General features: G+C 42.2%; 3 protein-coding genes across 3 annotated transcripts; 1 reads left to right on the plus strand and 2 right to left on the minus strand.

Moving 5' to 3' along the window:
- The first annotated feature begins 8,021 nt into the window (after positions 1–8,021).
- rxfp3.3b (relaxin family peptide receptor 3.3b) lies at positions 8,022–11,400 on the plus strand. The gene has a single exon (XM_064928983.1). The coding sequence runs from the start codon at positions 8,154–8,156 to the stop codon at positions 9,318–9,320; it is 1,167 nt and encodes a 388-aa protein (XP_064785055.1). The 5' UTR covers positions 8,022–8,153; the 3' UTR covers positions 9,321–11,400.
- A 13,679-nt stretch (positions 11,401–25,079) lies between these two features.
- Positions 25,080–39,281, minus strand: calml4b (calmodulin-like 4b). Its single transcript, XM_064930492.1, has 5 exons — positions 39,023–39,281; positions 38,869–38,899; positions 28,004–28,144; positions 27,647–27,835; positions 25,080–25,581 (listed from the first exon to the last, which is right to left on the minus strand). The coding sequence occupies exons 1-5, from the start codon at positions 39,023–39,025 to the stop codon at positions 25,484–25,486; spliced, it is 462 nt and encodes a 153-aa protein (XP_064786564.1). The 5' UTR covers positions 39,026–39,281; the 3' UTR covers positions 25,080–25,483.
- A 7,454-nt stretch (positions 39,282–46,735) lies between these two features.
- On the minus strand, positions 46,736–60,466 carry cln6b (CLN6 transmembrane ER protein b). The gene is made up of 8 exons (XM_064929063.1): positions 60,405–60,466; positions 53,445–53,559; positions 52,939–53,037; positions 50,477–50,665; positions 49,899–49,954; positions 48,189–48,311; positions 47,098–47,226; positions 46,736–46,886 (listed from the first exon to the last, which is right to left on the minus strand). Exons 1-8 carry the CDS (start codon positions 60,464–60,466, stop codon positions 46,736–46,738), a joined length of 924 nt encoding a protein of 307 aa, XP_064785135.1.
- Positions 60,467–63,548: the final 3,082 nt, after the last annotated feature.

A 63,548-nucleotide genomic window follows, 5' to 3' on the forward strand; every position in this document is an offset into this window, starting at 1 on the left:
AAAGGTAAGTGAATATTTATAATGTTATTTCTAACTTCTGTTGACTCCAACATGGCGGATATTTCTTTGGCTGGTGTAAGGGATTTCTTCCATTGACGGAGAGGCGGACCAAAGCGCAGCGTGGTTATTCTGATTCATGTTTAATTCAAAGATAAACACGAACACAACAAAACAAGAAATGTGAAAACCCAAAACAGCCCCATCTGGTGCAAACACAGAGACAGGAACAATCACCCACAAACACACAGTGAAACCCAGGCTACCTAAGTATGATTCTCAATCAGAGACAACTAATGACACCTGCCTCTGATTGAGAACCATACTAGGCCGAAACATAGAAATACCCAAATCATAGAAAAACAAACATAGACTGCCCACCCCAACTCACGCCCTGACCATACTAAATAATGACAAAACAAAGGAAATAAAGGTCAGAACGTGACAGCTGGATTGGGCTCTGAGCGCCATACTCAGATTATGCTTTTTCCGTAAAGTTTTTTTGAAATCTGACACAGCGGTTGCATTAAGTAGAATCTATCTTTAATTTTGTGAATAACACTTGTATCGTTTATCAATGTTAATTATGAGTATTTCTGGAATTTGATGGCTATCTGCAAAATCACTGGATGTTTTGGAATCAAAACATTACTGCACGTAACACGCCAATGTTAACTGAGATTTTGGGATATAAATATGCACATGTATTGTGTGTATTGTGTAACATGATGTCCTACGAGTGTCATCTGATGAAGATCATCAAAGGTTAGTGATTCATTTGATCTATATTTCTGCTTTTTGTAACTCCTATCTTTTGCTGGAAAAATGGCTATGTGTTTTTACAAGTTGGCTCCGACCTAACATAATCATATGTTGTGCTTTCGCTGTGAAGCCTTTTTGAAATCGGACACGGTGGGTAGATTAACAAGAAGTTTATCTTTCATTTGCTGTACTGGACTTAATTAATGTGTGAAAGTTACATATTTCAAAACAATATTTTTGAATTTCGCACCCTGCCTTTTCAGTGGAATGTTGTCGAGGGGTTCCGCTAGCGCTAGAAAGGATGACCTAGTAAAACTGACTATCCTACCGATCCTCGACTTTGGCGATGTCATTTGCAAAATAGCCTCCAAAACTTTACTCAGCAAACTGGATGCAGTCTATCACAGTGCCATCCGTTTTGTCACCAAAGCCCCATATACCACCCACCACTGCGACCTCTATGCTCTAATCGCTTGGCCCTCGCTACATATTTGTTGCTAGACTGGCTTCGGGGCATCTACAGTGGGGAGAACAAGTATTTGATACACTGCCGATTTTGCAGGTTTTCCTACTTACAAAGCATGTAGAGGTCTGTAATTTTTATCATAGGTACACTTCAACTGTGAGAGACGGAATCTAAAACAAAAATCCAGAAAATCATATTTTATTAATTAATTTGCATTTTATTGCATGCCATAAGTATTTGTTACATCAGAAAAGCAGAACTTAATACTTGGTACAGAAACCTTTGTTTGCAATTACAGAGATCATACGTTTCCTGTAGTTCTTGACCAGGTTTGCACACACTGCAGCAGGGATTTTGGCCCACTCCTCCATACAGACCTTCTCCAGATCCTTCAGGTTTCAGGGCTGTCGCTGGGCAATACGGACTTTCAGCTCCCTCCAAAGATTTTCTATTGGGTTCAGGTCTGGAGACTGGATAGGCCACTCCAAGACCTTGAGATCCTTCTTACGGAGCCACTCGTTAGTTGCCTTGGCTGTGTTTTTCGGGTCATTGTCATGCAGGAAGACCCAGCCACGAACCATGTTCAATGCTCTTACTGAGGGAAGGAGGTTGTTGGCAAAGATCTCAAGATACATGGCCCCATCCATCCTACCCTCAATACGGTGCAGTCGTCCTTTCCCCTTTTTAGAAAAACATCCCCAAAGAATGATGTTTCCACCTCCATGCTTCATGGTTGGGATGGTGTTCTTGGGGTTGTACTCATCCTTCTTCTTCCTCCAAACACGGCGAGTGGAGTTTAGACCAAAAAGCTCTATTTTCATCAGACTACATGACCTTCTCCCATTCTTCCTCTGGATCATCCAGATGGTCATTGGCATACGTCAGACGGGCCTGGACATGCGCTGACTTGAGCAGGGGTACCTTGCGTGCGCTGCAGGATTTTAATCCATGACGGCGTAGTGTGTTACTAATGATTTTCTTTGAGACTGTGGTCCCAGTTCTCTTCAGGTCATTGACCAGGTACTGCCGTGTAGTTCTGGGCTGATCCCTCACCTTCCTCATGATAATTGATGCCCCACGAGGTGAAATCTTGCATGGAGCCCCAGACTGAGGGTAAATGACCGTCATCTTGAACTTCTTCAATTTCTAATAATTGCGCCAAGAGTTGTTGTTTATACAGGTAACGAGTTCAAACAGGTGCAGTTAATACAGGTAATGAGTGGAGAACAAATCAAATCAAATCAAATCCAATTTTATTTGTCACATACACATGGCTAGCAGATGTTAATGCGAGTGTAGCGAAATGCTTGTGCTTCCAGTTCCGACAATGCAGTAATAACCAACAAGTAATCTAACTAACAATTCCAAAACTAATATCTTATACACAGTGTAAGGGGATAAAGAATATGTACATAAAGATATGAATGAGTGATGGTGCAGAGCAGCATAGGCAAGATACAGTAGATGGTATCGAGTACATTATATACATATGAGATGAGTATGTAAACAAAGTGGCATAGTTAAAGTGGCTAGTGATACATGTATTACATAAGGATGCAGTAGATGATAGGGTACAGTATATACGTATACATATGAGATGAATAATGTAGGGTATGTAAACATTATATTAGGTAGCATTGTTTAAAGTGGCTAGTGATATATTTTACATCCTTTCCCATCAATTCCCATTATTGAAGTGGCTGGAGTTGAGTCAGTGTGTTGGCAGCAGCCACTCAATGTTAGTGGTTGCTGTTTAACAGTCTGATGGCCTTGAGATAGAAGCTGTTTTTCAGTCTCTCGGTCCCAGCTTTGATGCACCTGTACTGACCTCGCCTTCTGGATGATAGCGGGGTGAACAGGCAGTGGCTCGGGTGGGTGTTGTCCTTGATGATCTTTATGGCCTTCCTGTAACATCGGGTGGAGTAGGTGTCCTAGTTTGCCCCCTGTGATACGTTGTGCAGACCTCACTACCCACTGGAGAGCCTTACGGTTGTGGGCAGAGCAGTTGCCGTACCAGGCGGTGATACAGCCCGCCAGGATGCTCTCGATTGTGCATCTGTAGAAGTTTGTGAGTGTTTTTGGTGACAAGCCGAATTTCTTCAGCCTCCTGAGGTTGAAGAGGTGCTGCTGTGCCTTCTTCACGATGCTGTCTGTGTGGGTGGACCAATTTAGTTTGTCTGTGATGTGTATGCCGAGGAACTTAAAACTTACTACCCTCTCCACTACTGTTCCATCGATGTGGATAGGGGGGTGTTCCCTCTGCTGTTTCCTGAAGTCCACAATCATCTCCTTAGTTTTGTTGACGTTGAGTGTGAGGTTATTGTCCTGACACCACACTCCTTATTCACCTCACCTCCTCCCTGTAGGCCGTCTCGTCGTTGTTGGTAATCAAGCCTACCACTGTTGTGTCGTCGGCAAACTTGATGATTGAGTTGGAGGCGTGCGTTGCCGCGCAGTCGTGGGTGAACAGGGAGTACAGGAGAGGGCTCAGAACGCACCCTTGTGGGGCCCCAGTGTTGAGGATCAGCGGGGTGGAGATGTTGTTGCCTACCCTCACCACCTGGGGGCGGCCCGTCAGGAAGTCCAGTACCCAGTTGCACAGGGCGGGGTCGAGACCCAGGGTCTCGAGCTTGATGACGAGCTTGGGGGTGTACTATGGTGTTAAATGCCGAGCTGTAGTCGATGAACAGCATTCTCACATAGGTATTCCTCTTGTCCAGATGGGTTCGGGCAGTGTGCAGTGTGGTTGAGATTGCGTCGTCTGTGGACCTATTTGGGCGGTAAGCAAATTGGAGTGGGTCTAGGGTGTCGGGTAGGGTGGAGGTGATATGGTCCTTGACTAGTCTCTCAAAGCACTTCATGATGACGGAAGTGAGTGCTACTGGGCGGTAGTCGTTTAGCTCAGTTACCTTAGCTTTCTTGTGAACAGGAACAATGGTGGCCCTCTTGAAGCATGTGGGAATAGCAGACTGGTATAGGGATTGATTGAATATGTCCGTAAACACACCAGCCAGCTGGTCTGCGCATGCTCTGAGGGCGTGGCTGGGGATGCCGTCTGGGCCTGCAGCCTTGCGAGGGTTAACACGTTTAAATGTTTTACTCACCTCGGCTGCAGTGAAGGAAAGACCGCATGTTTCCGTTGCAGGCCGTGTCAGTGGCACTGTATTGTCCTCAAAGCGGGCAAAAAAGTTATTTAGTCTGCCTGGGAGCAAGACATCCTGGTCCGTGACTGAGCTGGATTTCATCTTGTAATCCGTGATTGACTGTAGACCCTGCCACATACCTCTTGTGTCTGAGCCGTTGAATTGAGATTCTACTTTGTCTCTATACTGACGCTTAGCTTGTTTGATAGCCTTATGGAGGGAATAGCTGCACTGTTTGTATTCGGTCATGTTACCAGTCACCTTGCTCTGATTAAATGCAGTGGTTCGCGCTTTCAGTTTCACGCGAATGCTGCCATCAATCCACGGTTTCTGGTTAGGGAATGTTTTAATCGTTGCTATGGGAACGACATCTTCAACGCACGTTCTAATGAACTCGCACACCGAATCAGCGTATTCGTCAATGTTGTTGCCTGACGCAATACGAAACATGTCCCAGTCCACGTGATGGAGGCAGTCTTGGAGTGTGGAATCAGCTTGGTCGGACCAGCGTTGGACAGACCTCAGCGTGGGAGCTTCTTGTTTTAGTTTCTGTCTGTAGGCAGGGATCAGCAAAATGGAGTCGTGGTCAGCTTTTCCGAAAGGGGGGCGGGGCAGGGCCTTATATGCGTCGCGGAAGTTAGAATAACAGTGATCCAAGGTTTTGCCAGCCCTGGTGGCGCAATCGATATGCTGATACATTTTAGGGAGTCTTGTTTTCAGATTAGCCTTGTTAAAATCCCCAGCAACAATGAATGCCGCCTCAGGATGTATCGATTCCAGTTTGCAAAGAGTCAAACAAAGTTCGTTCAGAGCCATCGATGTGTCTGCTTGGGGGGGAATATATAAGGCTGTGATTATAGTCGAAGAGAATTCTCTTGGTAGATAATGCGGTCTACATTTGATTGTGAGGAATTCTAAATCAGGTGAACAGAAGGATTTGAGTTCCTGTATGTTTCTGTGATCACACCACGTCTCGTTAGCCATAAGGCATACGCCCCCACCACTCTTCTTACCAGAAAGGTGTTTGTTTCTGTCGGCGCGATGTGTGGGCTTCTTAAAGAAAAACTAACAGGTCTGTGAGAGCCGGAATTCTTACTGGTTTGTAGGTGATCAAATACTTATGTCATGCAATAAAATTCAAATGAATTACTTAAAAATCATACAATGTGATTTTCTGGATTTTTGTTTTAGATTCCGTCTATCACAGTTGAAGTGTACCTATGATAAAAATTACAGACCTCTACATGCTTTGTAAGTAGGAAAACCTGAAAAATTGGCAGTGTATCAAATACTTGTTCTCCCCACTGTATAAGTCTTTTCTAGGTAAAGCTTTGCCTTATCTCTGCTCACTGGTCAACGATAACAACACACACACGTAGCAAGTGCTCCAGCAGGTATATCTCACTGGTCATTCCCAAAGCCACTATTTTTTATATCAATATATTGGGGAGTTGCATTTTGAGCATATTTGATGGTGATGTCCCCCCCTAATATATATTATAATTACTGTCCTGCTTGAGACAAAAATAAAAAGATGGAAGGAAGTTGGAAAATAACCTCACACTCAACGTCAACAAAACTAAGGAGATGATTGTGGACTTCAGGAAACAGCATTGGGAACACCCCCCTATCCACATCGATGGAACAGTAGTGGAGAGGGTAGTAAGTTTTAAGTTCCTCGGCATACACATCACAGACAAACTGAATTGGTCCACCCACACAGACAGCATCGTGAAGAAGGCGCAGCAGCGCCTCTTCAACCTCAGGAGGCTGAAGAAATTCGGCTTGTCTCCAAAAGCACACACAAACTTCTACAGATGCACAATCGAGAGCATCCTGGCGGGCTGTATCACCGCCTGGTACGGCAACTGCTCCCCCCACAACCGTAAGGCTCTCCAGAGGGTAGTGAGGTCTGCACAACGCATCACCGGGGGCAAACTACCTGCCCTCCAGGACACCTACACCACCCGATGTTACAGGAAGGCCATAAAGATCATCAAGGACACCAACCACCCGAGCCACTGCCTGTTCACCCCGCTATCATCCAGAAGGCAAGGTCAGTACAGGTGCATCAAAGCTGGGACCGAGAGACTGAAAAACAGCTTCTATCTCAAGGCCATCAGACTGTTAAACAGCCACCACTAACATTGAGTGGCTGCTGCCAACACACTGACTCAACTCCAGCCACATTAATAATGGAAAATTATGTAAAATATATCACTAGCCACTTTAAACAATGCTACTTAATATAATGTTTACATACCCTACATTATTCATCTCATATGTATACGTATATACTGTACTCTATATCATCTACCGCATCTTTATGTAATACATGTATCACTAGCCACTTTAACTATGCCACTCTGTTTACATACTCATCTCATATGTATATACTGTACTCGAGACCATCTACTGTATCTTGCCTATGCTGCTCTGTACCATCACTCATTCATATATCCTTATGTACATATTCTTTATCCCCTTACACTTGTGTGTATAAGACAGTAGTTTTGGAATTGTTAGTTAGATTACTTGTTGGTTATTACTGCATTCTCGGAACTAGAAGCACAAGCATTTCGCTACACTCGCATTAACATCTGCTAACCATGTGTATGTGACAAATAAAATTTGATTTGATTTGAAGTTGTGTTGGGGAGAGAGTTTAGTTATAGACTAGACTGTTACGGGTCGGGCATGCAGGTTGGCTCGGATTTGCTGAAATTTGATATAGAGGATGTCTTAAAGACAATCAAAAGTTGTCTTTGTACTTTGTTCAAAGTTGTAGAGTTGTGTAGAGTTGTTCATTTGTTAGGCTATTGGTTATAGGTGTATAGTCAATTGATCGATAATATAATAACACTCTTAACTAAAAAGTTTATTTTTAAATTTACACTATGTAAAATCTATGAGAATAGAAAGGTTCAGAACTTTTGTGAAACTTAACAGCACAGTTGAGAAATATATGGCAAATCGAAATCGAAACTGGATGGTGTTCAGAGATAGATGGGAGGGGTTGAAGGAGCTGAAGGATGGGACTTAAAAAAAAAAGATAACAATTGTAAAATATACTGCGTCCCCCCACTTCTAAAACAAGACTGGGGGCTTTCCCAGCCATTTTACCCACGGACCGGGGTTTACATTTGAGTAAGGTGGGGGTTAAGTGCCTTGCTCAAAGGCACATTGACATATTTTTCACAAAGTAATCTCGGGGGGCTCGAACAAACGACCTTCCGGTTACTTCCGGTTCGCTCTAAATAGAGTTTCAATCGGTGACGTCACTTGCTCTGAGACCTTGAAGTCATAGTTCTCCTTGCTCTGCAGGGGTTAGGCTTTTGTGGAGCGATGGGTAACGTTAACGATGCTTCGTGGGTGACTGTTGTTGATGTGTGCAGAGGGTCCCTGGTTCGCGCCCGGGTATGGGCGAGGGGACGGTCTAAAGTTGTACTCTTATACTAAGCTACCTGGTTGAATTTCCCCCAGTCCCTTGTGATACGTTGTGTTCCTTGCTGTTCCTTTTACCTTAGCAGGCTTGAAACACCCATGTCAATCAGCAATCAGAGGAACGTTAACCAATTGTTGCCTATGGGGTGACGCTTCCACTGGCACAGTAGGCTATTTAAAAGCCAGTTTGCGGTCAGAGCGCACGGACCATCATTACATGAGAAGATGGAGAGTTTCAGGTATCTGTTTTGAACGTATGAAAAGTTTACCATACCATGTTTGCAACTATGTATCTTTAATTTTTTTGGAACATATTTTACGTCTGGAACGAAATAGTGGATATGCAAACGGCACTGGGGGACACTTGGAACCATAACATCAGCACTTATAACCGGTCCTCTACGGACCCAGACCGCTTCAGCAGCCTGGAGGACATAGATATGACCGCGGACGGCAGTCCAGCGCTTCGAATCATGATATCAATCGTGTATTCTGTGGTTTGCGCAGCGGGTTTGGTGGGGAATTTGTTAGTCGTTTTCTTAATGAAAGTGAGACAAGGAAGAAAAAGGTCCACCATACACTTTTTTGTTCTTAATCTGGCCATGACGGACTTCCAGTTTGTCCTGACCCTGCCTTTCTGGGCTGTGGACACTGCTCTGGACTTCAGCTGGCCGTTTGGGAACGCGATGTGCAAGATCATTCTCTCCGTTACTGTTATGAACATGTACGCTAGTGTGTTCTTCCTCACTGCTATGAGTGTTACGCGCTACTGGTCCGTTGCCTCGGCTCTTAAGGACCGCACTAGACACAGATATTGTTCGGTGAGATGGGTAAGCGCAGTGCTATGGGTCTTTGCCACTGTGGCCACCGCTCCAACGGCTATTTTCTCCAATATGACAAACATCGCTGGGGAGAAGCTCTGCCTTTTGCGGTTCCCGGAGGGCCAGCACTGGCTGGCATTATATCACTTACAAAAAATCATAATTGCCTTTGTTTTCCCCATGCTCATAGTAACAATTTGCTATTTGATGCTCCTACGATTCGTTCGCCTGAGGAGTATGAACAACAACCATCCTAAACGGAGTAACAGAGTCACTAAATCAGTTACCATTGTGGTTCTTTCATTCTTTTTGTGTTGGATGCCAAATCACGCCATCACTTTCTGGGGCGTCCTGGTCAAATTTAATGTGGTGAACTGGGACAAGTCTTATTATATGGTTCACACCTATGTTTTCCCTGTGACCGTGTGCCTGGCACATGCCAATAGTTGCTTGAACCCAGTTTTATATTGTCTCATGCGAAGAGAGTTCAGGAAAATGCTGAAGGATTTATTCTGGCGGGTTTCCTCACCTGCGAACAGCTGCCAAATACGTCCCTTTTCCGCAACTCGAAAAGCCTCTGTCCACGGTGACACACAAATACCTTTGAATGTCATAGACACCGACCTCTGTCAACTATCCATTGTAAATGGGCAATGTGACGCATTAGCGGAGGACAGCCAACCATAAAGGTAACTTAATGCGTAAAACCAGAGCTCTAAACCGCTTCGTAAAATAATTAGTTTTTTTACTGTCAAAAGAGTCAAATATTACGAAATGTATTATCATCGTCTCAATGCATAGGACTAAGATGAGAACATTAACTTTTCTAAATTAACACTATTTAAGTTTATAAATGATGATATTCTATCGTGTAGCCTACCAAATTGCGCATAAGATGCCAGCTGCGCCAAGCAAATATTTGTCTCGGTGACTGGCCTCAGCCCCTATGTGACTTCAAAATGATTTCTACCTATGTACATAATTTAAGTTGAGGCCTACTTGGGGATCTATTGAATCTGTATCGCGGAAGTTCAGCGTAACAGCTTGATTGAAATGTATTAAGGCAATATTCCCGCATTGGCAGACTGCATTCATAGTAAACGCAGTATATGTCGGCTCAATCGGGAATTACCTTTACATTTCTGTCGCAGAATGTGTAAAGCTTCAACAATACAGATGATTGAAAAGCCCTTGACCTTGCTAAATCAATGGTATATTGTCGTTACATTGCGCTTTTGGGCTGTTTCTAAATCGAACAAAAACGTTGGCTACTGCCTGAACGCCTGGTGTGATTTCCATGGCTATTGGTTGTCGTAAGTGTGTAAGTGTGGTATAGTAAGTGTGGTATAGGCCTAGGTGTATTTTGAGAAAAATATTGTTATTTCCATTTTGCAAAGTAAAATGCAAGTGTCAGTCATTTTCAGTAATTCACAGTATTTCATTAACAGATACTTTGCAACTTTGTGACTAGGGATTCAAATTTTCCCGGAAACTTTCCAACTTTCAGTACCGGGGTTACTTCATATGTATCCCTTGAGTCTCGGAAAGTACGGCGAAAATCCGAAGTGCCCAATTCAAAGCGTTTAAAACCAAAATATTGCCACTATGCCAGGGTTCTGCCCAAATAATAAGGGCGCTGTGCCACCTTGTCGACTGGGCTGCACCACTGTGTAAAGATTTCAGAGCAAATTAAACGGATATTTAGTAATGAACTATCTTTGATCGCCAATGACACTGTTGTGAATTAAATTCCATAAATGTCGAGCATTATCATGTTCCTCAATTAATGTAGTGCATATCTCGATACAGAGCGCGCTCAGGACGCACAGAGCGCACCCCGAGTATAGCGTTGTCTGATCATGCAAACTTGCTAAGCTTGCTAGATAACCTCCTTCAACTAATGACATAATATATTCTATATTTGGCAAAATCGAGTTGATGATTATACAGATAGTATATCAGGAAATTAGCAACAGAGAGATTTAAGAGTATAAATTGTTAAAAATGTCAAGGTATCTTAACAGGAACCAACTCTAAAAATATCCATATCTTCTTTCATACGGTCTGTTGATCACGCATACCGAAGCTCTCATCTGGGCAGCAACTATACAGTAAATTGTTAACAGACTGTGACAGAGATGCTTATATAGGGAATTGTGCACAGGCCTATCAAATGTGTGACTGTCTGTAGAGCCACAATGACAGCTCAAATAGGCACACGTTATTTTACAGGCTCTATTGTAGGGGTTTCCTGTCGGGCAGAGCTCTCCTTCCTGGAGAGCCACCATCCTGTATGTTTTCACTTCTAGCGCACCTGATTCTAATAATTATCTAGTTGATAAGAATCAGATTAGTTACAACTGGAGTTGGAGTGAAAACCTAAAGGAGGGTAGCGGTGTCAATTCTGTGTGTGCTTTGAATTTATGGCAACTTTGTATGAAGTAAATACCTAGGCTAATGGCTTCCATGTGATAACCTGTTTGGATAATGTGTTTTTATTTTTTTCGCTAATCTGCATGTTGTGTATTTTGTGGAATTTCATTAGTGCAACATTGGCTATTTTCCCGGGTCTTGGCATTTATTTTTTCTGGGAATATAAAGAGGGTACCTGGGACAGTTTAAACATGTTACTTCTTAGTTGTGACTGTAGCCTATGCCCATTCCAATAATTGATATAGTCTATACACTAGAATACTTATTTGGTGGCACTGTGTTGATGCCACTGTGCCTCATTCTTGAAAGTCCCCCACCGTTGTAATAAAAAATATTTCAGAAGCTATAGCAATGCATTTATTAATGTCTACATTTGTTTTTTCCACATTTATTCTATTACAGACAACTTGATGCATACAAAATGAAAAAATATTTACTTTTCCCCCTTAAAGTATAAATTTTTTGAGATTCCTAATGTTGCTGTCCCCACTACAACAGCAAAAAAATACGATCCGAAGACACCGATCTTTGAGCTAACGTAGGCTAATGCAATTAGCATGAGGTTGTAAGTAACAAGAACATTTCCCAGGACATAGACATATCTGATATTGGCAGAAAGCTTAAATTCATGTTAATCTAACTGCACTGTCCAATTTACAGTAATTATTACAGTGAAATAATACCATGCTATTGTTTGAGAAGAGGGCACCATTTTGAACATGAAAAGTTATTAATAAACAAATTAGGCACATTTGGGCAGTCTTAATAACGTTTTTGAACAGAAATACAATGGTTCATTGGATCAGTCTAAAGCGTTGCACATACACTGCTCCATCTAGTGGCCAAAATCTAAATTGCACCTGGGCTGGAATAATACATTATGGCCATTCTCTTGCATTTCAAAGATAATGGTACAAACATTTTTTTCAAAATAATGTTTTTTTCCTTCTTTATATTATCTTTTATCAGATCTATTGTGATATATTCTCTTACATTCCTTTCACATTTCCACAAACTTAAAAGTGTTTCCTATCAAATGGTACCAAGACTATGCAAATCCTTGCTTCAGGGCCTGTAATTGTGTCCTGGAAACATTTAATTGAAATACTGTATACAGTGCCTTGCGAAAGTATTCGGCCCCCTTGAACTTTGCGACCTTTTGACACATTTCAGGCTTCAAACATAAAGATATAAAACTGTATTTTTTGTGAAGAATCAACAACAAGTGGAACACAATCATGAAGTGGAACGACATTTATTTGATATTTCAAACTTTTTTAACAAATCAAAAACTGAAAAATTGGGCGTGCAAAATTATTCAGCCCCCTTAAGTTAATACTTTGTAGCGCCACCTTTTGCTGCGATTACAGCTGTAAGTCGCTTGGGGTATGTCTCTATCAGTTTTGCACATCGAGAGACTGAATTTTTTTCCCATTCCTCCTTGCAAAACAGCTCAAGCTCAGTGAGGCTGGATGGAGAGCATTTATGAACAGCAGTTTTCAGTTCTTTCCACAGATTCTCGATTGGATTCAGGTCTGGACTTTGACTTGGCCATTCTAACACCTGGATATGTTTATTTTTTAACCATTCCATTGTAGATTTTGCTTTATGTTTTGGATCATTGTCTTGTTGGAAGACAAATCTCCGTCCCAGTCTCAGGTCTTTTGCAGACATTCTTCCAGAATGGTCCTGTATTTGGCTCCATCCATCTTCCCATCAATTTTAACCATCTTCCCTGTCCCTGCTGAAGAAAAGCATGATGCTGCCACCACCATGTTTGACAGCGGGTATGGTGTGTTCAGGGTGATGAGGGTGATGAGCTGTGTTGCTTTTACACCAAACATAACGTTTTGCATTGTTGCCAAAAAGTTCAATTTTGGTTTCATCTGACCAGAGCACCTTCTTCCACATGTTTGGTGTGTCTCCCAGGTGGCTTGTGGCAAACTTTAAACAACACTTTTTATGGATATCTTTAAGAAATGGCTTTCTTCTCACCACTCTTCCATAAAGGCCAGATTTGTGCAATATACGACTGATTGTTGTCCTATGGACAGAGTCTCCCACCTCAGCTGTAGATCTCTGCAGTTCATCCAGAGTGATCATGGGCCTCTTGGCTGGATCTCTGATCAGTCTTCTCCTTGTATGAGCTGAAAGTTTAGAGGGACGGCCAGGTCTTGGTAGATTTGCAGTGTTCTGATACTCCTTCCATTTCAATATTATCGTTTGCACTGTGCTCCTTGGGATGTTTAAAGCTTGGGAAATCTTTTTGTATCCAAATCCGGCTTTAAACTTCTTCACAACAGTATCTTGGACCTGCCTGGTGTATTCCTTGTTCTTCATGATGCTCTCTGCACTTTTAACGGACCTCTGAGACTATCACAGTGCAGGTGCATTTATACGGAGACTTGATTACACACAGGTGGATTGTATTTATCATCATTAGTCATTTAGGTCAACATTGGATCATTCAGAGATCCTCACTGAACTTCTGGAGAGAGTTTGCTGCACTGAAAGTAAAGGGGCTGAATAATTTTGCACGGCCAATTTTTGATTTGTTAAAAAAGTTTGAAATATCCAATAAATGTCGTTCCACTTCATGATTGTGTCCCACTTGTTGTTGATTCTTCACAAAAAAAATACAGTTTTATATCTTTATGTGTGAAGCTTGAAATGTGGCAAAAGGTCGCAAAGTTCAAGGGGGCCGAATACTTTCGCAAGGCACTGTAATTCCATTAATTCCTGTGAAGGACTGCTCCTACTAGGGAGTGCCAATATGGCCAATCGGTGGCTTCAAAGCCTCCCAATGGCCAGGGTTTATTTACATCATTGACTTGTTTTATTATGAACTACAAGTAGAGCTTTGGAAACGAGTGCTGTAAATATTATAACATTTTCTGTGACTGATGCCTGTGAAATACATGTACTCTTCGCTAAACAAATGTAATGACTGATATGTCAACCAATACATTTGCATAATACAATTATTTCTCATGGCCATTTTTTGTCTTATTTAGCAGTGATGTTAACAAGTTTGGCTCAAATAAGTGGAAAATCATCAACACAATAAAAACTACACATTTTGGAAAACCGTCAGTGCCAAGGGTAAGACAGAACTGTCAGGAGCTAATATACGATAAGTGAATTTGTCCAAATACTTATGACTTCTTCAAAAGGAGGGACTAGATACACAAGGTGCTTTCATTTCTGAATGGTAAAAGCAGTGGTGTAAAGTACTTAAGTAAAAAATACTTTAAAGTACTACTTAAGTCGTTTTTATCTGGATATGTACTTTACTATTTATATTTTTGACAACTTTTACTTTTACTTCACTACATGGTTCAATTCGCACACTAATGAAAAAAACTTCCCTGGTCATCCCTACTGCCTCTGATCTGGCGGACTCCCTTTACACAAATGCTTTGTTTTTAAATGATGATGCACACTTATTTCCAGTTTCAACCCACGTGGGTGTTGTTTTCCAAGTTAAGGTTATCCTGATCTCTAACAAATGACTTCACATTTTATAACCCTTTTATAACCTGCCAATCTCTACAAAGTCAAACGCCATAACCTTAATAATCTAGCACACACCAGTTGACCTGCCTCTATCGATTCACTTTAGACATAATCACTGAAAGGGTCTACATGGCTGAGGGGCTATAATGTATATGCTATAGAAATCCCCATGGTATTTGTGAAATGGAGTAATGGGGGGATCATGAAACTATTGACAACCTTTTGTGCGATTATTAAGGGCTATAGAGATCCTCAAGGCTACGCATACACACTATTGTACTGCTCAAGGCACATTACTGTAACAGTCAGTGTACCAAGTCCGCTGAAATGTCTCTATAGGTTTCAATTTCATAGCTCATTTACTGCCATCTCCAAGTCTGAATATGCTAGTTTGCATTGCCTAGGAGTAAACAATACTCAGTGGAAAGGCAAATGCAAGATGGTAGCCAATCAGTCTGTCCGTTTGTATGTGTGATCCTTGAGATCAGAGTTTAAGAGTTTTTATGTTTTAATGACCCTGATCCTGTTTACAGAAGCAAATACTTTTTTATGTGAAGGTGGATGCTGTATATAACAACTATTATTTTTAGATCTCAGTCTCTATTTTACATTTCGGATTGAGAAGGCATTTATTTTTTTATACACCCTTCTGGAGTTGGTTGCTCACGGAGTCAGGAGCGTCTGTCTGCGCGCAAGGCCTGCTACTCGAAGCCAGGTGCGCACTGAAGGCTAGGAGCGGAGAAGCGCCTAATTAGATTGGAAAACCTGATGCACCGTGGGCGGTGGGAAAATATAGGTTGTTCTACACAACGTCTACTGATCGTTGGACACCTGTGCTGAAATACCTATAAAACCGGCATTATGTATCTGTCACTGTGCCTGCTCTTTACTCAATGCCGTCCTGGATTAAATAGGCTGAATGATCAAATGGTTGAGTGAGTTACCTTCGCTTTCTGCCCTACAATTTGCAAACACTCCGACGAGACCATCATGTCAATACCACCAGGAACTTGGTCTCTCTGCAATTACATTTCTACTATTCTCAAACGCAACTGGACCCACACTTGATGGCATACTTCCAAAATCTCAAACTATTGAATTACTTTTTTTTCTGTGTCGAAAGACCTCACGCATTTGGCAACAGATATATTGTTGTGCTTTTATTGTTGGTCTCTGGTAAAGTGCAACCAAACCTTGGTCCGGTAGATACTATCCAATCTCCACCGAATCCCTATGATTTTAAAAACAGAGCAGGTTTTGGCCTCTTGTATGTTAATGTCAGGAGACTATTTCCAAAAAATAGACATGATTAGAATATGGGCCAAAACGACAAATGCAGACATAATGGTTTTATCAGAAACTTGGCTGAATAAATCTATGTCAAATAACTCGATTTCTATTGATGGGTACACGGTTTTTTAGAACGGGTTGGATGAGTAAAGGAGGAGGGGTTGCAATTTATGTGAAATCCGAGTTTAACACCTCTGAAATTCTCTCGATTACCAAAGCCAAACATTTTGAATTGCTTGCGGTTAAAGTGAACATATATAAGGACTCCCACATCACTGTAGTCGACTGCTACAGACCGCCCTTGGTTTCGGGAGACGCACATCTTTCTGATGTCTTGCACAAGTTAAATGACTCTGAATTCATTATTTTAGAAGATTTGAACTGGGACATGCTTACATCTGTATCGGATTCTTTTGAAGAACTGTGTGACTCTCTGAATCTCGCTCAATTAATTCATGCGCATACAAGACCGAATCCCCGACCACCTAACAAATCAGCGCTATTGGACATTATTTTAACGAATACCCCTTACAAATACACATCGACTGGGATATTCTGTAATGATGTCAGTGATCACTGTGCAATTTATTGTGTTAGACATTTTAAAAAGACCAAATCCAAACCCCGTTATATTTTTAAGAGACATTTTAGACAGTTTGACGAGCAAGCGTTCTTACATGATCTGTACCATACTATTGATAGAGTAAGTCTGATTATTGATGTTGACACTGCCTGGGGCTATTATTATATGAAATTTGTGTCGATTTGTGATAAGCGTGCCTCTGTGAAGAAATGTAGAATCAGTGGAAGGGACAATCCCTGTTTTCTTTTTTGGAAGGTAATCAAATCGGTGTCAGGTTCTAATGTATCCTCTGACCTTCCTGACCATTTAATGATGGATTCTAATGAAGTGGAGGATAGCGCCAATATTGTAGGGTTTTTTAACAAGCACTTCATATCTGCTTGTTCAGTTTTTGATAATGGTGGGGCCCAGGCCTCTAATGTAAGCTCGGTTATACTCAACTATGATATAGGCCGTCGTGTGAACCATTCTAACCTTGAGCCTGTTTCTTATACTGAGGTCTATAAAGCACTAACCACTATAGACACTAAACAATCTGCAGATTGAAAGATAGCAGATGATATTAGTACTGAACCTGTGACTCACATTTTCAACTTGAGTTTCTTGACCAATTCCATACCCAGCATTTGGAAATCAGCTTATGTCCTCCCACTGCTAAAGGGTGGTGATCCCTCAGATGCTATTAACTATTGTCCTATCTCTAAACCCCATATCCTGGCCAAAGTCTATGAATCCCTAGTGAACTCACAGTTAAAACACTTCTTAATTGAAAAGAACATACTGAGCGAGGTTCAGTCTGGCTTTAGATCAGGGCACAGCACCATAACTGCAGCTATGGCAGTGGCAAAAGACATCATTAATGCACTAGATAAAAAGCAATGTTGTGCTGCTCTGTTTGTGGAAGTTGACCATGAATTGTTGCTAGCTAGACTCAGAAACATTGGTCTCAGTGAAGGGGAAGTAAATTGGTTTAGGAACTATCTTTCTGACAGAACAAAATGTGTATATACTGACAATCACAAGTCTAGCTTTTTTAAGATTAATAAAGGTGTGCCTCGGGTTCCATTTTAGCTCCTGTGTTCTCAATTTTTATGAATGATTTGGGAAATGGGATGCAACCGGCAAAATTACATCTATATGCAGATGATACAGGTATATATACATGTGCTCCTTCTCTGGTTCAGGCTGTTGAAGAGCTCCAGATTGCTCTTCAGTCACTGCAGGCCTCCCTTTATGGTCTCAAACTGGTCTTGAATGTACAAAAAACTAAATTCATGACCTTTACCAGAGCTAGAACTTTTAGCATCGTCACATCTGGTGGCTTATCCCTTGAAAAAAGTGTCATCCTACAAATACCTAGGTATTTGGTTGGATGACAAGTTGTCCTTTACTGTTCATGTGGATAATCTTGTGACAAAGCTTAAATTGAAATTGGGTTTTTATTTTCGTAATAAGACTTGCTTCCCGCTTATGGCTAGAAAGAAACTTGTTCAGGCCACTTTTCTCTCTGTAATTGATTATGATGACTTGTTATATATGCATGCTACCTCCTCCGTCTTACAAAGACTGGACTCTGTTTATCATGCAACCTTGCGCATTATTACAAATGCCAAATCACTCAACCACCATTGCACATTGTACCAAACGATAGGTTGGACCTCACTTTATATGAGCAGAAAGATACATTTGTATGCGTTCATCTACAAAGCCATTTTGGGTAAACTCCCTCTTTACCTCTGTAGTCTGGTCTCCTTCACCACCTGCAGTTACCATACTCAGTCTGCTAGGTGGTTGCTACTTAAAGTCCCCAGGACATTCACAGTATTAGGCAACACTGCCTTCTCTTCTTGTGCACCAGATGCATGGAATAGTCTAGAATCCCTGCTTCATCTAGATATGTTAGTGCCTCTGAATGAATTTAAAATATTGATGGGAGACTCTGTTACAGAGAAGTGTAAATGCTTTTTTTAGGCTGGATCATGTTGCTGTATTGTTGTGTCACACCCTGATCTGTTTCACCTGTCCTCCTTATTGTCTCCACCCCCTCCAGGTGTCGCTTGTCTTCCCCAGTGTATTAATCCCTGTGTTTCCTGTCTCTCTGTGCCAGTTTGTCTTGTATGTTCCAAGTCAACCAGCGGTTTTCCTGTACTCCTGACCCTTGCCTGTTCTGGACTCTGTACCCGTCTGCCTGCCTTGACCACGAGAATTTCTGCTACTCTGTACCTCCTGAACTCTGATCTGGTCTTGACCTTTTTCCTGTTCACAACAATTCTCTTGCCTACATTGTAAGACTCCAACCACCTGCTTCCTGTGTCTGGATCTCGCCTTGTGTCATGATAGTATGTTTTAATTATGTAATGTATTGATTGTTGCTGCCTTCTTGGCCAGGTCTCCCTTGAAAAATAGATTCTGGGTCTCAATGGGCTTTTCCTGGTTAAATAAAGGTGAAATAAAAAATATATATGTTGTAAGGCAAATAAATTATATTGGCAATAAAAAATGTTTACCATTTACTCAGCTGTATTCACAATTGCAAAAGGAAGATCTAAGTAAGGAATGGCTGTAGTTGTACAATAATAGTAACTGAAGCCATTTCTTATCTGCCTTTATTTTCATCAATTTGTGAAAGTTAACTTAACAGACATAATAAGATTAGGTAAACAGTTGCACTACTGACCTCTATTTGCCTCAAGTTAATGTATCTGTTTGGGTGGTTATGAAATCCAAATACACCGAAATTCAGCAAAACAAACGCCCCTTTTTCAGGACCCGACCTTTCAAAGATGATTTGTAAAAATCCAAATAACTTCACAGATCTTCATTGTAAAGGATTTAAACACTGTTTCCCATGCTTGTTCAATGAACCATAAACAATTCATGAACATGCACCTGTGGAACGGTCGTGAAGACACGGTAGGCAATTAAGGTCACAGTTATGAAAACTTAGGACACTAAAGAAGCCTTTCTACTGACTCTGAAAAACACCAAAAGAAAGTTGCCCAGGGTCCCTGCTCATCTGCGTGAACGTACCTTAGGCATGCTGCAAGGAGGCATGAGGACTGCAGATGTGGCTAGGGCAATAAATTACAATGTCCGTACTGTCAGACGCCTAAGACAGTGCTACAAGGTGACAGGGTGGACAGCTGATCGTCCTCGCAGTGGCAGACCACGTGTAACAACACCTGCACAGGATCGGTATATTCGAACATCACACCTGCGGGACAGGTACAGGATGGCAACAAATACTGCCAGTTACACCAGGATGCACAATCCCTCAATCAGTGCTAAGACTCTCCGCAATAGGCTGAGAGAAGCTGGACAAAGGGCTTGTAGACCTGTTGTAAGGCAGGTCCTCACCAGACATAACCGGCAACAATATCGCCTACGGGCACAAACCCCCCATCGCTGGACCAGACATGACTGGCAAAAAGTGCTCTTCTCTGACAAGTCACGGTTTTGTCTCACCAGGGGTGGTGGTCGGAGTCGCGTTTATCGTCAAAGGAATGAGCGTTACACCGAGGCCTGTAATCTGGAGCGGGATCGATTTGGAGGTGGAGGGTCCATCATGGTCTGGGGCAGTGTGTCACAGCATCATCGAACTGAGCTTGTTGTCATTGCAGGCAATCTCAACGCTGTGTGTTACAGGGAAGACATTCCTCCTCCCTCATGTGGTACCCTTCCTGCAGGCTCATCCTGACATGACTCTCCAGCATGACAATACCACCAGCCGTACCGCTCATTCTGTGCATGATTTCCTGCAAGACAGGAATGTCAGTGTTCTGTCAAGCGAAGAGCCCGGATCGCAATCCCATTGAGCACGTCTGTGACCTGTGGGATCGGAGGGTGAGGGCTAGGGCCATTCCCCACAGAATTGTCTGGGAACTTGCAGGTGCCTTGGTGGAAGAGTGGGGTAACATCTCACAGCAAGAACTGTCACATCTGGTGCAGTCAATGAGGAGATGCACTGCAGTACTTAATGCAGATGGTGGCCACACCAGATACTGACTGCTACTTTTGATTTTGATCCCCCCCCTCTGTTCAGTGACACATTATTCAATTTCTGTTAGTCACATGTCTGTGGAACTGGAACTTATGTCTCAGTTGTTGAATATTATGTTCATAGAAATATTTACACAGTGAGAGGACATTTCTGTTGTGCTGAGTTTAAAATATAGTTACCCACAAGATTTCGTCACAATACAAATCTATGTTTTCTTAATCACGGTTAACCCAGAAATAAAGTATTTTTGATTTGTCCAAAGCACTTGAACTAATGCTGCTCGTAATCTCACACATCACGTTGTGTCAAATGAAATCTATGATACCATTTATTTTTACGTCAGAGCCGCCGGAAAACGTGTGGCGAAACAACATTTTGCCTGAGTACTTTTCAAAGTCTGGTAAAAGCATTTTCCAGAAATATTCTTAGTTCAAGTCATAGAAATCATAGAAAACTTCCCCAATTTCAGCCTATTTGTTTTATATAGTGAATACAACCGTGGCCACAGGATTTCACACATTAATCCCCATGCTCGATGTGACAGGTGGATTCACTTGTCAGTCACAGGGGTCTCTTAGCTACAGCGCCTTATCAACCACAGCTGTCAACAAACAACTACATTTGCACCAGCTCCTCTCCTGCCTGCCTGGTTGCCTGCCTCATGATAGAGCGAAAACAAATTTTCATGGAAAACAAGGTATGTGTTGAATGTATACTTTGGGGTTTTGGCAAGGAGGCCCTTTATCTACTTCCCCAGAGTCAGATGAACTCGTGGATACCATTTTTATGTTTCTTCGTCCAGTATGAAGAAAGTTAGAGGTACTTTCACAAGCCAATGCTAACTGGCGTTGACGCAGTGCCTGGAAGTCTATGGGTATCTGCTAGCATAAAATGGTATCCACAAGTTCACCTGACTCTGGGGAAGTCGATAAAAGGCCACATTGCAAAATCCTGAAGTATCCCTTTATTAAAGCAGTTTAGTCGTCCTCTAAAATTAGCTAGAATGATCCAATCTGTAGCTAGCTAACAAAACTACACATGTAATTTAAGTAGCTTAGCTAGATAGCTAAGGTTGATGCAATCATGCCACCAGGAGTTTATGTTTATAATTTAGACTCTCTAACCAGGTATACATCCAACCTTTTTATGTGGGTAAAGTACATGTCGGTTTAAAAAATGCTATGAAAGGCCTTATGGAAACATCATTTTTCAGTAAACTTGACATTTCTCGAGAAAACAAAATACTTTAAACAAGGTCTGATCTTTTTGTGTTGCTAAAATTAATAATGTGAGAAATGTCGATGGAAGCGCTTTTATGAGGAAATATTGATTTAATAACCATCATATCGAAGTAAATTTGGAGTCACGCGATTACATGTTGTGTGGTCCCCCCACTACGATGCTCCAGGAAAGCATGCAGTTTATTAGGCTACAGATTAAATAAATTATGATCAACTTCACAGGGTGGTGAAAGTGCAAGGTGATGAGCTTAATGATCGTTCCAATAATTATCAAGGGTTTTATTCGAGTGACATGACCGTCGATGCTTGGTGGCCGTTTGACAAATAAAAATGATCTTGCTCTTTAGTCCATAATAATCTCATCATGTATCTGCCGCTGCTGGCTCGAGCGCGAGTGCCAATACCAGAGTGAGCACACTCACTACATGTATATAACACATTTGTTTTGAGAAAACCATCAGCAGAGTTGAAAATGCAATGGAAACCCATTCTACTCTTATTTGTTATTTGGGAATTTATCTGTAAAAGGTTTTTTATGTGCACTATGTCATCACACAGTCTTTTATCTGCAACAAGTCAATTTGACGGAAACATCTCTGGTGGGAAAAATATGCATATTGTTTTTAATATGCACATGTCGCCAATTGGATGGAAATCTAGATTCTTAATAAATGTTTTTGGCACAGGATAAAGAAGATGAAACAATCTGTTGCTGCTACCAAAGGACAAGGGATTCTGAAGTTATTGAAAATGTTATTCAGCCAGTTTGTTGATCCAGTAATTTTGGCATATTTTTTTCCCACTGCTGGTGATTATTCACAAATGTTTGTGGTGAAAATGTCACTGTCTTAAAAGTAAAACATCTACAAATTCCACCACAGAGCATTCTAAACAGACAATATGAACACGTTTCTCCAACCATAATAGATAAATGGCTAATGCAGAAAGAAAACATTTATGGATTCTCGCACTACCATCTTTTACAAATACATAGACAGGCAGCCATCATGGCATCAGTCTTTTTCAACTAGCTAGTGCATAGTGACACCTACTGATATGAAGTGGTAATGCGGGTTTGGTTAGAATATAGTACAACAGAAAAAGTGGCATTCAATAAAATCTACTTCATAAAAAGGGGATATTATTTTCAATTAAAATGTTGAAAGTAGTTTATTTAATGATTGAATATATGGATTTGACATGCAATCAGTTCCTACAGTGAGTGCCAGAGAACCAACCATCTGGTGGGCCAGATGGAGGCCAGGACATCAACACAAGGTTAATGGTTTTATGATTTACACATTTTAAAAAATTGTTGCAAAGTCACTCGGGCTCCCGAGTGGAGCAGCGGTCTAAGCCACTGTGAAGAGGTGTCACTACAGTCCCTGGTTCAAATACAGGCTGTATCACATCTGGCTGTGATTGGGAGTCCCATAGGGAGGTGCACAATAGGCCAGGGTAAGCCGTCATTGTAAATAAGAATTTGTTTTTAACTGACTTGCCTAATTAAATAAAAGGTTAAATAAAAAAAGTGTAACAAAGTCTACTGTGTAAAGCAGGGTTCCCTAATTGGTGGCACTCTAACACATTTTATTTTGACACCCAAGTTTTCTGAGCATTTTTTGTTGTTGTTATTTGCTGGACATAATAGACTAAAAACCAGAAAATCAGCTCCAAGTGGTTTTAATATAAGAAATGTATTCCCAAATATTCCTACGCATAATAAAGAGAAAAATGTGATCGTATACAAATGTAAGTAGTTTGAAATTATTCACATTATATTGATTTCGGCTTCTTGAGGTCAATTTGCTGTCTATAAATGATTTGTAATTATGTTCCGGACCCCCGATCATCTGCTTAAGAAACAATCATCCCGCAGCTGAATCTAGTTCATGAAATCTGGTGTATAGTGTTAAATGAACCCTTGCAATGAACAACCATATTTGCGTGAGAAAAATTCTGATATTGTCAAATATTTATATTTTTTATCTGACATCAAAAGTGTAATTATTGAAAGATAATTTCATCACGCTTCTCTCTTTCAATTATAGTTGCTAGTTTTTGATTTAATACTTACAGCATTTTCCATACTTTTTATGATTCGTAATAATAATAACTTTTTAAATGGTCTGTAGGATTCAAATGTAACATAAAGCTCACAGAATTAATTTCAGAAGAGCACTGCAGTCAGACGAACAAATAATAGGTTGTGACAAAATTAAAATAGTTTTCTACAATGAAACCTGTCTTTTAAATTTTTTTTAAAGTCCACTGCTTAAAACTTGATCGGTGTACCGTCCACAGGACAGTTGAACTAACGCAGGCTAATGTGATTAGCATGAGGCTGTAAGTAACAAGAAAATGTTAGGACATAGACATGTTAATCTAACTGCACTGTCCAATTTACAGTAACTATTACAGTGAAAGAATACCATGCTATTGTTTGAGGAGAGTGCACAATTTTTAACATAAAGTTATTAATAAACAAATTAGGCATATTTGGGGAGTCATGATACAAAATTTTGAACAGAGATGCAATGGTTTATTGGATCAGTCTAAACGTTGCACATATACTGCTGCCATCTAGTGGCCAAAATCTTAATTGCAGCTGGGCTGGAAAAATGCATTATGGCCTTTCTCTTGCATTTCAAAGATGATGGTACAAAAAATGTAAAAATAACGTTTTTTTCTTTCTTTGTATTATCTTTTACCAGATCTTTTGTGTTATATTCTCCTACATTCTTTTCACATTTACACAAACTTCAAAGTGTGTCCTTTCAAATGGTACCAAGAATATGCATATCCTTGCTTCAGGCCCTGAGCTATAGGCAGTTAGATTTGGGTGTAATTTCAGGCAAAAAAGAAATAAAAAGGGAACGGGCATTTATTAAGAGTTAACATTGTGTGTGTATAGATATTATGATATTTAAAGACATTGTAAGCATAATGCTCAGCCCTGCTATAATAGTTCACTAAACTACAGGGTATGTTGTCCATTGAAGTTGTTGTCTCTGGCTCTTTAAATATCAGATTCGGAATGAATGTGGTAGTTTGAAAGGTCCACCTTAGGTCAGCAGTGTTTCCAATTCACATGACCTGACAGGAAAAAACCCAGCCCTATAGTCATAGCACAGACGGAAAAGGGAAGCTATTTATAATAATAATATTTTGTCATAGCCTACGAATAGGACCCAGAGTTTTACCTGACCAGGACATGAGATAAGGAAAAACTCCAGGCCCCAGAAAAGACATTCATTTTGCCACAACACTTTTGAACCACACCACGTAAACTACCTCTGGTTTACAAATTTTCTCCATGAGAGATTGTTTGATCCAAACCTACAAAGCTTATTCACATTTACATAAAACAATTTTACAGCAAGTTTGGACCCAAAATGATTTGTCCATTTATTATCAAGAAATCAAGTTGCTCTTATATCAATAAGAACAATGTCATTACTTTGTGAAAATGTCAGTAGGCTTTTTAGTGATTACTTGGTAATAGTGATAAGCTATAACAATGCCAGTTAGTATTAGCTATATATTTAAAGTGCAGACATTTCAACCAGGCACACCATTGCTTCATTCAACATACAAATCTATATAAGGGTTACATAATAGAAATATAGGGAAAACGTAATAACTATAGAAACACATACCTCAGAAAGCTAATAAAGAAAAAAAAACTTCTCATCTCAACATGTTGTTAGTGGGCAGCCAGCATGCAGATGCTTTGAATCAGTGCACTTTTGTGGTACAGTATGATCGTATGCGGCCGGATGGCTGCTCAGCAGTTTGTAGAAGGAAGGGTCATTGTTTTGGCAAACTCCTCGTAGTGGACACATCCGTCTGGTCCCACGCCAGTCTCTTTCAGCAGCTCGTCAACTGCAGGGAAGAGAGAAGATGACGCCCACACAACTTAATTTTAACTCATCAAATCTAGTAATTTCATCACTGGTCTTTGAATGTTTTAAGACGTTTTATGACTACTGGTCATAAAATCATACAATCATCGGTCATACAATCTCTGCCACACATAAAGTACCAGTCACAAGTTTGGACACACCAACTCATTCAAGGGTTTTTCTTCATTTTTACTATTTTCTACAATGCAAAATAATAGTAAAGACATCAAAACTATGAAATAACACATAAGGAATCATGTAGTAATCAAAAAAGTGTTAAACAAATCTAAATATATTTCAGATTTTAGATTCTTCAAAGTAGCCACCCTTTGCCTTGATGACAGGTTTGCACACTCTGGGCATTCACTCAACCAGCTTCACCTGGAATGCTTTTCAAGCAGTCTTATGTTAAGCACTTGTTGGCTGCTTTTCCTTCACTCTGCAGTCCAACTCATCCCAAACCATCTCAATTGGGTTGAAGTTGGGTGATTGTGGAGGCGAGGTCATCGAATGCATCACTCCATCACTCTCCTTCTTGGTTAAATAGTCCTTACCCAGCCTGGAGGTGTGTTGGGTCATTGTCCTGTTGAAAAACAAATGATAGTCCCACTAAGAGCAAACCAGATGGGATGGCGTATCTCAGCAGAATGCTGTGGTAGTCATGCTGGTTAAGTGTGCCTTGAATTCTAAATAAATCACAGACAGTGTAACCAGAAAAGCACCCTCACACCATCACACCTCCTCCTCCATGTTTTACGGTGGGAACCACACATGCAGCGAGCCTCCGTTCACATACTCTGCGGTTGGAACCAAAAATCTCAAATTTGGACTCATCAGACCAAAGGACAGATTTCCACCGGTCTAATGTCATTGCTTGTGTTTCTTGTCCCAAGCAAGTCTCTTCTTCTTATTAGAGTCATATAGTAGTGGTTTCTTTGCAGCAATTCGACCATGAAGGCCTGAGAGGTGTCTGTTACTTGAACAACGTGAAGCATTTATTTGGGCTGCAATTTCTGAGGCTGGTAAGTCTAATGAACTTATCCGCTGCCGCAGAGGTAACTCTGGGTCTTCCTTTCCTGTGGTGGTCCTCATGAGAACCAGTTTCATCATAGTGCTTGATGGTTTTTGCGACTGCACTTGAAGAAAGTTTAAAAGCTCTTAATTTTCCGGGTCGACTGACCTTCATGTCTTAAAGTAGTGATTGACTGTCGTTTCTCTTTGAGCTGTTCTTGCCATAATATGGACTTGGTCTTTTACCAAATAGGGCTATCTTCTGTATATCACCCCTTCCTCGTCACAAGACAACTGATTGGCTCAAATGCATTAAGAAGGAAATATATTCCACAAATTAACTTTTAAACAAGGCACACTGTCACAAATATCACCGGAGGCTCCCCTTCCCGTTCAGGTGGAGCTCGGCGGTCGTCGTCGCCAGTATACTAGCTGCCACGATCCCTTTTTTTCCCCTTTTCGTTTGGTTTTGGCTAATTGGTTTCACCTGTTCCTTGTTGGGGTATTGGGTTGGGGTTATTTAAGTTTGGTTAGCCCGCTTGTGTTTGTGCGGGCTTGTTGCTGTGATGTCAAGAGGTGTTCATTATTATTGTTGGGTTTTTTCGCTGTCCGGTGAGGTACCAGTTTGTACTTGGGTAGAGTGTATTACGCCTGTGTTCGGCGTCACCCGTTGTACGCTATTCTGTTGGACATTAAAGCGTTTTTCCCTAATCCTCTGCTCTCTGCGCCTGACTCCACTCCCATCACTCTTCGAGCGTTACACACACCTGTTAATTGAAATGCATTCCAGGTGACTACCTGGTACAGTATGTCAAGTGTTTTTTAAGTGTTCAAACAGAATATACAGTATTGGTGTAATAAAGTAACAAAGTCATTCAATTACATTTACTACCATAGAAATGTTGTTAAGTTGGTACAATAATGCACACCCATGATTCTGGATGTGCGTGGTTTGAACAAACAAACACAATACACATACATACACTCTACAACTCTCTCGTATACATGTGGCATGTGTGTTTTATGACCCTTACCTTCTTTATCAGTGAGCTTCTCTCCCAGCCCGGTGAGCTTGGCCCGGAGCTCCGAGGACAGGATGTAGCCCTTCTTCTGCTTGTCCGTCATCCTCATGGCCTCCAGAATCTCTGCTCTGGGGTCCTCCTGCTGGATCTGCTGGTGCATCATAGTCAGGAAGGTGGAGAAGTCCAGCTCTCCACACTTATCTAGTTTTATGGAGGGAGAGTGATTGACTGAATGATCGATCAAATTATTGGTTGATTAGAAAATTGATTTATTGAAAGGGATAGTTTAACATTGAAAGACATACACGCAGGCGGGCAGACAAAGGTGGGAGGATGGGCAGGGGGACACACAGACAGACAGATGCGTACCAATCTTGGAGATTTGCAGGTGTCTGTCCACCTCAATGAAAGTGGGGCTGACCCCCAGGCAGCGCATGACTAGAATCAGGTCCTTGGCCTCAATTTTACCCTTGTGCTTCTTGTCATAGAGTGAAAAGCATTCCTTGAATTCTGTGAGAAAGAAGAGGTTGTCACATTTTCTCAGCTCTTCTAGGTATGTCTATGTATGCTTCTAATGGCTATTCCCCTAAGGTCAAACCATAGAAATAGAATGAATAGAACAGACATCCCCATACAGGTCAATTATGAAATAATAGATGGACTGTCAGACATGTTTTGTGTACCCATGAGTTTACCTGTCAAATTTCCATGGTCAGAGGTTTCAAGAGCATTCTAATCCCTATAATTCAATAGGTTTTGTTTAGTTTATTAAGATCACGATTAGCTACTGCTCATTGCTGACGACAACAGTGGTAGGCCTGATCACCAATAACGATGAGACAGCCTATACAGTGGGGTGCCAGGACAACAACCTCTCTCTCAATGTGAGCAAGACAAAGGAGCTGATCATGGACTATAGGAAAAGCAAGGCCGAACACGCCCCCATTAACATCAACGGGACTGAAGTGGAGCAGTTTGAGAGTTTCAATTTCCTTAGTGTCCACATCACCAACAAACTATCATGGTCCAAACACACCAAGACAGTTGTGAAGAGGGCAAGACAACACATTTTCCACCTCAGGAGTCCCTAGATCCTCAAAAAGTTCTACAGCTGCACAATCGAGAGCATCCTGACCGGTTGCATCACTGCCTGGTATGGCAATTGCTCTGCAACTGACCGCAAGGCGCTACAGAGGGTTGTGCGTACGGCCCAGTACATCACTGGGGCCACGCTTCCTGACATCCAGGACCTATATACTAGGCGTGTCAGAAGAAGGCCCAAATAAATTGTCAAAGACTCCATTCACCCAAGTCATAGACTGTTCTGTTACCACACGGCAAGCGGTACCGGAGTGCCAGGTCTAAGACCAAAATGCTTCTTCTCTACCCCCAAGCCATAAGACTGCTGAACAACTAACCAAATGGCCACCCAGACTATTTACATTGATCCCCCCCCTTGGTTTTACACTGCTGCTACACGCGGTTTATTATCTATGCATAGTGACTTTACAAATTACCTTGACTAACCTGTACCCCCGCACATTGACGCGGTACCGGTACCCCTTGTATATAGCCTCGTTATTGTTATGTACATTTCTTGTGTAACTTTTTGATTAATTCAATTTTTTTTCATTTTAGTTTATTTAGTAAATATTTTATTTACTCTATTTCTTGAACTGTTGGTTTAGGGCTTGTAAGTAAGCATTTCACAGTAAGGTCTACACCTGTTTTATTCTGCATATGTGACAAATACATTTTTATTCGATTTTAATATTCCTTCTCATGGTCTGAGAGTCATTTAGCTGCCTTTTAGCAAACTCCAAGTGGGCTGCAATGTGCCCTTTACTGAGGAGTGGCTTCCGTCTGGCCACTCTACCATAAAGGCCTGATTTGTGGAGGGCTGCAGAGATAGGAGAACCTTTTAGAAGGACAACCATCTCCACAGAGGAACTCTAGAGCTCTGTCAGAGTGACCTTCAGGTTCTTGATCACCTCCCTGACCAAGGCCCTTCTCCCCCGATTGCTCAGTTTGGCCAGGTGGACAGCTCTAGGAAGAGTTGGTGGTTCCAAACTTCTTCCATTTAATGATGGAGGCCACTGTGTTCTTGGGGACCTTCAATGCTGCAGAATTTTGTTGGTAGCCTTCCCCAGATCTGTGCCTCAACACAATCCTGTCTCAGAGCTCTACAAACAATTCCTTCAACCTCTTGGCTTGGTTTTTGCTCTGAAATGCAGTCAACTTTGGGGCCTTATATAGACAGGTGTGTCACTTTCCAAATCATGTTCAATCAATTGAAAATACCACAGGTGGACTCCAATAAAGTTGTAGATACTGTACATTTCAAGGAAGATCAATGGTAACAGAATGCACCTGAGCTCAATTTCAAGTCTTATAGCAAAGGGTCTGAAAACTCATTTTAAGTAAGGTATTTCTGGTTTTATTTTTAATAATTAGCAAAAATGTCAACTTTTTCACTTTGTCATAATGGGGTATTGTGTATATATTAATGAGGAAAACAAATCATTTCATTCATTTTAGAATAAGGATAAATTTGGAAAAAGTCAAGGTGTCGGAATACTTTCCAAATGCACTGTAAGTACAGAACAGTTATAGACAAGAACGAAATAAGATAGTATATTACATTTTAAATAAATATAGAAGTTAGACACACCTTTCTAATATTGAGGAATTAATGGTAAATAATATATTGTGTCATTTTGGTTGTGTTTCAGATAATTTTGTGCCCAATAGAAATTAATGGTAAATAATGTATTGTGTTATTCTGGAGTCACTTTTATTGTAAATAAGAATAGAATATGTTTCTAAATACTTGTACACTAATGTGGATGCTACCATGATTACGGACAATCCTTAATGAATCGTGAATAGTGATGAGTGAGAAAGTTACAGAAGTTGCAAATATCAACCCCCTCACCCCCCCAAAAAATGCTAACCTCCACTGTTATTGTAATGGTGAGAGGTTAGCATGTCTTGGGGATATGATGTTTGTCTGTAACTTTCTCATTCATCATTATTCACGATCCATTCAGTATTATTTGTAATCATGGTAGCATAACATCCACATTAATGTAGAAGTTTTTAATTTATTTAAAAAAATATATATATTTCACCTTTATTTAACCAGGTAGGCCAGTAGAGAATAAGTTCTCATTTACAACTGCGACCTGGCCAAGACAAAGCAAAGCAGTGCAACACAGACAACAACACGGAGTTACACATGGAATAAACAAACGTACAGTCAATAATGCAATAGAAAAGTCTATATACAGTGTGTACAAATGAGGTAAGATTAGGGAGGTAAGGCAATAAATAGGCCATAGTGGCGAAGTAATTACAATTTAGCAATTAAACACTGGAGTGATAGATGTGCAGAAGATGAATGTGCAAGTAGAGATACTGGGGTGCAAAGGTGCAAAAAAATAAATAATATGGGGATGAGGTAGTTGGACAGCCTATTTTCAGATGGGCTATGTATAGGTGCAGTGATCTGTGAGCTGCTCTGACAGCTAGTGCTTAAAGTTAGTTAGGGAGATATGAGACTCCAGCTTCAGTGATTTTTGCAATACGTTCCAGTCATTGGCAGCAGAGAACTGGAAGGAAAGGAGGCCAAAGGAGGAATTGGCTTTGAGGGTGACCAGTGAAATAAATCTAATGGAGTGCACGCTATGGGTGGGTACTGCTATGGTGACCAGTGAGCTGAGATAAGGCGGGTCTTTACCTAGCAAAGACTTATAGATGACCTGGAGCCAGTGCGTTTGGCGATGAATATGAAGCGAAGAGCATACAGGTCGCAGTGGTGGGTAGTATATGGGGCTTTGGTGACAAAACGGGTGGCACTGTGATAGACTGCATCCAATTTGGATTGTGTTGGAGGCTATTTTGTAAATGACATCGCCAAAGTCAAGGGTATGTTTGGCAGCCTTGAGTGAAGGATGCTTTGTTTGCGAAATAGGTAGCTGATTCTAGATTAATTTTGGATTGGAGATGTTTAATGTGAGTCTCGAAGGAGAGTTTACAGTCTAACCAGACAGCTAGGTATTTGTAGTTGTCCACATATTCTAAGTCAGAACCGTCCATAGTAGTGATGGGCTGGCAGGTGCGAGCAGCGATCAGTTGAAGAACATGAATTTAGTTTTACTTGCATTTAAGAGCAGTTGGAGGCCACGGAAGGAGAGTTGTATGGCATTGAAGCTCGTCTGGAGGTTAGTTAACACAGTGTCCAAAGAAGGGCCAGAAGTATACAGAATGGTGTCGTCTGCGTAGAGGTGGATCAGAAAATCACCAGCAGCAAGAGCGACATCATTGATGTATACAGAGAAAAGAGTCGGCCCGAGAATTGAACCCTGTGGCTCCCCCATAGAGACTGCCAGAGGTCCGGACAACAGGCCCTCCGATTTGACACACTGAACTCTGTCTGAGAAGTAGTTGGTGAACCAAGCGAGGCAGTCATTTGAGAAACCAAGGCTATTGTGTCAGACGATAAGAATGTAGTGATTGACAGTGTTGAAAGCCTTGGCCAGGTCGATGAATACGGCTGCACAGTATTGTCTTTTATCGATGGCGGTTATGATATTGTTTATGACCTTGAGCGTGGCTGAGGTGCACCCATGACCAGCTTGGAAACCAGATTGCATTGTCACAAGGAATGACACTGGAGAGACGAAGCAGGTACAGGGAGTAAAACATTGAATTATAACGGACAGAGACGAGACAGGAACAGCGTCAGAAACCAATTCAAAAGACAAAAACAATACAATGCAGCAGCAGGGAACAGAGCAGGGAACAGACAAGTATAGGGGAGGAAAAGAACATGTGATAAGTGAGTCCAGGTGAGTCCAATAATGCTGATACGAGTGACGAGGGATGGCAGGGGTGCGTGATGGATGGCAGGAGTGCGTGATGCAGGGTAATCTGGCGCCCTCAAGCGCCAGGAGAAGGGAAGAGTGGGAGCAGACGTGACATGCATAGCGGAGAAGGTACGGTGACATTCAAAATGGCCAGTGATCTGTTTGTTAACTTGGCTTTTGAAGACAGGGTAGGATAGTTATAGGTCTGTAACAGTTTGGGTCTAGAGTGTCTCCCCCTTTGAATAGGGGGATGACCACGGCAGCTTTTCAATCTTTAGGGATCTCAGACGATAAGAAAGAGAGGTTGCATAGGGGTTGCAACAATTGTGGCGGATAATTTTAGAAAGAGAGGGTCCAGATTGTCGAGCCCAGCTAATTTGTTGGGGTCCAGATTTTGCAGCTCTTTCAGAACATCAGCTGTCTGGATTTGGGTGAAGAAGAAATGGAGAGGCTTGGGCAAGTTAATGTGGGGGGTGCAGGGCTGTTGATCGGGGTAGGGGTAGCCAGGGGGAAAGCATGGCCAGACGTAGACAAATGCTTATTGAAATTCTCAATTATTGTGGATTTATCGGGAGTGACAGTGTTTCCTAGCCTCAGTGCAGTGGGCAGCTGGTAGGAGGTGCTCTTATTCTCCATTGTCTTTACAGTGTCCCAGAATGTTTTGGAGTTTGTGCTACAGGATGCAAATTTCTGTTTGAAAAAGCTATCCTTTGATTTCCTAACTGCCTGTGTATATTGGTTACTAACTTCCATGAAAAGTTGCATATTGTGGGGGCTATTTGATGCTAACGCAGGATGTTTTTTGTGCTGGTAAAGGGCAGTCAGGTCTGGAGTGAACCAAGGGCTATATCTGTTCCTGGTTCTACATTTTTTTAATGGGCATGCTTATTTAAGATGGTGAGGAAGGCACTTTTAAAGAATAACCAGTCATCCTCTACTGATGGAATGAGGTCAATATCCTTCCAAGATACCCGGGCCAGGTCGATAAGAAAGGCCTGCTCGCTGAAGTGTTTTAGGGAGCGTTTGACAGTGATGAGGGGTGGTCGTTTGACCGCAGACCCATTACGGACACAGGCAATGAGGCAGTGATCGCTGAGATCGTGGTTGAAGACAGCAGAGGTGTATTTGGAGGGCAGGTTGGTCAGGATGATATCTATGAGGGTGCCGGTGTTTAAGGATTTGGGGTTGTACCTGGTAGGTTCATTGATCATTTTGTGTGAGATTGAGGGCATCTAGCTTAGATTGTAGGGCGGCCGGGGTGTGAAGCATGTCCCAGTTTAGGTCACCTAACAGTGCGAACTCTGAAGATAGGTGGGAGGCAATCAATTTATATATGGTGTCCAGGGCACAGCTGGGGGCTGAAGGTGGTCTATAGCTTGCGGCAACTGTGAGAGACTTGTTCTGGAAAGTAGAAGCTCGAATTGTTTGGGCACAGACCTGGATAGTATGACAGAACTCTGCAGTAGATTGCAATTCTGCCCCCTTTGGCAGTTCTATCTTGTCAGAAAATGTTATTGTTAGGTATGGAAATTTATGGATTTTTGGTGGCCTTCTTAAAGCCAGGATTCAGACATGGCTAGGACATCCGGGTTGGCAGAGTGTGCTAAAGCAGTGAATAAAACAAACGTAGGGAGGAGGCTTCTAATGTTAACTTAAATGAAACTCCAACCAAGGCTTTTACGGTTACAGAAGTCAACAAATGAGAGAGCCTGGAGAATGGGAGTGGAGCTAGGTGCTGCAGGGCCTGGATAAACCTCTACATCACCAGAGGAACAGAGGAGGAGTAGGATAAGGGTACGGCTAAAGGCTATAAGAACTATTGTTTAGTTCTTTAGAAACATATTATATTCTTATTTACAATAAAAGTGACTCCAAAATGACACAATGTATTATTTACCATTAATTTCTATTGGGCACAAAATCATCTGAAACGCGACCAAAACAAACAGCAAATGCATCAAACAAATGTGTAAAGTCACAGGCTTGATGTAGTTATTGCGGTGCTTGTCACGCCCTGACCATAGAGAGCTTTTATTCTCTATGTTGGTTAGGTCGGGTGTGATTTAAGGGTGGGTCATCTAGGTGAATTATATTTCTATGTTGGCCTAGTATGGTTCCCAATCAGAGGCAGCTGTTTATCGTTGTCTCTGATTGGGGATCATATTTAGATAGCAATTTTCCCATTGTGCTTTGTGGGACCTTGTCTATGTATAGTTGCCTGAGAGCATTAGATTAGCGGCACGTTTCGTTTGTTTGTTTTGTTGTTTTGTTCTTTAAAGTGTTCTATTCCAAAAATTAAGAATGGAAACATACCAAGCTGCTTCTTGGTCCACTCCTTATAACGATCGTGACAGTGCTATGAATAAGGGATCAAATACTTCACTTTTTACTACTTTAACACACATATAAGTGAATTTGTCCCAATACTTTTGGTCCCCTAAAATGTAGGGACACCTCCAAAAAGTGCTGTAATTTCGAAACGGTTCAACCTATACGGATGAAAATACCCTGAAATTGCACTTGACAGTCCAAACCCATAGTCATTGTACATTTCAAATGCTGGGGTAGAGCCAAAACAACAACAAATGTGTCACTGTTCCAATACTTTTGGAGGTCACTGTACTTTTGGAGGTCATATTCTTATCTACAGTTAAATTAAATATTTAGAAAGAGGAGAGGCGCTGTGATAGAATATGTTTATCTGGGTTTTTAAAAAGTTAAATCTGTTTTTGGTTTGGGTACCGTGATGAAACCCATAGTGGCGTGTCTGGTGGGGTATGTATGTCTGTTTGAAGTGTATGCAAATAGACTACACAAGTGGTTTGGCATTTCCAACACACAAATGTTTCTTAAAAAGACTGGAAGGGAAGTTGTCTTTCATGGTTGAGGGTTAAAGAGAAATTGACTATCGTCCATGTTGTTGATGTTAGTTGTGTGTGCAGTTAAGGGCAAGGCATGCTGTTAAACTCACTGTGTTAAGCATAAGGCCCGTTCATCTCAGACTGAACTAGCTGACAGATCCCCAAGCTTCCTGTGTAGATTAAGACACCACGAAGCCAGCGTGAGACAAGGCTCGAAAAACGGACCTCAACCCAGGGATGAGAAATGTGTTGTACTCCGAATTGTCCCATTATCCAAACAGTTACACTGAGAAAATTACCATGCTAGCTAGCAGATAACAGTTGTTCAATCGTCTCTGTGTAACAGTTGTGATAATGGGACAATTCAGAGTACAACGCAGTTCTCATCCCTGGGTTGAGGTCCGTATTCCGAGCCATAGTTTGTCTTAATCTACACAGAAAGCCTTCCAACCACAGCGCAGTTGTAAGCAAGCAAATTGGATCTGCTGGCTTAAACTGAACTAGAGCAGATACTCTTCAATGGGAGATACAGGTCAGTCTTAATCGAGGCAGTATCTGCAGTCACTGCTCATTAATCTTTGATGAGGGATTACAGCCGTCAGGATCTGCTTCAATCAGACAGAGTAGAGCACAGGCTGCCTACTAAAAGGCAAAGAGAAGGGCCATAGAAATATATATGGGTTTCATTATGCACTGTATACTAGCCCTTGATCATGACTCTCAGTTCCATTACATTATACATAAGAGTCATTGGATGAAGGCATCTTCTGTACAGGGGAGTTTTGTTAAGAGCCCCAAGTCTGGGTCTGAACATTAACACGAATCGCTTGCGGTATGGTTTTGGAAGCATAAGGACATTATCTTTCATATCAGCAAAATATATATTTTTTTTTAATAAAGTAAAATTGATACACACCTTTATAAATAAGATTAGGGTTAGTGTTCCCACACGGCCATATATTCATGTTACAGGGCATGTTTTTGGAAGACAGAGGGACCACCTGTGCTAACTAGCTATCTAGCATGCTCGGAACACCTGCGTGTAACGGAAGAAGACAGAGGGACCACCTGTGCTAACTAGCTATCTCTCGGAACATGCGTGTAACGGAAGAAGACAGAGGGACCACCTGTGCTAACTAGCTATCTAGCATGCTCGGAACACGGAAGAAGACAGAGGGACCACCTGTACTAACTAGCTATCTAGCATGCTCGGAACACCTGCGTGTAACGGAAGAAGACAGAGGGACCACCTGTGCTAACTAGCTATCTAGCATGCTCGGAACACCTGCGTGTAACGGAAGAAGACAGAGGGACCACCTGTACTAGCTATCTAGCTAACTAGCTATCTAGCATGCTGCGTGTAACGGAAGAACACCCACCTGTGTAATCTAGCGGAAGAAGACAGAGGGACCACCTGTGCTAACTAGCTATCTAGCATGCTCGGAACACCTGCGTGTAACGGAAGAAGACAGAGGGACCACCTGTGCTAACTAGCTATCTAGCATGCTCGGAACACCTGCGTGTAACGGAAGAAGACAGAGGGACCACCTGTGCTAACTAGCTATCTAGCATGCTCGGAACACCTGCGTGTAACGGAAGAAGACAGAGGGACCACCTGTGCTAACTAGCTATCTAGCATGCTCGGAACACCTGCGTGTAACGGAAGAAGACAGAGGGACCACCTGTACTAACTAGCTATCTAGCATGCTCGGAACACCTGCGTGTAACGGAAGAAGACAGAGGGACCACCTGTACTAACTAGCTATCTAGCATGCTCGGAACACCTGCGTGTAACGGAAGAAGACAGAGGGACCACCTGTGCTAACTAGCTATCTAGCATGAACACCTCGTGTAACGGAAGAAACAGAGGGACCACCTGTACTAACTAGCTATCTAGCATGCTCGGAACACCTGCGTGTAACGGAAGAAGACAGAGGGACCACCTGTACTAACTAGCTATCTAGCATGCTCGGAACACCTGCGTGTAACGGAAGAAGACAGAGGGACCACCTGTACTAACTAGCTATCTAGCATGCTCGTGAACACAGAGGTACCTGGAACGGAAGAAGACGGATCTAGCATGCGTGTAACGGAAGAAGACAGAGGGACCACCTGTACTAACTAGCTATCTAGCATGCTCGGAACACCTGCGTGTAACGGAAGAAGACAGAGGGACCACCTGTACTAACTAGCTATCTAGCATGCTCGGAACACCTGCGTGTAACGGAAGAAGACAGAGGGACCACCTGTGCTAACTAGCTATCTAGCATGCTCGGAACACCTGCGTGTAACGGAAGAAGACAGAGGGACCACCTGTGCTAACTAGCTATCTAGCATGCTCGGAACACCGTGTAACGGAAGAAGACAGAGGGACCACCTGTACTAACTAGCTATCTAGCATGCTCGGAACACCTGCGTGTAACGGAAGAAGACAGAGGGACCACCTGTGCTAACTAGCTATCTAGCATGCTCGGAACACCTGCGTGTAACGGAAGAAGACAGAGGGACCACCTGTACTAACTAGCTATCTAGCATGCTCGGAACACCTGCGTGTAACGGAAGAAGACAGAGGGACCACCTGTGCTAACTAGCTATCTAGCATGCTCGGAACACCTGCGTGTAACGGAAGAAGGCCGCCAGAAACTTGTTGTCACTGAAAAATACTGTTGGCTGCAACTGTGATGAAGCTGGTTAAAACACTAAGTGTATATTTTGCATTTGTGAATTTATTTTAATCTGAGATGTTTCTCGAACCCTATTGCAAACAAGAATCAATTCACGTTTAGATGGAGTATTTGGCTGTTTTGTGTGCCAGAGTCAGTCTACCTCTGAAAATAACATGTCATTGGACCTAAAGGTAACATTAGGAACCTTAAGAGTACATCTTGGGCTAGGTGCATATATGATGCATGATAGCACAAATCTGACATAGTATTGTATATTAGTAAGCTATATATTGGTATACATAAACTAGTCCTCCACAGTCTGTAATATCCTATTCAAAATATTGTTGAAGAGTTTTATGATCTACATTTGACAACAAAAGAAGAAACTATCAAAAGACTGGTGATATAAGTGATGCATTGTGTGTGTCTTCTCAACAGGAACGTTGACACAAATGGGGTGCATTGTGTTGTGGCAGGCACACGGAAAATTTCGTGGAATAAAAGTCTGTTCATATCAACATCCAGCAATAAGAAGTAGTCCTGGAATGTAAGCTTCTGTGAACTTGTAGTAGTTTTCATTTTATTCGCCAATTTCTTGAGTATAGATCAGAGACTATCCAAACTGCAATCATCAAGATAGTGGACATTCTCAGACAGTAACGCAAAACAAAACGATTAATAAACAGGTTGTGCATACCAGGAATTAAATTAAATGAATACCCACGATTATTTTGACGTGATAAACAATCCTGCCTTGTGCCGTACTCGCCTAAAATGATCACCTTTATCCAATTCAACATAGCGTGCGCAATATGTGCACACAGTCTAACGCGTCTTACCATTTATTTGGTCTTGAGTCAGGAACTTTGCCTGTAACAAAACAAGAGAAGCACGTAACTTTTATATTCAACTAAGTATTTATAGTGGATGCTACATCTAACTATGAGCCAACTATTGTCCATAACAACGATTTCACTGGAATAACTTGCTTACCATCGTGGTTATGCTCAGTCAGTGCTCCTAGACACACTCGAAGTGTCAGGTCCGCTTGTTAAACCTGCGCGAGTAACCTTTATTTTGAAGTTTGCATTATTGATACAGTGTTGCCATGAGCACATGGTGAACTAGACCCCACACCAAACTATAGGTTACTATGCTATTTATCTCCGATCACCATGAAACGGTCTGTCACAATAAAGGCACAATCCTTAATTTATGTATTCGCCGAAAGACCCACCACTTGGTTTGCTGTAGGGCTGGATAAATGTAGCCCAGCCTACTAACGTTACTCTCAAATTCGTAACTGGCAGAAGCTATGGATGCAGAATGGCATCACGTTTTTATATAGTTTGAAACTTTTACCGTTATATTGTTTGGTTAAAAAGACAAAGGATTCATAAGTAGTTTATGGACTATAGATTGTTTATACATCAGTAATAATAGTAGCCCAACCAGCAGCAAGATGGCAGTATTAGGCTATTCGTTTTACAACATTCTTCATTTTACGTCCGACTTCTATGTGCACAGCCGGAAATACACTGGTGTCCGCCGTGGACCGGCTCGTAAATATAACATCCTGCATTCAGGCTGAAAATGCGTCAGTTTCATCCATAACTCGACAAGGCCATTTTATTGCCTGCCAAAATTCTCTCCCCCTTCTATCTTGGGATTGTAAGGCCTGGCACACTTCAGAATCGTTTTGGTAGCTCATGTTGACCACAGAAAGTAGTGTGTGTGCCACAGAAAGTATTTGACTCGAAGTACAAAATTAAGGAAATTAGAGAGGGGGGTTCGGCAAGGCCGTTTTCTTGCATATATCCATAATTACAGTAAACTGTTATAATATTTTTTTTTAAGTAAAATATAAATAAATGTATAATATTATAATAAACAAAACTATGACTGAATGTGCCTCCACAAAGAATCTCCTCCCCAATAGGTCCCTTCGCCCTAAATAGGAACCCCCAGCACCTCCACTATCCCCATCAACCTCCCCCACCCCTCATCCACAAAACACAATAATGATAATAATAATTGAAAATAAAATGTACAAAAATATACCAAGATATATATATATATATATAAATGTGTTCCCCCTTGGCTTTTTCCCTATTTTGTTGCATTGCAACCTGTAATCTAAATTGATTTTTATTTGGATTTCATGTAATGAACATATACAAAATAGTCCAAACTGGTGAAGTGAAATGAAAAAAACAACAAACAAAAAAAACAACGGAAAGTGGTGTGTGCATATGTATTCACCCCTTTTGCTATGAAGCCCCTAAATAATATCTGGTGCAGCTAATTACCTTCAGAAGTCACATAATTAGTTAAATAAAGTCCACCCATTTGCAATCTAAGTGTCACATGATCTCAGTGTATATATACACCTGTTCTGAAAGGCCCCAGAGTCTGCAACACCACCAAGCAAGTGGCACCACCAAGCAAGTGGCACCACCAAGCAAGTGGCACCACCAAGCAAGTGGCACCACCAAGCAAGCGGCGGCACTATGATGACCAAGGAGCTCTCCAAACAGGTCAGAGACAAAGTTGTAGAGAGGTACAGATCAGGGTTGGGTTATAAAAAAATATCAGAAACTTTGAACATCCCACGGAGCACCATTATTTCAAAATGGAAAGAATATGGCACCACAACAAATCTGCCAAGAGAGGGCCGCCCACCAAAACTCACATACCGGGCAAGGAGGGCATTAATTAGAGAGGCAGCGAAGAGACCAAAAATAAGCTCCACAGAGAAGATTGGAGTATCTGTCCATAGGACTACTTTTGGTCGTACACTCCACAGAGCTGGGCTTAACGGAAGAGTGTCCAGAAAAAAAATAAGCAAACATGTTTGGTGTTTGCCAAAAGGCATGTGGTAGACTCTCCAAACATATGGAAGAAGGTACTCTGGTCAGATGAGACTAAAATCGAGATTTTGGGTCATCAAGGAAAACACTATGTCTGGTGCAAACCCAACACCTCTCATCCCCACAGTGAAGCATGGTGGTGGCAGCATCATGCTGGGGGGATGTTTTTCATCGGCAGGGACTGGTCAGAATTGAAGGAATGTTGGATGGTGCTTAATACAGGGAAATTCTTGAGGGAATCCTGTTTCAGTCTTCCAGAGATTTGAGACTGGGACAGAGGTTCACCTTCCAGCAGGACAATGACCCTAAGCATACTGCTAAAGCAACACTCGAGTGGTTTAAGGGGAAACATTTAAATATCATGGAATGGCCTAGTCAAAGCTCAGATCTCAATCCATTTAAGAATCTGTGGTGTGACTTGAAGATTGCTTAAAGATTGTGGAACCCATCCAACTTGAAGGAGCTGGAGCAGTTTTGCCTTGAATAATGGGCAAAAATCCCAGTGGCTAGATGTGCCAAGCTTATAGAGACATACCCCAAGAGACTTGCAGCTGTAATTGCTGCAAAAGGTGGCTCTACAAAGTATTAACTTTGGGGGGGGTGAATAGTTATGCATGCTCAAGTTTTCCATTTTTTTGTCTTATTTCTTGTTTGTTTCACAACATTTTTTATTTAGCATCTTCAACGTGGTAGGCATGTTGTTTAAATCAAATGATACAAACCCCCAAAAATCTATTTTAATTCCAGGTTGTAAGGCAGCAAAATAGGAAAAATGCCAAGGGGGGTGAATACCCCCCCCCTCCACACACACACGTACATATACATATTCACAGGACACTCGACTTATCTCTTTTCCTACATCAGATATGCAGGTGACATTTCCATCTGGATGACAGCACATAATCAGCCAGACGAAGATGCTCTTCATTCGAGGGAATGCCTGCCCATTCTCAGATGTTAGATAATCCGAGATGATCACGTCATTTACAATCCTGCCCTAACCTGAATGTTCTGCTTCTTCCTCCACACTACACACCATCCCCCAATATGCTAAATCAGAGCTTTGTCAGCTCCAGATTTGACTACTTCAACTCACACCCTGCTGGAATCCCGGTATTCTCAGATTCCCCTCTGTTATTAATCTCTATATTGTAATCAAGAAAGTGTTTCAAAATGTTGTACTTTTATTAACATATATGTGCAGATCATTCCTAAGAGAGAAGTGGTGTAATATCTCCAGATGGGTGTGTGGTACCATTTTATTTTTTTTATTTTTTATTTCACCTTTATTTAACCAGGTAGGCAAATTGAGAACAAGTTCTCATTTACAATTGCGACCTGGCCAAGATAAAGCAAAGCAGTTCGACACATACAACGACACAGAGTTACACATGGAGTAAAACAAACATACAGTCAATAATACAGTATAAACAAGTCTATATACGATGTGAGCAAATGAGGTGAGATAAGGGAGGTAAAGGCAAAAAAAGGCCATGGTGGCAAAGTAAATACAATATAGCAAGTAAAACACTGGAATGGTAGATTTGCAATGGAAGAATGTGCAAAGTAGAAATAAAAATAATGGGGTGCAAAGGAGCAAAATAAATAAATAAAATACAGTAGGGAAAGAGGTAGTTGTTTGGGCTAAATTATAGGTGGGCTATGTACAGGTGCAGTAAGCTGTGACCTTGCCAACAAGATGTTACTTCTTGTGGGGTCTTTGCCTTGAAAGTAAGTATGAGAGTATAAGTAATGTACAATTAACCTACTGAAAGTATACTGACTAAAAGGCAAAACATAACTGTCAAATTATATTTTAGCTGTGTTGTTGTATACTTGCGAATTTGAATCTTAAGTGTAACAATTTTGTTGGGGAAACCTGAAATGCCCATCAATTTTTTTCCCCCACTTTGCTGAATGTGTTCTGAAGGAGGACTTGATTGTCTTTTCAAATACGGACAAAGACGTTAAAATCATGAGAGATGAAATAGCAGTCACTCTCCTCCAAAACACTGCTATGTTCAATTTCTAATTTAAAATAATTTTAGATAAAAAAAAATGTAAAAAACAATTTTATGGAACTTTCAAGGTTATCTTTGATCCAACTTCTGACTAGTAAGCACCTCAGCCACACTCAAGGTACTAAACGATATCATAACCGCCATCGATAAAAGACAGTACTGTGCAGCCGTCTTCATCGACCTTGCCAAGGCTTTCGACTCTGTCAATCACCATATTCTTATCGGCAGACTCAGTAGCCTCGGTTTTTCGGATGACTGCCTTGCCTGGTTCACCAATTACTTTGCAGACAGAGTTCAGTGTGTCAAATCGGAGGGCATGCCGTTGGGTCCTCTGGCAGTCTCAATGGGGGTGCCACAGGGTTCAATTCTCGGGCCGACTCTTTTCTCTGTATATATCAATGATGTTGCTCTTGCTGCGGGCGATTCCCTGATCCACCTCTACGCAGACGACACCATTCTATATACTTCCGGCCCGTCCTTGGACACTGTGCTATCTAACCTCCAAATGAGCTTCAATGCCATACAACACTCCTTCCGTGGCCTCCAACTGCTCTTAAACGCTAGTAAAACCAAATGCATGCTTTTCAACCGATCGCTGCCTGCACCCGCATGCCCGACTAGCATCACCACCCTGGATGGTTCCGACCTTGAATATGTGGACATCTATAAGTACCTAGGTGTCTGGCTAGACTGTAAACTCTCCTTCCAGACTCATATCAAATATCTCCAATCGAAAATCAAATCAAGAGACGGCTTTCTATTCCGCAACAAAGCCTCCTTCACTCACACCGCCAAACTTACCCTTGTAAAACTGACTATCCTACCGATCCTCGACTTCGGCGATGTCATCTACAAAATTGCTTCCAACACTCTACTCAGCAAACTTGGATGCAGTTTATCACAGTGCCATCCGTTTTGTCACTAAAGCACCTTATACCACCCACATCTGCGACTTGTATGCTCTAGTCGGCTGGCCCTCGCTACATATTCGTCGCCAGACCCACTGGCTCCAGGTCATCTACAAGTCCATGCTAGGTAAAGCTCCACCTTATCTCAGTTCACTGGTCACGATGGCAACACCCATCCGTAGCACGCACTCCAGCAGGTGTATCTCACTGATCATCCCTAAAGCCAACACCTCATTTGGCCGCCTTTCGTTCCAGTACTCTGCTGCCTGTGACTTGAACGAATTGCAAAAATCCCTGAAGTTGGAGACTTTTATCTCCCTCACCAACTTCAAACATGTGCTATCTGAGCAGCTAACCGATCGCTGCAGCTGTACATAGTCTATTGGTAAATAGCCCACCCATTTTCACCTACCTCATCCCCATACTGTTTTTATTTATTTACTTTTCTGCTCTTTTGCACACCAATATCTCTACCTGTACATGACCATCTGATCATTTATCTGCAAAATTGTAATTATTCACCTACCTCCTCATGCCTTTTGCACACAATGTATATAGACTCTTTTTTTCTACTGTGTTATTGACTTGTTAATTGTTTACTCCATGTGTAACTCTGTGTTGTCTGTTCACACTGCTATGCTTTATCTTGGCCAGGTCGCAGTTGCAAATGAGAACTTGTTCTCAACTAGCCTACCTGGTTAAATAAAGGTGAAATAAAATAAATAAATAAATAAGCACCACCTTTATTTTTTAAACAGACCAGACCAGGGGTGAAAACAGACTGCTGCAACATCATTGGCTGAATGTGGTAAGCAACATCCCTGTGTAGCATTAGCCACTCTAGCATAGTGGTGGAAAATTGTGTTTCATTAAGACAGTATACATATTTTCTGTTTCTTTCCATAGACAAGCCATTAAATTGATTTAAGGAAGAAACTGATGCCATTGTAGCCTGAATGGTGGATGCTTTATTTACGAGTCGGTCCATGGGGGAAATGAGTGTCTTGCTGGCTGTGCACATTCAATTCGGAGATAAGATGACAAACAACGTAAAAGGAATAATACAGTACCGCCATCTTGTGGCCTTTGGGCTATAATTAAACAATAAGGCCGGAGGGGGTGTAGTATATGGTCAATATACTGCGGCTAAGGGCTGTTCTTAAGCACAACGCAACGCAGAGTGCCTGGATACAGCCCTTAGCCGTGGTATATTGGCCATATACCACAAACCCCAGAGTTGCCTTATTGCTATTATTTACTGGTTACCAATAAATGTTTTGTCATACCCGTGGTATACGTTCTGATATACCACAGCTGTCAGCCAATCAGCATTCATGGCTCAAACCACCCAGGTTATAATAACAGCTATGTCTAACAGTTTGAGTTTGCCGCATTTGGGACATTTCAGACATTACAATCTGTACTTGCGTGAGTGAGCATACAACACAAACTAAACATAATTCATTATTTATGGCTTTATATAGGCTACAACAATAGTTTGGACAAGGACAGTATAGAATATATACATTGGAATATAGGAAAATAATTAGGCAATATTTTCCTCTCTTAAAGGTAGACTCAGCGATATGATGTAGATGCAGAAATTAAATAGCATAGTGGGTCAATTTCTGCAAACAACTAAAAGCGATGAGGCTCAACTTTGGCTGTTTTGGTGCCCAGGCTACCACACTGTGAACAGTGTGAACTGAATCCATGCACATGCGCAGATACTGTGTGTGACTGTGTGAGAGCAAAGTGTTGCATCTCGCTCATCTCTGGTGCTGTCATTTAGCTGAGTGTACCTTTACATTCTACAAGAACACAGTATGAAACAAGGTGGAAAAGATAAAGGTAGACATTGAAAAAATATTTTAAATGAGTCAAGGCATAATAAAACATTGTCAGCTAAAATTTCCTCACAGTGTTGGTGGTGCACATCATAATAAAAGCTAAGATGACTTCATATCATCCAAGGAACTACATCAAATCTGCTTCTGAACATTGATAAAACTATAATGATCTTTTCAATCCTGATAAAGGGTATAGAATGAGTGACAGAGTTTGGGTCAATTCTATTCCATAGCTTTTCAACAAGGAAAATCATTGTACTTCCTGAATTGACCTGAAATGGCATTGACACCAAAATGAAATTGACCCCAACCCTGGTGAGTGTGTGTGATCGAAAAGCATCTCTGCAGGAATCCCAGGAGAATCATACATTCAGTTTCTCCAGTCTCCATTCAGTGTTGCCAGATGGTGCTGGCTCAGCTCCACTGTTCTGAGACATATGACACAATCAACAGGGCTTGATTACACCACATCACTTCTCTGTAAAAATAAGCAATGGAGGAATTTCATATCTGTATCTGCATACGCAATCAAGTTAATTTATCTTAGGTAACTTAAACCTTAGTAAAAAAAAGTTACTTCACTTCGGAGATAATTCAAGTTCTTGACACAGTCCCAAGAGTACAGTACCCCTCAACATCTCTTACTTTTGTATTTTTGTTGCAAAGTAGGCAAACTCGTGCTCTAACCCTCTTTCTTTTCCTCCCAGCACACATGACTAGAGTGAGTAATTTGAGCAGCTAGTGATTGTGCGTGTTGGAGATCGACTGCATTGCAGTCGGAATGGGAAAAATCTGCAAATCACCTCGCATCCCAGATAGCTACTCATTATATTATGGGTGATCAAGATAAGTGATTATGTGCCTCGCTTGCTCAAACTGATTCCATCCAACACGCTGATTGTCTCTGCTGTGCACCTGCATCCAAAGTAGCTACTCATTATGTGAGTATATCATTATATTATATCATTATATCATTATATATTATATATTATATATTATATATTATTATATCATTATATCATTATATCAAGATTACAGATTCTGCAATTCGCCTTGCTCAAGCTGATGCCCCCTTGTCTCTGATGTGCAGAGTGTAGAAGGCCCAAGGCTCCGGTATGTAGATGACCCCGCGGTATTTCTTGCGGAGGACCTGGTCGCTCCAGAGACAAGCCACCCAGATGCTGACCAGACCCAGGGCGATGGAGAAACTGTCAAGTCAAGTTTATTTTAAAATGCATTTTGCTCAGGTCTCAATTCACTTTAAATAAAGGGGTGGTTTCTCAGACACGGATTAATCCTAGTCCAAGTCCATGGTTTTTAGCCTAGGACTCGGCTTCGTCTGTGTCCGGGAAATCGCCCCAGATATTCTTCAAGAAAAACAAGGAACAAACAATATAGGAAACAGTATCATTATTATACCTGTAGAGCAGGAAGAGCCCATTGCTATCAGGGACAAAGCCTTTACGTTTCTGGTGCATCACTGTGGCCGTCATGGCAAAGAAGGTGAAGATGAAGAGGATGAAGATCTGGCCCTCTGTGATCAGGTACCTGTACAGAGTAGAGCTGTGTTCAATTTAGCGCATGTGATGGACGACAGAAATTGGGTTACTTAAGTCCCCTCCCTGCTACAGTTTTCTTCCACTTGGCACCTTGAACATGACGCAGTCAAGGTACCTGGATGGAGGTGGAGGTCTTATGCTGCTGCCTTTTTGGTATCTGTCTCAATTGACACCGATACCCTAAGATCAATGCACTTGTAGAGATCTGAGAATGTTTAATTGATATAAGCATGGGGACATTTCCACCTATCCTATCAGAGTGCAAGGTGGATCTATTTTTATACTGCTTACACCGGTCAAATCCTCTCAGATCTCCACAAGTCTACAGGTCGATTTGGAATTGGGCCATACTCTCTCTTTGCCTCGTTCATTGAAATGGACCCAAAGTATCAAACTACTTCGGAAACAATGGATTAAATCCTTTCCTGTCAACTCCTACATTTCATATTTGCACATAGGGGAGGTTTCCTCAACACATATTAAGCCTAGCACTAAAAAGTACTTTCAATAGAGATTCTCCACCAAGCCTGCTTTTTAGTCGAGGACTAGGCGTAATCTGTGACTGCGGAACCATCCCATACAGTTGACATAAAGGATAAAAAGCCATTCAAAATGTTGCCTAAAAACATTCAGTACCTTTTATTTGACCTGATAACCCTTCCATCATGTTACATTTTAGTAGCATTAAGGAGACCTCTGAAGGGAAATACTGTAACTCTGCACTGAATAATGGACAAGAGCCCATTGGAATCAGAACGTACGGTGCATCCTTCGTTCCATCACTCACTCCCTCCCTCCCACCCTCACAAACACACACGATACACTGACGTGTCCTACCCTTTGCCCAGGGCTAAGTCATTGCGTTCAATCACAGTGGATTCGGAAAGAAACAAAACAAACATTCTAGCATTACAGGCTGTGATAGTATGATGTGTCACTAAAGAGGCTGACCAATAGTAGACGGCGCTGGGAGCGAGAAGAAACCAAGCAGCGAGCGGCATCCTCTTCTCCTCCTTGATGTGTGTGAAGCAACCAGTGAAGTAGAGGAAGTGGATGAGGAAGAAGGGAACATACCTGTGGAAGAGAAGAAAAACGGCACATTTTCAATCATGTTCAATTGTGTTTTTCCCAGGGAAGAATAAATAATTGAAAGTGATTAAAATGCTGGTAAGCTGCAAACACTGCACATCATGTCAATGTATCTTTGACAGTCTTCACGTCGATGTAATCTCTTGAATGGTGTAAATGCATGTATAGCTATGGGCAAGGTGCAATTACCTTTTTCATCTGATTCAGTCAGTCAGTACAGTACAGTAAAGTAAAGATACACTACTGTTCAAAAGTTTGGGGTCACTTAGAAGTGTCCTTGTTTTTAAAAGAAAATCAAATTTTTTGTCCATTAAAATAACATCAAATGGATCAGAAATACAGTGTAGACATTGTTAAGGTTGTAAATGACTATTGTAGCTGGAAACGGCTGATTTCTTAAGGAATAAGGCCAGCATCCCAGAGTCACCTCTTCACTGTTGACGTTGAGACTGGTGTTTTGCGGGTACTATTAATGAAGCTGTGTCATGCCCTGGTCAAAATATATTATGTTTATCTTCATTTATTGGGTCAGGCCAGGGTGTGACATGGGTTTATTGTGGTGTGTTTCGTCTTGGGGTTGTGTGGGATGTCTAGCGTAGTCTATGGCTGCCTAAGGCGGTTCTCAATCAGAGTCAGGTGATTATTGTTGTCTCTGATTGGGAACCATATTTAGGCAGCCATATTCTTTGAGTGTTTTGTGGGTGATTGTTCCTGTCTCTGTGTTTATTTCACCAGATAGGCTGTATAGTTTTTTCACGTTTCCGTCTGTTGTTTTTTTGTACATTTCAGTTATTTCATGTCTAGTCATTTTTCATCAATAAACATGAGTAACCACCACGCTGCATTTTGGTCCGCTCCTCCTTCAACAGAAGAACGTCGTTACAAGCTGCCAGTTGAGGACTTGTGAGGTGTCTGTTTCTTAAACTCGACACTCTAATGTTCTTGTCCTCTTGCTCAGTTGTGCACCGGGGCCTCTCACTCCTTTTTCTATTCTGGTTAGGGCCAGTTTGCGCTGTTCTGTAAAGGGAGTAGTACACAGTGTTGTACAAGATCTTCCATTTCTTGGCAATTTCTCACATGGAATAGAACAAGAATAGACTGATGAGTTTCAGAAGAAAGTTTTGTTCCTGGCCATTTTGAGCCTGTAATCGAACCCACAAAACTGATGTTCCAGATACTCAACTAGTCTAAAGAAGGCCAGTTTTATTGCTTCTTTAAGTAGGACAACAGTGTTCAGCTGTGCTAACATAATTACAAAAGGGTTTTCTAATGCTCAATTAGCCTTCTAAAATTATAAACTTGGATGAGCTAACACAACATGCCATTGGAACACCGGAATGATGGTTGCTGATAATGGGCCTCTGTACGCCTATTAAGATATTCCATAAAAAATCTGCCGTTTCAAGCTACAATAGTTATTAACAACATTAACAATGTCTACACTGTATTTCTGATCAAGTTTATGTTATTTTAATGGACAATGAATGTGCTCTTCTTTCAAAAACAAGGACATATCTAAGTGACCCCAAACTTTTGAACGGTAGTGTAGTTTTGAGCAAACATGCTCCTTACCACATAGAATGGCCAAGCTTTTCATCATAATAGTAAAGTAGCTCAAAGGAATCTATCTGTGGGAAGAAGAGGACAGTAAAGGTATAGCATGTCTGCTATTACCAAAATAGAATCCAATCAAATCATGCTAATGAGTACTACAATTTCATGTTTGGTCTTTATACAAAAAGAAGCCTATCCAATAAGCAAAAACAATGTAAAAAGTTACACAGTATAAGTATAGCAGTTACACACAGTTTTCAGCAGAGTATGGCAGTCCTTGACTTTCACAGCTTTTACATTCAGCTTTCACAGTGTTATTGACTATGCACAATGTAGTAGGCAGATACTGGTTTGTTATTGTGTGGGGTAAGGGTGGGGAGGACACTCATTTTCTCCACCCAGCGGTTTACGGCAAAACTGGATGAAATGACTTTGTTACAACCTTGTAATAAAATCCTGGAAAAACTGATTGAAATGACAAAATTCCACATAAGCCTTAAACTGGTTGTAAAGGTGTAATTAAAACCAGCTTGGCGCTGGTCAAGACAAGTGCTCCTGAATATTAGAGAGGTATAGAGGGTGTCATGGTGGAGTACCAGAGAGGCAGGCTGGAGGTTCTTGATGATGGGGTTCTCTCTGACAGACAAGTGGAGCTGGTAACCACTCAACAGGAGGCGATGGTTAATGGAGTCACCCACCAGGTGAATGCTGGCGCCCATCACAAAGGTGATGATGCACAGGTACACGGCGGCGTGGGGCAGGGTCTTGGGGCTACGCTCGATCAGCTAGAGAGGGATGGGAGAGAATTGGGCAGTGAAATTCCATCTGGGGACAATTTCAACAAGGGGGTTAGTTGGAGATGGCAGGCCAGCAGGGACATAAAGGTTATGTTATAAAGGTTATGTTCTCTGTTCAACTTGACAGCTATGATCTTTCAGCTTCTTCAGTCCAACGTGTGAATGGGTTTTATCTGAGACAGGACAAATCAAATTGTATTTGTCTCATGCGCTGAATACAACAGGTCTAGCTAGGCCTTACAGTGAAATCCTTACTTACAAGCCCTTAACCATCAATACAGAGTAAGAAAATATTTGCTAAATTATCTAAAACTACAAAAAAAAAGTAACACAGTAAAATAACAATAACGAGGCTATATACGGGGTACCGGTACCAAGTCAATGTGCGGGAGTACGGGTTAGTCGAGGTCACTGAGGTCATATATACACATGTAATGTAGGTATGGGGTAAAGTGACTATGCATAGATAATAAACAGCGAGCAGCAGCAGAGTTACAAAAAAGGGGGTCAATAAAAATAGTCAGAGTAGCCATTTGATTAAGTGTTCAGCAGTCTTATGGCTTGAGGCTTGAAGCTATTCAGGTGCTTTTTGGTCCCAGACTTGGCACTCCAGTACAGCTTGCCGTGTGGTAGTAGAGAGAACAGTCTGACTGGGGTGGCTGGAGTCTGACAATTTTTAGGGCCTTCCTCTGACACTGCCAGGTATAGGTCCTGGATGGCAGGAAGCTTGGCCCTTACGCACTACCCTTTGTAGTGCCTTGCGGTCGGATGCCGAGCGGTTACCATACCAGGTGTTGATGCAACCAGTCAGGATGCTATCGATTGTGCAGCTGAAGAACATTTTGAGGATCTGAGGACCCATGCCAAATCTTCTGAAGGGGAATAGTTGTCTTGCCTTCCTGAGGGGGAATAGGCATTGTCTTGCCCTCTTCATGACTGTCTTGGTGTGTTTGGACCATAATAGTTTGTTGGTAATGTGAACACCAGCTCTTGACCCGGTCCACTACAGCCCCGTTGATGTGAATGGGGATCTGCTCGACCCTTCTTTTCCTGTAATCCACGAATCAGCTCCTTTGTCTTGATCACGTTGAGGGAGAGGTTGTTGATCTGGCACTACACTGCCAGGTTTCTGACCTCCTCCCTATAGGCCGTCTCATCGTTGTCTGCGATCAGGCCTACCACTGTTGTGTCGTCGGCTAACTTAATGATGGTGTTGGAGTCGTTCTTGGCCACACAGTCACGGGTAAACAGGGAGTGCAGGACTGTGCATGCATCCCTCTGAGGTGCCCCCTTGTTGAGGATCAGCTTGGCAGATGTGTTGTTGCCTACCCTTACCACCTGGGGGTGGCCCGTCAGGATGTCCAGGATCCAGTTGTAGAGGGAGGTGTTTAGTCCCAGAGTCCTTAGCATAGTGATGAGCTTTGAGGGCACTATGGTGTTGAATGCTGAACTGTAGTCAATGAACAGCATTCTCACATAGGTGTTCCTTTTGTTTAGGTGGGAAAGGGCCATGTGGAGTGCAATAGAGATTGTGTCATGTGTGGATCTGTTGGGGCGGTATGCAACTTTGGGTGGGTCTAGGGTTTCTCAGATGAGGGTGTTGATGTGAGCCATGACCAGGCTTTCAAAGCACTTCATGTCTCAGACATGAGTGCTACGGGTCGGTAGTCATTTAGGCAAATTACCTTGGCGTTCTTGGGTACAGGGAATATGGTGCTTGAAACATGTAGCTATTACAGACTCAGTCAGGGAGAGTTTGAAAATGTCAGTGAAGACACTTACCTTACCAGTTGGTCAGCGCATGCTCTGAGTGCACATCCTGGTAATCCGTCTGGCCCTGCGGCCTTGTGAATGTTGACCTGTTTAAAGGTCTTACTCACATTGGCTACAGAGAGCGTGATGTTCCATTAAACGAGTAAATGACCGTCTGACCTTCCCGTTACTGGCCTGACTGAGTGGAGCTGGCATCTGCTTTAGCAAGTTAATGTCAATGCCTTCAAAGTGTCCCGTATAAACTGCCAGAGTGCCTGCAGAGAAACCAATGTTGGAGGGACAGCAGCGTGCCCTCATCATGTAGCATTCAACTGGGTTGTCGTGCCTTGTGTTAATTAGGCACCAAGAGGAAGAAAACTAACTAGAACAGGAATGTACTACCCTGACTTGTCCAACAAGAAACACTTGTTTTTGTATCAGTTTTGAAACGTATCGCTATGGTGTGTCTAATGAACACCACCCTGTCTCTGTGTGCCATGATTGGTTACCTTGAGAAGCAGGAAGGGTGTGATGATGTTGTAAGCCATGTGGAAGTAGTCCCCAGCACTGGGTCTGTTCAGGGGGAACCACTCTAGAGGGAGGATGATCTGAAGAGATACAGTTTATCAGTTAGAGGAGGGCAAAACAATACACCACAGGGACATGTAATGAGCATTGAATACACTCAGAAATGACATGGTAGTATGGTAATTGTTACAATGACCTAATAATTACTGGGGTTTCTGGGGTGTTGTTGAAAAAAGCACCACTACTTGACGTTGGATACTAGGTACCTGTAGTTGTTTTTTTGTGTGTCAAAGTTGCCATAAACCACTCATTGTGACCAGATACTGTTTTAGAACCAGTCTGGACATTTAAGATGGAATAGGCCATGTTATGAAAGTGCTACTGCACAACCTCCGACAACCAATTGAGTTGTAGTCATATAAATATAATTACTAGACCGGACATTGCCATTCAAGTCAATAACACTTTCTATTTTTATTTCACTCACCATGACAATGGGCCTCCCGAAGTCCAGCAGCCAGTTCTGGATGGTGAAACTGACCCACAGGTCCAGGTGGAACTTGGGCTTCAGCAGAGATGAGTCCATGTCTCTGGACCCATGCCTATTGTGTATAAGGAGAACAAAATAAGATCAATATGGACCCATGCCTGTTGTGTGTTAGGAGGACAAAATAAGATCAATATGGACCCATGCCTGTTGTGTGTTAGGAGGACAAAATAAGATCAATATGGACCCATGCCTGTTGTGTGTTAGGAGGACAAAATAAGATCAATATGGACCCATGCCTGTTGTGTGTTAGGAGGACAAAATAAGATCAATATGCCTGTTGTGTGTTAGGAGGACAAAATAAGATCAATATGGACCCATGCCTGTTGTGTGTTAGGAGGACAAAATAAGATCAATATGGACCCATGCCTGTTGTGTGTTAGGAGGACAAAATAAGATCAATATGGACCCATGCCTGTTGTGTGTTAGGAGGACAAGTAAGCGCATTATTAAAGTTAAAAGGATTATGTGCTCCAACTTTAAATTTGAACTCTTGCATTGACATCAATAATAACCCTGAAGCTAGGTGCACAGCTTTACTCTCTGCAGGGTTTCATTAGGTCCCTAATATGTTTTTGTTGGTTAAACAAAGTATGTATAGTTCAGAGACAGCGTTGAAAGAGTAGGAACCTCAACAGGCAGAGTCAGGTTGTTGGAAAGGAGTGTGTTCAAAGACAGAGAATATACACAGGGTTGGGTGGCATGCCTCCTCTACAGTCTTAAGCAGTAGGTCTGCACAGGCTTTCTCTGCTGTAAGATATTAGGCTTTACACATCAGACCATCTTCTGGTATTTTTGAATCCCAGCTGTTCCTCCTGGCCCCAACATTAACAAGGCCAACAAAAGAACAAAACAACAACGCTGCTGTCATCTCTCTCTCAAGTTTGTCTTTATTTGGTCATTAAACAAGACACATGCAGTTGAGAGAGAGATCCACTGCTGGCTCCACACATTCCCTAGCAGAACCCATTTGGCCTTAGCTTCCATTCAGCTGCCTGTGTTGGAAGTCGGATTATGGGAGCCTCTGTGCACACTATGTGGAGCATCAGCAGTGGTTGGGGTGACAAATGAGTGCCTGTCCTGATCCTGTGGCAGAGAGGACCTCTTCCCTTTCCCAATCCTGGCACGGCCTGGAGAATCAACTCTAATCTCATCCGATTTGTCTCTTTCAAATCCCGACAGAACAAGCTCCTCCTGCACGCTGGTTTCATAAGGTCAGTACTCCTGAGTGGAGCTAAGAGAGGAGAGGCAGCAGCTGCACTTGGCAGGCCATAGTATCACCTTTCTGTGGGCTATATTTCAGACTGATGTGACACATTCACTCATGGGGACTGACCCTGTTAATCCCACAGAAGGAAAGGAAAATGCCTGGTAAATGGGCATTTGAGCACTTACTTGCAGCATGCACAATAGGGGAACTATACCTTGGTTAGATAATGTATGATAATACACATACAAAAAGAAAGGTTCTTAAATGGTTATTCCTCAGCTCTTAAGGTTCCTTGGAGAACTCTTTCCCCAAAAAACTACATTTGTGAAGTGTGGGGTTCTTGACATGGCATCTACGATTCTTCATAATTCTAAAATGTTCTTGAAATGTATGGAAGCCTGCAGATGTGTCCCTTTCATATCATCCAGAAATTTGGCCAGTGTCAACTTGTGTTGATTTTTCAGTGTAACATTTCTAGTGTTGATTCAGGAGTTAAATTAACACTCAGTGTTAAATAACCCCAGGGAAATATGATAATGATGGGTGTGGTTTTGGTTAAACTCTGGTTATTGACACCAGAGTTTAACCAAAACCAGACCCATCATTAACTATATTTCCCAGCATGCTCTATTGCAAGTTGATTCTAAGAATTGTTTGTTTCAATATCTTGTTTCATACATTTTTCTAAACTATTCCAATCTCCTACTTGGTCTTATTGCACCCGTTACTGAAATGGTTGTTCCAGTTAGATGTTTAAGTTAGTCTCATATCTAACTTTTCCAACCTGGCAAACATTCTGGATGCAGGTTGTGGGTGAATAAAAATTCAAAAATGTTGGATATCCCCACTCTGGCTGGATGCCAATACGAATTACAATTACAATCACTTTGCAAGCCAGCATAACGTAACTTGCAGGCCCGATGTGGCCTGTAAACTATGAGTTTTAGGCCATTGTATTAGGTTAAAACTATGTCCTCAAAATAAATATGAAATATACATTTTATTGTCTTAGGACCCGATTCCAGCTTTCTTACACATACCTTTCTTTTGCACGTCACAGTATTTGGTATTCAACCTTACCTTATTCAGTCGTGTAATGCCCTCTGAAGGCGCGGGTACGGTGTACCTTCAAGTTTGAATTTCATCGACAGACTTGAATATATCGAGAGAACGGGTTCAGAATATTAGGCATCAATGAAAGAAAGCCAAGTATACATATTTGTTTCATCACCAATTGGTAGATTTAAAAAACAACAACAAAAAAACACTGATTATTTAGGTTTAGGGAAGCATTTAAGCACGAAAGAATGGAAAGGGTGGTTTTATTCATTCATACATTGGCCACATTCAGTTCTTCAACCCATGGTAATGTTGGAAGATTAGTTTTCATAGAATTATAGTAGGGCGAATAGGTTACAAGAGTAGGCTATACCCTCATCTATTGCCTCCACTAACCATGGAACTGCGTGACGACACGGTCAAATATTGCACCATGAGTCGGGTTCTGTTAAACTGTTAAGGCTTAAGGCTTCAATCTCTGCTCCATAATGATTTAATTAGCATCCCTGTCTTTTTTAAATATTATCAACTGTTCATAATGATCCTCAGCAACAACCACGCGGCCGTGACAGCGTTTACAGAGGAAGCTAATAAACTAAAAAATGTAATTAAATGAAATGATAATGTAGGCTATACCAAATGAAGGAGACAAACAGTACATTGGCAGTTGAATAAATCAAATCAAATTTTATTTGTCACATACACATGGTTAGCAGATGTTAATGCGAGTGTAGCGAAATGCTTGTGCTTCTAGTTCCGACAATGCAGTAATAACCAACAAGTAATCTAACTAACAATTCCAAAACTACTGTCTTATACACACAAGTGTAAGGGGATAAAGAATATGTACATAAAGATATATGAATGAGTGATGGTACAGAGCAGCATAGGCAAGATACAGTAGATGGTCTCGAGTACAGTATATACATATGAGATGAGTATATAAACAAAGTGGCATAGTTAAAGTGGCTAGTGATACATGTATTACATCAAGATGCAGTAGATGATATAGATTACAGTATATACGTATACATATGAGATGAATAATGTAGGGTATGTAAACATTATATTAGGTAGCATTGTTTAAAGTGGCTAGTGATATATTTTACATCATTTCCCATCAATTCCCATTATTAAAGTGGCTGGAGTTGAGTCAGTGTGTTGGCAGCAGCCACTCAATGTTAGTGGTGGCTGTTTAACAGTCTGATGGCCTTGAGATAGAAGCTGTTTTTCAGTCTCTCGGTCCCAGCTTTGATGCACCTGTACTGACCTTGCCTTCTGGATGATAGCGGGGTGAACAGGCAGTGGCTCGGGTGGTTGGTGTCCTTGATGATCTTTATGGCCTTCCTGTAACATCGGGTGGTGTAGGTGTCCTGGAGGGCAGGTAGTTTGCCCCCGGTGATGCGTTGTGCAGACCTCACTACCCTCTGGAGAGCCTTACGGTTGTGGGCGGAGCAGTTGTCGTACCAGGCGGTGATACAGCCCGCCAGGATGCTCTCAATTGTGCATCTGTAGAAGTTTGTGAGTGCTTTTGGTGACAAGCCAAATTTCTTCAGCCTCCTGAGGCTGTCTGTGTGGGTGGACCAATTCAGTTTGTCTGTGATGTGTCTGTGATGTGTATGCCGAGGAACTTAAAACTTACTGCCCTCTCCACTACTGTTCCATTGATGTGGATAGGGGGGTGTTCCCTCTGCTGTTTCCTGAAGTCCACAATCATCTCCTTAGTTTTGTTGACGTTGAGTGTGAGGTTATTTTCCTGACACCACACTCCGAGGGCCCTCACCTCCTCCCTGTCGGCCGTCTCGTCGTTGTTGGTAATCAAGCCTACCACTGTTGTGTCGTCTGCAAACTTGATGATTGAGTTGGAGGCGTGTGTGGCCACGCAGTCGTGGGTGAACAGGGAGTACAGGAGAGGGCTCAGAACGCACCCTTGTGGGGCCCCAGTGTTGAGGATCAGCGGGGTGGAGATGTTGTTGCCGACCCTCACCACCTGGGGGCGGCCCGTCAGGAAGTCCAGTACCCAGTTGCACAGGGCGGGGTCGAGACCCAGGGTCTCGAGCTTGATGACGAGCTTGGAGGGTACTATGGTGTTAAATGCCGAGCTGTAGTCGATGAACAGCATTCTCACATAGGTATTGCTCTTGTCCAGATGGGTTAGGGCAGTGTGCAGTGTGGTTTAGATTGCATCGTCTGTGGACCTATTTGGGCTGTAAGTAAATTGGAGTGGGTCTAGGGTGTCAGGTAGGGTGGAGGTGATATGGTCCTTGACTAGTCTCTCAAAGCACTTCATGATGACGGAAGTGAGTGCTACGGGCGGTAGTCGTTTAGCTCAGTTACCTTAGCTTTCTTTGGAACAGGAACAATGGTGGCCCTCTTGAAGCATGTGGAAACAGCAGACTGGGATAGGGATTGATTGAATATGTCCGTAAACACACCAGCCAGCTGGTCTGCGCATGCTCTGAGGGCACGGCTGGGGATGTCGTCTGGGCCTGCAGCCTTGCGAGGGTTAACACATTTAAATGTTTTACTCACCTCGGCTGCAGTGAAGGAGAGTCCGCATGTTTTCGTTGCAGGCAGTGTCAGTGGCACTGTATTGTCCTCAAAGCAGGCAAAAAAGTTATTTAGTCTGCCTGGGAGCAAGACATCCTGGTCCGTGACGGGGCTGGTTTTCTTTTTGTAATACGTGATTGACTGTCGATCCTGCCACATACCTCTTGTGTCTGAGCCGTTGAATAGAGATTCTACGTTGTCTCTATACTGACGCTTAGCTTGTTTGATTGCCTTGCGGAGGGAATAGCTACACTGTTTGTATTCGGTCATGTTTCCGGTCACCTTGCCCAGATTAAAAGCAGTGGTTCGCGCTTTCAGTTTCACGCGAATGCTGCCATCAGTCCACGGTTTCTGGTTTGGGAATGTTTTAATCGTTGCTATGGGAACGACATCTTCAACGCACGTTCTAATGAACTCGCACACAGAATCAGCGTATTCGTCAATGTTGTTGTCTGACGCAATACGAAACATATCCCAGTCCACGTGATGGAAGCAGTCTTGGAGTGTGGAATCAGATTGGTCGGACCAGCGTTGGACAGACCTCAGCGTGGGAGCTTCTTGTTTTAGTTTCTGTCTGTAGGCAGGGATCAACAAAATGGAGTCGTGGTCAGCTTTTCCGAAAGGAGGTCTGGGCAGGGCCTTATATGCGTCGGGGAAGTTAGAATAGCAATGATCCAAGGTTTTGCCAGCCCTGGTTGCGCAATCGATATGCTGATACAATTTAGGGAGTCTTGTTTTCAGATTAGCCTTGTTAAAATCCCCAGCTACAATGAATGCAGCCTCAGGATGTATGGATTCCAGTTTGCAAAGAGTCAAATAAAGTTTGTTCAGAGCCATCGATGTGTCTGCTTGGGGGGGAATATATACGGCTGTGATTATAATCGAAGAGAATTCCCTTGGTAGATAATGCGGTCGACATTTGATAGTTAGGAATTCTAAATCAGGTGAACAGAAGGATTTGAGTTCCTGTATGTTTTTGTGATCACACCACGTCTCATTAGCCATGAGGCATACGTCCCGCCCCTCTTCTTATGTGTGGTTATTAGGCCTACTGATGGCTGATACTGATAATGGCTAATATCTAACTTGATATAAGTAGGAAACAGAGAATGTCAGGGTAGCCTATCATTAATACATGAAGACAGTCAAGTTCTAAATTCCAGTGCATGGAGAATTGTGTTATTTCTATTGTAAATAATACAGTAGATGCTTTTTCCACTTGGAACCGGTAGATTCGCTAGACCTTATTCATGGTTTCCTTGCGCTTAAAGGTGGTGGAATTATTAGTGAATCCAGGTCAGAATATGGTGTATCTGTAGACAAACCTCCACCCGACATTAATTTATTTGATTTCCACCCCAAACGAATAGCGGGTGAATAGCATGCTATCCTCATGCTTAGGTTCAAGGTCAGAATACCCATAGAGAAAAGTGCATAAAAGGGGAATTGTTTTTAATTTACGTGTGCTTATTGCTGATCAGAATCAGACCCTTAAAAGAATAAAATGAATAACAACATATTCAGTTAGGCTCTCACTTGGTGAAGGCCACAGGACTGAAAATGAATGAATGCAACAACCATATCTCTGTCACTAGCAAACAGTCATGGGTGGTACTGGTAACTAACATTCATTCAAAAGGCACCCTGGGAAATATGCAAATAAGGCTTAAAACCCGACAGCAGGGCTATTCAAATCTGGTCCTGGAGGGCCAAAACATTTCTGGTTTGGGATTTTTGTATGATTCTTTAACGAACCATCACATGTATGGTTCTTCAGAGACCGTAAAATGGTTCCATTATGGCATCGCTCTCAAGAACCTTATTTGGTTCTAACTTTTTAAGAGTGCACTGTAAGGCATTATTTACAGATACATGGTGATGCTTAGGCTTTAATATGTCTACTTATGGAATTGTTAATAATCGTAATGTTGACATTAACATTTAAGGTGTGAGGGGGTCATGCATATGAAAGGTAGGGAAGGCCAGTAAAGGGCAGACAATTCAATTGGATATGAGTTGGTTAGGTATGGCTATTTCAATTACGTTTTTCGAATGCTATATTAAAAAGTTGTTTTTCAAACCTAGAGAGAAAAGTTGACGACTGCATAGCATAGCTCTGCCGTTTCCGCATCGACGCGTGCATCCCCCTTCCAACAGAACCATGAAGATTCTCCTCGATATCACTTCTTTCAGACCCGACTTGGCAGCCACCGGTCCCTTTAAACTTGGTCAAGGAACTAGTTGCTAAAATAAGATTTCACAAAGGAAATAGCCATTTGTAGATCTGTGTTGATTAATTGACTAGTCAACAATCCGAATAACAATGCCGACCTCAAAACCTCTTCTTTCGCTCACCGCTGCTCTCCTTGCAAAGTGAACGCAACAATAGAGATTGACAGGCTCAGTGACAATCTGTAACATAATAGCCTTTGACACGATGGGAGTCCCACACTCTCCAGTAGTTTACACGATATTCCTCTCCTCAGCATTAGTTGACACAGGCTGTTATTGCCCTCAAAGTCTAACCCGTGTCTTGAAGAGAGTTCTGAAATAATTATCACACAGTTCGGCTGAGTGAATATATTTTGAAATTGCGTGTTTCAGTTCTATGAGTCTGTGTGAGTCTAAAGGGATATTGAAATGAAATGGTTCAGTAGCCTGCAGATTAACCGTTAATCTGTTTTCCCCATCCCCTTTTTATCAGGGGCATAATCTCTGATTTTGGCAGAGTAGAGCAGATAGGACGCAATTTAGGCTGGCCCGGTACATATATATAGCCGGCTCCCATCAAACCAAGGTGCCCTCATGTACAAGGATGATCAGTAAAATGCTCTCTATTATACCTCTTATCTCTGCATTATTATAATATCTATATCATCTCTATTATACTGATTATACTATAATGGGGAGTAATGGGATCCAGGCTGTGAATGGGACATGTAGCGAGATATTCACAAAATTGTGCAACCATGATATTAAGGTCAAATTGTGGGTGCTTATAGTTGTTCTGTTTCACACATTTACAACTGGAAATGTTTTTGTTTTTTTGCATATCCCACTCCTGAGACACCCTCAGAGAATGGGGTCATGGATCAGCCATCGACAACAACACTGGAGCAATAAAGGTTAAGTGCCTTGTTCAAGGGCAGATGGATAGACGGTTCCTTGTCAGCTCTGGGATTTGAACTAGCAAACTTTACCGATTACTGGCCCGACATGCTAACCGCTGGGCTACATCACTAAGAAAAACAGTGCCAAACCTCTGCCAATAACAGCTAGCATTCAGTTGTCCCCTCCCCACTCAGACCACTCCCAGACAGTCCGAGTAAATTTATTGCTTGAGAAATTGCTATTTGCTAAGAAGTTTTTTTTAAAGAGCTAGCTTCACTGCCAGGGGTTCCCAGTTACTAATGTCATCATTTCTCTGTAGATGAGAGCTTACGGGAAAGGAATGCACATGGGTGGAGCTTCTGATCATAGGGGGGAACGTGGAGACAGAACAGCACCTACCCCAGTGTTGGAGACATCCACCTCCATGGTGAACTGGGGTTCTGGGTCTGGCTGAGGACTGGAGTGGAAGTGAAGCGGCATTTGAGTTCCAGGAAAGCTGCCTCTGCCTCAGGGGTCCAGTGGAACGGAGTGGAGGTGGCGGTGAGAGGTGCTGCCAGACGGCTGGGGTTGTGGATGAATCATCTATAAAAATGTGCAAACCCCAGGAAATGCTGAAGCTGCATCAGGTTTAAGGGTGCAGGCTACTCTGGCTGCCCTGACCTTGGCGGGATCCATACGTAACCATCCCTGTGCAATAATATAACCCAGGAAAGATAGGAAGCATGGAATTCACATTTTTCAGCTTTAACAAAAATATTATTCTCCAACAGCCATTAGAAAACGTGTTGCTGGTGAGCCTCAGAGTCCTTAGATAGAAAATCAAAATGTCATCCACACAAAAAAACGAAGCATCAAATCACATCCCTCAGTACATCACTGACTAGGTTCTGGAAAACAGCAGGGGCATTAGTGAGGCCAAAAGGCATGACCAAATACTCAGTGGTGTGTTGAACGCCGGTTTCCACTTGCAGACAAGGTGGTAGGCATTCCGGAGGGCGAGTTTGGTGAACAACATGGCACCATGGAGGGGGGCAAAAGCAGAGCTGATGAGTGGCAAGTGATACTTGTTCTTCACAGTGATGTTATTCAGCCCACAGAAGTCTATGCACGACCTCAGCATCCCATCCTTTTTTCTTTACAAAGACAAATCCAGCACCTACTGAAGAGGGAGAAGGCCTGATACTGTATGTCCTGCAGCCAGGGAATCCTGGATGTACACCTCCATAGCCTCCTGCTCGGGGCGAGAGAGGTTATACAACAGGCTACAGGGGAGAGGAACTCCAGGCTGGAGTTCAATTGCGAAGTTGTACGGCCGATGAGGCGACAGGGCGTGGTGCTTGCTGAACACAGAAGCTAGATCGTGATACTAGAGAGGAACTCATGACAGGTCCGGAGGTTGTGGAAAGGACTGTGGCACAGACAAGGCAGGGGCAAGTGCAGAACAAAGGCAATTTGAGTGACAAAATGAACTCCAAGTGGTTACCTTTCTGGTGGTCCAGTCAATTTGTGGATTGTGCAGCCTTATCCAAGAATGGCCAAGATCCAGGGAAGAGAAGATCGTGATACTAGAGAGGAACTCATGACAGGTCCGGAGGTTGTGGAAAGGACTGTGGCACAGACAAGGCAGGGGCAAGTGCAGAACAAAGGCAATTTGAGTGACAAAATGAACTCCAAGTGGTTACCTTTCTGGTGGTCCAGTCAATTTGTGGATTGTGCAGCTTTATCCAAGAATGGCCAAGATCCAGGGAAGAGAGGGCAGTCAATTATGTGGAGACTGATCCTTTCCTGGTGATTCCCAGAGAGACGCAGGATGACAGGGACAGTTCTCTCAGACACGGGCGAGGAGCTGTCCGTTGAGAGCATTGGCATCAAGGGGTGAATCGAATGGAACAGTGTCCAGGCCCAACTGGATAACGGCACCTCGGTCCAGGAAACTCTCGTCGGTGCCCGAGTCGATAAGGGCAGGCAGAGGAAAAGCCTGGCTCTGCCACACAAGGGTGCCGTCTAGCAAGGGAAGATGGACTGGCGATTTGGTTACAGTATATCCCCCACAACTAACGAGCCACCTTTTGCTGGCCGCAGGTAACGAGTGGAGACAAAGTAACCAACCTGGC

Source organism: Oncorhynchus masou, chromosome 22 (genome assembly GCF_036934945.1).
Source record: "Oncorhynchus masou masou isolate Uvic2021 chromosome 22, UVic_Omas_1.1, whole genome shotgun sequence".
In the NCBI taxonomy this organism is placed as follows: domain Eukaryota; kingdom Metazoa; phylum Chordata; class Actinopteri; order Salmoniformes; family Salmonidae; genus Oncorhynchus; species Oncorhynchus masou.

Excerpts from the sequence above, each read along its gene's own strand:
- rxfp3.3b (XM_064928983.1), top strand. The coding sequence starts at position 8,154 with ATGCAAACGGCACTGGGGGACACTTGGAACCATAACATCAGCACTTAT.
- cln6b (XM_064929063.1), bottom strand. The coding sequence starts at position 60,466 with ATGCACGCGTCGATGCGGAAACGGCAGAGCTATGCTATGCAGTCGTCA. Across the intron at positions 48,312-49,898 it reads AAGCTTGGCCATTCTATGTG|GTATGTTCCCTTCTTCCTCA; the intron begins GTAAGGAGCATG and ends TCTCTTCCACAG. Across the intron at positions 47,227-48,188 it reads CCCAGCGCCGTCTACTATTG|GTACCTGATCACAGAGGGCC; the intron begins GTCAGCCTCTTT and ends TACTCTGTACAG.
- calml4b (XM_064930492.1), bottom strand. Across the intron at positions 27,836-28,003 it reads CCTGCAAATCTCCAAGATTG|ATAAGTGTGGAGAGCTGGAC; the intron begins GTACGCATCTGT and ends CCATAAAACTAG. Across the intron at positions 25,582-27,646 it reads GAAGCTCACTGATAAAGAAG|TTGACGAGCTGCTGAAAGAG; the intron begins GTAAGGGTCATA and ends TCTTCCCTGCAG.